Genomic DNA, 72,089 nt, shown 5'->3' with positions numbered 1-72,089 from the left:
CACAACTGGTAGCCAACTAATGGCACTAGATATGTACCTCCTGATGCATCTTACTTCTGGAAAGGGGTGGCAAACTCTTTGGAGTTGATTGATAAAGGTTCTATGTGGAGCATAGAAGATGGTAAGACAGTAAATGTCTTTTATGATCCATGGATAATCATGAATGGAATTCCTGCCCTTCTAAGTGATTATGCTTACACTTGGCCCAATTCTTTCAATCTCAAGGTGTCTGATTTGCGGAACTCAAATGGTTTTGAATGGGATCTGGATAAGCTCAATTCCCTCTTCCCTAGGCCACACATACAAGCACTGCTGAACATCAATGTCGCCAGGGACGGGGGGGGGGGGGGGATAAGCTAACTTGGTTTAGTGCAAATAAAGGCATCTTCTCTGCTAAAGAAGCCTATAGAACCCTAAGTCAAGGGAATGAACCAGGCCATTGTTCTAGTTACAGCTACAAAACCATTAAGAGGGTGTGGAGAGCCCTAATAGAGAAAGCCTTCTTATCAGCACAAAAAAGCTGTGGGAGAAAAGTTTGGAGGCGTTCAAGAAAGAGTCTACAGAGCAAAATCAGAGAGTTCTTTCTACTACTTCTTTTATTCAGTCAGCTAGAATCCATGTCAATTGCTTACCAAATAATATGAATCAGGGACATAGTGATAGAACTATACACACTAATAGTAATGACACTGCTAGTAGTAGTAATAATAATCATGGAGCTTATATATGTTTTGATGCTACCTATGACAGGGAGTCTGGAAATGCTGCTGTAGGAGCTGTGTTTTGGGATGTTGATGGTTGCATTGGGGGAATTGCTTATAGGAAGTTCAGAGCATTTGATGTTGCTGAAGCAGAACTCAAGGCAACAGAAGTAGCAGCTATCCTAACTACGAGGCTTGGAGGAGTGGCTAAAGATATTAGAGGGGATAACCAGACCATCATTGAAGCTCTGGAAAATCCTTAATCTAGTTGTAAATGGAACTTAGTAGCACTAAGGGATTTTGTAGTGTCCAGTCTGTCTAGATTTCATGTTAAGTTCACCTGGATTAGTAGAACTTTCAACAGGGATGCCCATAAAGTAGCTAAGTGGGCTGTAAGATCTGATGGTTACACCACTAGACTTGATATTATGAACAGATGTAATGGTCCTATTTATGATATTAAATGAAAAAGCAGGTACTTTATCGAAAAAAAAAAAAAACTCACCACTACATCATTACTAGTTAATAATCAATAATTATACCTATCTCAACAATTGATCAACATATAAAATTCACTGCTATTCCTCTAATCCTAAAAGAGGAGGACCTTCGATTTCTTGTAAGGTGCGCTTAGCACCATCAAGCGTTGTGTGAGTTTGGAGAATATAAATCATATGTGTACCTACCAGTGACCCTAAGTTAAAAAGAAAGAAAAAAGAACAGAGACCAGAAACGAAATAAAAAACATAACAAGAGAGCACTCTATTGCATGACCACGTGAAGTCCCATGTTCCGAAATCCCATTACTAGGAAGCAGTTCCTGTGTTATACTGAAGATGATTCCTTCGAAGGTAACCAACTCGTAAGTCATTTCAGCTACAGGAGAAGTTTCTACAAACTGCCTCTTTCTAAACCCGTTCAAACAATCAATTCCTCTGCTAGTCCCACTTCTCACCGAGTTGACAACATCCACAAAAGAGTTGTTCAGAGAAGCCTTCCATGCGTTGTAAAAATCATCGTATGCTGAAGCATAGTTTTTACGACAGTACTCTAGCCTTTCATTAATAACAGGATCAGTAGAATTGCGAAGGAAACCATCGATGTTATCAATTGTGTCTCTTACTAGATCAATAGATAATCCAGATGCTATTGTACATAGTCCTTGAATAGTAGCTGCTGGGGTACGTGGATCTTCAAAAAGGGTCTTGTTGCAGAAAGTGAAGTCTTTCGGTGGTACTCGGTTGCAAACCTTAGTTATTTGTTCTTGGTCTGCAGCAGAGGAGCCATGGAATAAGAAACAAAAAACTAAAACGTGAAGAACAAAAGCCATCGAACTTCTAAGAGAGGCCATCTTCTTAATCCTCTAAAACAATTCTCTACCAAAACTATTATCAGACACTTGTGATCAACGTGTTAGTTGCTCGTTTTATAATGAGAAAATCTCTAGAAAAAAAAATTACTAACTTCACCAACACCTTTCTGCTTCTATATTTTCCGTTGTTTCATAGACTGTGCTCCTTCATTCTACAATGAGAAAATCTCGACCTCAGAACAGGAGAATGCCAATTTTGTCCTACACTTTATCTTCTAGCTATTTTGATTATTTCCTAGGATAGACTGATCATAATATAACAACTTCTAATTAGATTGTTGTTTCTAAATTTTGACAGGAAACTTAAACTTACATCCAGCGGTGAACCAAAATCAAGCTTCCAAGTTCGTATCATAACAACTTGTGTCCTTGCCACTTGACCTACTGTTCGTCTGACTCACGCGCACGGTCTCTGTTCAATATGTGGTTTTTTTTTGCTTAAGGGTAATTATTATAAACAGTTTTGTAAAAGCTTACAAAAGAAACGAAAGTAAGAGCTTACAAAAGCAACAAAAGTAAGAGAAAAAGAAAATTACAAGGTTTTAGTCTAAGTTTCAATTCCATGACCAAAGACAGTTCTATAAGAGGCTAACGTACGTAGTCTGGTTGTCTTATAACACACTTAAGATCGAACACAGGTCTAGAGTTCGACCATTTTTTGTGTCCTTTAGCTAGTGCACAACCTTCTTTGGCGCATATTTCTGCACTGAAATTGGCAACCATCCATGAGCAAGTGACATTAATCCAGGTAGTTTTCCTCAGAATTTCTAGCCATTCATTTCTGAACTTCCAGTGTATGCTGTTGTTTTGGAATACACATACGGCTGCTTGTCTATCTGACTCAATCCATATATGTTTCCATCCCAGCTCCACTGCTTTTTCCGTTCCCTCTATTATTGCCTGACATCCTGCATTGGAGTTAGTTTCAATTCCCACTCCACCAATTTCAACGCCACAAACTGTTGGAATCTCCAAGAGTATTTCAAAATACTTGTGTGTTGTTTAGTCCCACATTGGTGAACCACCACTAGCAAGTGAGGTATATGAGAAATTCCTCCAACATAAGGGCGGGCGTGTGGGTAGTGGACGAGAGATCATATTACATCGTTAATACACACTATTGCCTGCACCATTGGAAGGGTCGAAATCTTTCTTTAAGGCGCCGCCTTGGTTATTACCTGTTATTCTGTCCTTGTCTTCTATTTGTTTTCTTTTATCTGCTACGTTGAGAAGCTTTTGGTTGCTTGTCTTCTATTTGTTTTCTTTTATCTGCAGACAACACAAACCACTCCCATGTACGTGGTCTCTTAGAACTGTTCCCCAGCCTGCAAAATGCCCAGATTTCCTCTTGAAGTTCCCGACTGGGTTAACTTTGATGCATCCTATAGGTGGCAAGGACCAGTACCACTCCACATGTTGAGAAGCTTTTGGTTGCTAAGGATCCAACTGTAGATGATGCAGGGTAACTTCATCTTGAGGTGCTGAGTATTTCCTTGACCACTGTACTTGTGTGCAAGTGCGATAGAACTCTTAATTCTTTTACACTTGGTAGGGAAGAAAAAAATGCCAAGTAGATTTTGACCAATGGCCGGGGTAGATTATTGAGTTTTGAGAGGGTTGTGCTCTGGTAGAAGCTCAACTCAAAGTCATGGCATGGAGGCCTAATTCGATGGGTTTGTATTTTGTAATGGAGGCATTGGTTTGGTTGAGTTTGTGTCATCTTTGTGTGTGATTTATGTTGTTTTGGGCCTTAAAAAGCCCAAGGGGGCGCACGCCCTCCCCTGTGAAAAGAAGATAGTTTTTTGCGACTATCTGTCAGCTTGCAAACTTACTGAGTTGGGCGTGGGTTCGCGCTCAGACATGTCTGGCCTGGCTCCACACACATGCGTTCGTCTTTTTTTCACAGCAAACCGAGACTAAGATTTCACACTGAAATCTTAGACTATTATAAAACATAAGTTAGGGTTTCGACCTAACTAACTTTTTCTCTGGGAGAGAGTTCACTAAATCTTTCTTTGTGAGAGAACTAAACCAAAAAGAAAAGAGAGTGAACATTCTTTGTGAGTGTGAGTGATATATTTTAAGTAAGTGTAGAGTGCTCCTCTTTGTAATCTTATATCTAGTACATCCAATATATCATTGAGCTCGCCGGTGGACGTAGGCACATTGCCTAACCACGTAAAACTTGGTCTTGTGTGAATATGCTTTTATCTTCTCTATTTAGTTTATATGCCTTGTGTTGATATTGTATTGATCTTGGGTTGTTGCTTGGAGAGTTGTTGAATACTTTGTTGGTAGTTGATGTTGATAGCTTCCACGTTAGTCACAACAATTTAGCTAGGTCGTGATGACACCACCTAAAAGTCATAACATAGGAAAGAGAAGGAAGGGGGAAAGGTGATCAATTCTCACAGCTACTCAATCTCACTTGGTTTAAGTTACTACTCTAGCTAGAGAGTGTTCAACTTTGTGAATAATGTTTATTTTTTATGCTGCTGGATATAGTGTTAACAGTTAATAATGTCTTTATTTGAGTTTTCTGATATATTCTTCAAAATGATTCTTTGTTATGGCAGGCTGCCGGATGGACATATTGAATCATCAAGCAAGCTATTGTATTCTTATTGCATCTTCATTTTTTCTTATGTACCTAACAGAACTGAATTCTAATACATGATTTTGAGCTTCATAAATTACCAGAGCTGTAGAAAGCTGCCGAAGTTGATGAATCTTGATAACCAAATTATTCTGCATCAAACCATTTGCAGTGGTCCCCTTCCGTGTTGGGATTCCTCTGTCGTAGGGACTCCCATAAATTAAATCAATCTCTGGGTATAGAGACCATTTTTTCGTCAATCTTATGAGTAGAAGTTTATTCTAGCCATAAGCCTGTTCATTGGTCAATGATATCCTGAGTTCTCGTGCTGCGAAAGAGGATATTTCCTTTAGCCTCCATAAATATTAGTTCTCTAGTGTGCCGCACACATATTCGTCTCAGTAGGATCCCTATCCCAGTCCGAAGCTTCCAAGTTAAGGGCCAAACTATTGAATGACTTGATGGACTAGAGAGCATACACTCTCCATCTCCATAGATGTAAAAACGGCCCTGTAAGGCCAATCAATAGACTGCATAATAGTACAACTATTCAGTAAATTTGGACAATATACCAAAAATATTATGGCTAAAGGGAATTTCTGATCCTCAACAGGGCATTTAAGCCAAACAGCATTTGCATCTGATTCTGAACATCATCAAGTTTGAGTTTCAACATCTACAATCATCAAGTTTGAGTTTCAACATCCCTAGAAAGTATGTTGTGCAAAATATGCAGAACCCATAAAAGGGCAACTAAATAAACTCTCAACAGAAGACAAGACAAAAATGACCAAATCCTCCAAAAAAAATTCAAACCACATTAACCTTGGACACGTTCCACCACAATCTCGTCATACTCGACCTTGGGAACAGTCACCTTCAGCACACCATTCTTCATCTCAGCCTTAACCTGATCACCCTTACAAAGCTCAGTGGTGAATGTAAACTTGCGGAAGTAAGTTTTTCCAGCCCCTTCATCGTCAACTTCAGCTTCTTTAGGCCCTTCTCCTTTGATGATCAGAAGGTTGTCCTCCACAGACACCTTAACATCTTCCTTGCCAAGTCCGGGCACTGCAATCTTGAAGTGTAGTGCATCTTCCTGTATGCTACAGTTCTTCCTTCTACAAGATGCGCACAAAGTTGACATCACGGAGCTCAGTCAACATTCTAGGAACCTTGGTAGGACTAAAGACATTTGGACAGTGTTCCATCAATGGATATTTGATCAGAACATGAACATATATATATATGTTGTATATTTAATAAAGCAGCTCCAAATACAAAAAAAATGTGACAAATCAATAATAGACCGGTACCACAAACATTGACTGAGCAAAAAAACAGAGAGAGAGAGAGAGAGTAGTACCATCAGAGAAGGTTGGTTCAGGACCAGGATAAAGATCGGGATCAGAAAGGAGAACCTCAAGAATACGACGTTCACCATTAACAGCAGTCGTGCTTTCCTCATAATCTCTCACAGAAGATCCCATGTTTTCAAGAAGAACTACGGATGCAGCCTTTTATTCGGACAAGATTTTAGGCTTAGGGCTTTAGGTTGAAAACAAAGAGATCTTTTTATATTAGAGAAATAGTTTTATAAGGTTGGTGAGTGTTTTTTTCTCTCTTGTTTTTTTTCCTACGAATTAGTCGGTGAATGTCCTAGAATATGGTATTAGCAGTCCGTTGATCCTACTTGATTAGAATCGTAATAATAGAAATGTGGCTCACACCCCTGCCTTCCTAACCCATTACTCAAAACCTCCCCCGTGTCGGCCCAACCCATTAAACCCCCCCTATTTTTAAGCTTTTATGAAATAAACTCCCTGTTTTTGCTAAAGTAATAAAATTTCGGTCTACTTTTAAATTCCAAACAAAATCTATTTCCTTTTTTACCTTTTTTCTTTTCCAGCACACAACTCTGTTTTGGGGTTTTTATTCTCGCCATTTTTAATCAACAATGACACAAATAACACACCGATTTCTAATTGAAGTGCTCCTCACAACTTCACAACTCTCTATAAAAACCCCACCTCAAATCCCATTAATTCATCATCAAGTAATCTCAATTCAAACACTCTTTATATCCAAAACAAAGTTCCTTGCAAGCCCAAAAAACCACAATGTCTCTAATTCCAAGCTTCTTTGGTGGTCGAAGAAACGATCCATTCTCACTTGATGTTTGGGACCCCTTCCAAAACTTCCCATTCAACTCATCATCACTATCATTTCCTCGCTCAAACAAGACAACCCAGTTTGCGAACACTCGTATTGACTGGAAAGAAACTCCAGAAGCACATATATTCAAAGTAGATATTCCTGGATTCAAGAAAGAAGAAGTGAAAGTGGAAGTAGAAGAAGGAAGGGTGTTACAGATAAGTGGAGAGAGAAATAAAGAGAAATAAGAAAAAAATGACACTTGGCATCACGTCGAAAGGAAAAGTGGAAGTTTCTTGAGGAGGTTTAGGTTGCCTGAAAATGCTAAGGTTGATGAAGTGAAAGCTAGTATGGAAAATGGAGTTTTAACTGTTACTGTTCCCAAGGAAGAAGTCAAGAAGTCTGAAGTGAAATCAGTTGAAATTTCTGGCTGAGAATGTTAATGTGTGAAGATATTTCTCGCAGTACTGGTTATGACTTGTAGTTGTGTTTGTATCAATGTGTCGTGTGTTATGTCTTTTGATGGGCGGTATGGACTATGAATGGAGTCTAGTGTGAGTTTTGGTGGGGTGCTTAATGTGTGATGCCTAAGGTTTTAATTGAACTTTAGTTTTACATACATAAAATATATGTAAAACTATATTTGCATAGTCACTAAAGCTATGAAAACTTAAATTTACATAGTAACTTTTGGAAATTAAATTAGCGTCGTGACACTGATTTAATATATATGTAAATGTATGTTTACATAGTCATTATATATGTAAATCTATATTTACATAGTAACTTGACCTATGAAAACTTAAATTTACATAGTAATTTTTTAATTTTCTGATTACTCCCATTCTTAAACTATGTAAATGTATTTTTACATAGTCAATATATATAAATCAAACACTAGTTAAATTTACATAGCATCAACTAGTAGATGTTTAAGCTAGCTTTGCTATCCAATTTAGCGATAGAGGATGAAATGATGATTGGTTGTTTAGAGATTATGTGTTTGCTAATTTACAATAAATAGCTTCTTAATAACTACCATAATGAAGTATGTTATTATGACAAAAAGTGATTTTTCAAGTAATCTTGGATTCACAAATATAGATAATTATATTGGTGCTTAACCCGATAGAGAAAGGGACTTTGTACACATAATATTTCCAGAAAAGCTATAAACATTTCATCCATCATAATAAAATGTTTTGGCAAAGTAATTATACAAAAAAGTATAATCCAGCAAAGACTGAATATGCATAACATGAATACTAAACAACTCCAACACATTAACAGTAATAGTACATCATAATCGAACACTCCCAAGTTAGAATGGTTTCAATATTTTACCACAAATAGACACAACGTAATCAACTAGAAATACGGAAAATCAGCTCTTCATTTCTTGCATTCTTCTTTTGGATCCCATTTTTCTTGTTGGCTTGATACAATCTCATATGTCAGGTCAACCCTCAATTGTCTCGCGTCTTCTACCGTTATATCTTGCATAGCTTTTCCACATATTATAGCATTCACGAACATAATGATGAATAATCCACAATCTGAACTGAAAATGCCAAAAAAGAAGTTTCAAATAAGAGATAAAAGATTAAAAAGACATTTAAGTTCGGGAAGTGAAGTTCTTACGATGCTCCTTGTTGTGGGCATGCTCCAACTTTGATATCTTTTATCAAATCCACATCTAGCAACCTTAGCTCCTGACGCCTACATCTAATAGATTCCACCACCCTCTCTTGCTGCATTCAATTTAACAAAAAATACCAAAACTATGTAAATGTATAAGAATGCAGAGTAACCACATACTACATCTTCAGAGATTTTGTAAATTTAGTCTCCAGCAAATATAAGAATGCACTAACCACAGACTACACATTCAACTTCAAGACTAAAACTACTATGCAAATATAAGAATGCAGAGTAACCACAGACTACACATCCAACTTCAAGACTAAAACTACTACGCAAATATAAGAATGCAGAGTAACCACAAACTACATCTTCAGAGATTTTGTTAATTTAGTTTGCAAATATAAGAATGCTGACTAACCACGGACTACCCATTCAACTTCAGTAATTAAATTACATGGAAGATGCTTACCCATGCAAATGATAGGAAATATAGACACTTTGGTGGAGAACATCCAATTAGCTTCACCACTTCCTTGGGGAGGTGGAAGAACACGTACCAATCAATAATCTACCAAAACAAGAAGAAAAATAAGTAAATTGCAAGTTTTTTCATTTCAAAAGATTTGAGTAATCTTTTGTTGGGAAATAAAAAAGAGAGTAAATAGAGTTTATGGTGGTGTGTCGGAAATAGAGAGAGAGAGTAAAGAGAGGCGGGGTTTATGGTGGTGTCGGAAATAGAGAGAGAGTAAAGGACTTCATAGTATTTCATTCCAAGACTTCTACAAACACCGAAAACTAAACTTGAAATTGTGGACTTCATAGTACCCCTCCCAAAAGAGAACTCGTTTTGGTGGATATCTCACTAGAAATTGGAGTAGACGAGGCTTGAAATTGTAGGGTTCTCGCTCGATCGATCGATTGAGAGAGAGAGAGATTTGACTGAACATAGTGGATCGGAGTTTCGTTTGTAGCCTTACTAGTCTAAGACCTAAGTCATTGCTAGCCTACTAGTGTCCACTAATATGAAAATGCAAAGTAAAGTTACTATGCAAATTTAAGAATGCATAGTAAAACTACTACACAAATTTAAAAATACAGAGTAAAACTACAACACAAACATGAAAATGCAGAATAAAGCTACTATGTAAATTTAAGAATGCATAGTAAAACTACTACATAAATTTAAAAATGCAGAGTAAAACTATCACCACACATTACACAAACATGAAAAAAACAAACACAAGAAAATTAAGAATGCAGAGTAAACACTATTACTTAAAATATAAAAATGCATAGTATAACTACTACACAAACATAAAATGCATAATGAAATTGCAAAACTATGAAAACTAGAAAATACATAGTAAAATCACTAAACAAACGTGAATTCAGTGTTTACAAGCATATGAAAATTTTTTTTTTCATACAAATTTATAGAAATATGATTAAAGGTTGAAGATTCTCACCGAGTTGGTTTGTTCGCCGAAGTTTTTGGAGCAGTCATCTTTTCAATTTCATCTCCATCTCTTCTAGAACTTGAAAGTTTGATTTTTTTTTTTTTTTTTTTTTTTTTTTTTTCGAGATTGTAGAGTTCTTCATTTTCTCTTTTGTTGCTTTCATAGTTTTTGTTGGTGATTCAACCATTTTTTTCTTTTGTTTTGCCATCTTAACTATGTGAATTTAGATTTGTAGGAGAAGAAATTTTAGATCTAAAAAGCTAAAGAGAAGGAAGAGAGAAAATAGAAAGATTCACAGGTTCACGGGTCTGTTAAGTAGGGGGGTATTTTTGTCAGCTTATTATTTAAAAAAAAACAGGGAGGTTTTGTGAGTGGTTAGGATTTGAGGGGGTTTTAATGTACCGGTTTTTTAAGCAAGGAGATTAAACGCAATCTCTGAATATTTTTTTGGGTTGGCTAAATGCAAGATATGAAAGCGTGGTGCTCGTTTATTAGAGAATTGGATAAATCATGAATGCCATTGAACATGGGTCTTTTCTGTTTAGAGAGAATACCGGAGGGAAGAAAATGATATGGATAGCAACGAATTGGGGGGGAAGGATTTACTCAGGGTTAAATTTTAGGAAAAGAATTGAGGGAGCTTCACTAAAATATAAAACCAATACCGGCCATCTAATAACGACTACCTCTACGGGTTGCGTGTCATATCAAAGTTATTCTTTAGGTGGGTGGTGCAGCTAAGACCGCAGCTAATTTTCTGAACAAAATAGCAAGCATAAAAACTTATCACATACAGAATGAAGGTAGTTAGACCTGTCAGGTGGGCTTTGTATATATATAAACGTGTGGACGAACATCAGACTTGTACACAAGCATGACATGATGCATCCCTCATTATGAGGGTGCACCTTACAAGTAGATAATTACAATCCCTGTGAATTTTCAACAAAATGACTAATATCTGAAGCAGCCTGAGAGATCCAGTTCAATGCAGTACCAAAAAACAGCTCCCAAAACAACAGATCCAAGGCAAGGACTGAAGAGAATATAACAAGCGCCAGAGTCTGGTACCTGTTCAGTGGCCACCCTGATATTCTTGCCAATGTCTTTAGAAATGGAAGAGACCTGCTCTCCAATTCACGGTTTCGTATAGACCAAGCTGTTACCCACTGCACTCGTGATGGTACCAGGTTGAATTCCTCCCTTAACCGCCTACCCAAGTCTGGCATGTGCCCACCCCCATACAGTACTGCAATCCTATTGTTCCCCTCACTAATTGATCTCCATAAAGCCTCTGTTGCAACTCTGTTTCTCTCACCAATAATAACAGACTTCTCCTCTACTTCTGCAGTGACCAGTGTGAACCTTCACAAGTAACTTTCTATCACTTTCGAGAAAAAGTTGGTGTAAGATTTACTCCCAAAAAATGCAAACACATGATAATGGCAAATAATCGTGCATACATATTAGTCAAAGAAAAACAATCGCCGCAATTAGTAGAGAATATCCCACACGGCAGTAGACTGGTATTAAAATAATGGGGAAAATGACTCATATACAGTTCTTAAGGGGTCCTCTGGTAAAACTTGAGAAGGGAGTATCTTAAAGATATTTAAGATCTATAGAATCAGAAATTATTAGTGTCGTATCGTGTAGATATGGGACACTGCACACATCACGTATCAGAGCTCGAAGCCCATACTGACGTGTTACGCTCTGACTCCGAATTACTTTCATGTTGAATGCTTGATTTAGCTTACTTTCAACAGAAAGGAGTTGAAATGATTTATGTCGACTAAGAAATAAGAGAACCAGCAGACCTACTTAATGTCTAGGAAAATTTAGTAACACAAACCAGAACCAAAAGACATGAAGCAGGGAATATTACCGTTGATTTTATAGATAAAAGGAGGGTGATAAAGGAGACTGGTAGAAGCCAGATGCATACTGCTAAAATGTCGAATAGAATAAGTAGAATAATGGCTACCATTATATTGTAGAAAAATTTGTGAAATGAGAAGTGCAGTGTGCTTGAACAAAAACTAAGGGCTTGTTTGATCCACTATTTTCCAGTAGAAAATTATGATTTCCCCGGGAAATTGCCATTTTCTTGTGTTTGATTCATTAAAAGTATGCAGTAAAATTTTCTCTAGGAAATGTATATTTTCCCACCATCTTTAGAAAACATTTTCCAAACCCTCCCCCCCCCAAGGAAACTTTTCTTGCGGGAAATGAGAAATATTCTCACTTATTAATAACTTGATTTTCTAGAAATGAAACTAAACAAAATTATGAATCAAATATTACGGGCAACCGAACCCAACAACAATACATTTTCTTGGGTAAATTTTCATAAGAAAATTTTCCATGAGGAAATGAATAATTTCTTGAGAAAATTTTCTGAGCAATCTAACAAAGCCTTTTCAAAAGGCAATTTCAGATTTAAACGATGTTCACTTGTCCGAGAATATGAAATTATATTTCCCTTGTAATCTGTATTCACTATTGCTTGGCTGGAAGAAAAGAAATCCCATAGATCATAGTTGGGACTTGGGAATCTCAGGGGTTAACCTTACCTACTCACTGGAACAGCCAAATGCGATTACAATCTAATAAAAAAATGCATGTGCACTTACTCAGAGGTTAGCCGTTTAGCCAAGAAGATTTTCATTGCAGCACCAAAATCAAGTCTGGCCAAAGCTTCCAGCTCGGGATAATCAGATGGTTCGCTCTCCGTATCAGCACAGACGCTTCCAATTACAAGGAGACCAACAAGTGGCATAGGAAGCACACGAGATGCCCATAGGAGTTTAGATCTCCAAGGACCAAGGTCTTGTGGAAGAGAAACTGCTTGAACCATGGCTTTTGTAGATTTAAGTGTCATATCTCTAGCAAATGAAAAGAAACTCTCACCTTTTTCAACCTGAATGAAAAAGTAGCAACAAAATCTTCAACATAAGAGTAATCTTCTTACTGGCAGATACCGCACCACTAATTCACTACTGACACATCACAGATTTATAGAAGACTGAAATAATTGTGCGGTCTAGTACAACGGCCTGACAGGGAAGGGGCTCATGAGATGAGACCATCCCATTATTATTAACACTTGATATTGCTTGTTCCATGAAGCGTCAATTTCATTACTACTACTGCTACTGCTACTCATGACCGCCGCTGCCGCCACCACCACCACCACTATTACCATTACTATTACTATTTTTTTTTTATTTATCGGTAAGTATGTTTTAAATGAGATCAGTAACTCTTTGATGCTAGCGGGGTTCATGCCCCAGACCTCTGGTATCATCACCCAAAGGTTTTACCGACTTTGCTAGTCGGCACCTACATTTTATTATTATTACTATTACTATTATTTTTTTTTGCTCGGTAAAGGTGTATATATTAAAAATAAAATAGAAAAGGATGAGATATCCTTATGCGTACAAACATGAACGGTGAAAAGAACCAAAGGGGAAAGAAACCAGAGAAAAAGCAACAAAACGAAAAACCTCTATGGGAGTCCTCATAGCATAATGGACTCCCATCTACAAACATAACTCTCAAAAGGTACCGTCCGGAACTCATCATAAATGTGCAGCCAGAAGCAAAGTAGCGCCTTGATGGTCAACACCACCTTCTCCCTAGGCCAAGACACCCCTTCAAAAATGCGGTTATTCCTCTCTAGGCATAGCCCCATAAGATAGCAAAAGGTAGCATATTCTATACACGTCTCCCTTTACGAGAATAGACATCCAAGTGCCATGATGCTAGTAAAGCCTTCACCGACTTAGGGCATACCCACGAAACACCTGATTCTGAGACAAAGAAACACCAAATACTCCAAGAAAAAGGACATTTAAGAAGGATATGACTGACCGACTCACCATCCCTCAAACACAGAGGGCAGAAATTAATAAGCATCTCTTTAATACGCCTTTTCCTAAGATTATCCACAGTCAGAATCTTGCCTAGAGATGCACACCATACAAAGAAAGCAACTTTCAAAGGGACTTTAGAACACCATATAATATGACTCGGGAAATCATGCAGCACTCTCATACCTGGACATTGAAGCATGAATGAAGGATGGAATAAAATGATCTACAAGAAAAGATTCCCTTCTTGTCGATGAGCCATAGTCTTTTATCTCTATCCAGTCTCACATTAGGAATGAGTTCCAACTTCCCTATAAGTGCAGCCACACTAGCAATGTCCCTGTCCGCAAAAGAGCCCATATATCCCAATGTTCCAAGCAATCGAACCATTATCATCCCAAGATGAACCAGCTTAACTAGTTTATTCTTTGAGTCAGATAGAGCATATAACCGAGGTAACGCCATCATCAGAGTTCTCTCCTCCAACCAAACATCCTCCCAAAAGCGGATACTATCCCCACTACCTAGGTTGTAACCAATGTTCTTGAGAAAAAACTTCCGTGCCTTCTCAATCCCTTTCCATATTCCGCATCCCATAAGCAAGCGGATGAACCCGCCCCCCCCCCCCCCCCCATTCTTTCCCCAAACCAAACACAATAACTTTCCTCCGAGACTCTCTATCCTCCCCAAACCTCCGTGAGCCACTTACCAAGAAGCGCTTTGATTAAACCGCCAGTAGACTTCGATACCCGATACTCCCATCTTCTTTTTGGCTTGCGGACCACTGTCCATCGCAGACGAGGTGAAATCGTGTCTATCATCGTTGTTGTCCCACGAAAATCTCTCATGTTCGATTCGGTCACGGTAACAACGATGGATAGCATATAGAAAAAAGACATATAGTACACCGGAAGACTTCGAAAAGATGCTCTTGATAAGGATGACCCGATCACCCGTGGACAAAAAGCGACCGCTTCCATCCCGACAATCTCCCCTTTAAAGCACTCTATAACCCGTCCCGGATAGATCTGAGGATCGTAAGAAGCCCCGAGGTAAACCCAAATATATGGATGGGAGATAACCCGTGTTACACCCCACGGAGGAAGTCATAAAGGCCAAGTCCTCCTTTCCCGTTGCTCCAAAAATGGTGTTTTTCCCCATATTAACTTTGAGACCCGACACCGCCTCAAAACAACACAGAATGCCCCGAAAATACCTCAACTGCTCTAAGCTATGCCCCGTAAACACCACGGTATCATCCACGAACTGGAGGTGCGATATCAAAACCTGATTTCTGCCCACCCTAAATCCTTCCAACACCCCTAGACCATTTGCTCTGTCTACCATCCTGCCAAACACCTCAACCACCATGATAAAGAGAAGAGGGGATAAAGGATCCCCTTGTCTTATACCTTTGGAGCTCTTAAAAAAACCCGCTGGCGTTCCGTTTATAAGAATGGAAAAAGATGCGGAAGAAACACATCTCCGAATCCATCCCCTCCATCTTGCCCCAAACCCCATCCTCCTCATGATGTAATCAAGAAAGTTCCAATGCACATGGTCATAAGCCTTAGCTAGATCAATCTTACATACCATCCCCGGCCTATCCATCTTCTTTCGATCGTCTATGGCCTCGTTAGCAATCAAAACACCGTCCAGAATCTGACGTCCAAAGACAAAAGCCCCTTGTTCCTGAGCTATGACCTTCGACAACACTTTCTTCAACCTGATGGATAAGACCTTAGAAATGATTTTATACGCACTACCAATGAGGCTAATGGGACGTAAATCAGATATGTCTTCCACTCCATGCTTCTTAGGAATCAACTTGATGAACGTGTTGTTAAGACTGTGAGCTAAGAAACTTGTCTCATAGAAGTCCTGCACCATTTCCATGAAGTCCACTCTAATCACTTCCCAAACCGTTCAAGAAGAACTTCATCGAAAACCGTCCCCGACACGGAGATCTATCATTTTTCAAATTCTTCATAGCCTCCCAAACCTCTTTTTCCTCCATAGGAGTCTCAAGCTCGTTCCGTTCTTCAGAAATGCCTGCCAAATCCAAATTATCCACCCGAGGTCTATAATTATGTGGCTCTCTATACATATTCGAATAATACTCGACCACCCTCTCTCTAAGACTATCATCCCCCCTCACCTCTTCCCCCTCTATAATCAACTTATCTAAAAAATTCTCTCTGTTCCTAGCTTTCGCACACTGATGGAAGAATTTAGTATTAGATTGTGCCTCTCCTTTAACCACCTCTCTCCTGACTTGCATCTCCATGACATTTCCTCCATTCTTGTCACGCTCTCAAAATCTGCCTTAAGGTTTATCCGTTTGTTCCACTCTTCCCCCGAAAGATTGTGGTCCTCCTCTTTCATGTCCAAGTCCCTGATGTTTCTCATTAATGATTCTTTTCTTTTTTCCACTCTCCCAAAGACTGTTTTGTTCCACATCTTGATCTTATCCTTGACAAACTTGAGTTTCTTGGCGAAGATAATACTCGGTCGGTCTCCTTCCTGATTCTCTGTCCACCACCCCTTAAAACTATCCATGAAGGAAGGGTCAAAAAACCACATGAGCTCAAAACGAAAAGGTGATGGTCTTCCTATCCCTGCCTGTTTTACCAAACAAATAGGATGATGATCCGACGTCGTGCTTGGGACCACGAGCTGAATCAAACGTGGCCACTTTAACTCCCACTCAACTGAAACCAGAAATCTGTCTAAAGTAGTCAAAATAGGGTCCTCCTGCTTATTTGACCACGTGAACTTGCCTCCAATAAGAGGGATGTCGACAAACTCACATCTCCTCACCCAATCATCAAAACAAGTCATACTCGGGGTAATGCGGCTACCCGCTTTCTTCTCATGCAAAAATCTAATCACATTAAAATCTCCGCCCACGCACCATGGTAATCCTCTACTGAAAGCAAAAACATCATCCAATTCACCCCAAAAAAAGGCCGAAGACTCCCTATTCGAAGGCCCATAGACTGCAGTAACTAAACAAGATTCAAATTCCCGGCAAACTTGCACACAATGCATATCGAAAAACTGCCCATCAAACCGCCGAAACCTCCACTTTGTCCTTATCCCGAGAACACAGATACCGCCCTTCGGTGGGACTCCCACCGCCGGTAACTCAACCCACTCTATGTTATTCTTGCCCCAGACCTCCCTGGCATTCCTAACAGAAAAGCTTTGTAGTTTAGTCTCTTAAAGGAGCACCATGTTCGGTCGCTCTTTCTTTATCACCTCCTTTATGCTTGGCCTTTTTCTATCATCTCCCAATCCCCTCACATTCCAATTCAAAATTTTGTGATTCATTTAAACAAACTTTTTTTCCCCCTTCTACTACTTCCCTCTATGATGTCCTCGCCATAATGAATGGCTGACGCAAGTCTAAGTAACTCCTTTGTCATCCTTTTTCCTTGTTTAACCCCTGAAGGAGAAGCCTCTATGTCCTTATTGCTCTTCCGAACTCCCGACCATTTAGATGTTGTCCCATGCCCTGACGATATATGGATAGAACTGTAAATAGATTGTAGCATCTCCAGAACCTCTGTCTGTTTTCCTTCACACGACAACCCCAAAATCCTGATTAGGTCTTCCGTATGCTTAGCAAACCATGATGACGACGACTCTTCTATCGCCTGCTGATTCGGATCTATCATGTTAAGCGGTAGCGGTTCCCCAAAAACCCCTATACCCTCCATCAAATGATCACCTCCCTGAGACTCGCCCTCATTCTCCTCTGCTCCCCTACTATCACCGCTGATATCAAAGAAACCCACATTATCTGCTCTACCCAACTCGCCGAAGGCCAACCCAAATTCATCCTTTTCCTGAGAAAGGATAATGATGCTATTACCGTGTTCCCTTTCAATATCCGGTCTCTCTGTTAGGGGCCATGAGCTAGGTGGTGCTACAATGCGTGAGAAGTTGGTCCCATTCCTATCAGTGAGACCCTGATCTTTATAAAAGCCTTCGGTCACATCAGCAGAAGGTACCTGACGAAAAACACATCCAAAATCAGAAGAGACAAGACTACCAAGACTAATACGATGAGAAAATGGACTCCCGACATAAGAATGAGAGACAACAGATAAAGGTAGCGCAGGGACAGAAACTCCTGTTTTAAGACTCATAAACGCGACCGCATCCCTTGGTGAAGGTTTACTAGCCTCGAGGCATTCTCTCTTCTTTTCTCCTTCAGGCTGTCCAACTGTAAGCATAAAACAATCCTCTATATTTTCCTGTACTTTCACCCATATTTGATCAGCTAAATCATTCAGCTTCTCCTCCAGAAGCTTTCCAAACACGTCCGACTTACATTCTGTACACCCATTATCCTTTTGATTCGAACCATTCCTGTAAGCCTCTGCAGTACTGCATACATCTCGCAAACTAGCCGGTTTCGCCTTTGTGTGCATTGAGATTATTGCCTGAGCCTCATCCCTGTATAGAGCACTTTGTGGGGAGTCAGGAAGTTCTAAATCTGACTGATTCTGCACACCCTTCCCCTCATATTCCGGATAGAGATCTCTCCTCAAACCCATAAAACTCCTAATCTCCTCTGATTCAAACTCCTATCCCCCCACACACTGATGTCTCTCGGCATTGGCAAAAACCTCCTCCACATCTTCGTCAAAATCTTCCTCAGAGTCATACAAAGATTCCCTCCTCTCTTCATGCTGAGACTGATCCTTTGAAAAGGGGTAACGAGAAACTAGATTGTTTGCTGGAGGTGACCAGCCACTATCACCAACCTCGTCTTCTCCTATCTGAGACCCTAGATATTTTGCTGGTGGTCTCTCTGTTATCTCAGGTAGATCTTGATGATCAGGAGACCTGGAGGATTTGTTTTCGTTCACCTCCCCCTGCTCACAGTCCCGCTGCTCTTCCTCTCTCCCTGAAACGACGTCAAAACTGTTGTAGGAGAGACCCTCCTCTTGGGCTTTGTAAGTCTTAGCACCCAAACCCCTGCCTTGGGCCGCATGGGCCTTATGAAAGAGAGATTCTGCAGGATATTGTTGCCTGATATTTGTCACTGGACTTTGTCCAGCATATGGATCCAAATCTAATGCAGTGGGCCAAGCCCGAAAGTCTTTTACCAAGTCAGGTCCACTGTCCCTTAAGGGAGAACCGATAACCACGTGTTCCCCATGTACTAGCACATGTGCACCTGTTATTTCCCCCTGCTCGACACGCGCATCCTCCAGATCACCTCTTCTAGGGTTTGTTGTTCCTCCCTCTTCTTCAACCTCTAAAACAGCCGCCACCGCCGCCATCAAACTTGTACTCCCTGCCCAGTTTAAAAGGTACTCCGGTGGATCCAGATCAATGAAAGCCTTCATGATGGTACCGTCACTCTCCACCATCACCGATCTGGGCATATCTTTCCCCCTTGTCTCCACCTCCACAATAATACCCTCTTGATCAGAGACAATGCAAATAACTCTCTTTGCACCCGGAATGTCTTTCCTCAAACTCTCAAAGGTTTTATGATTCCACAATTTCGAATGCAGACCACAAACCGCCACGTATTTAGTGATTGACTCAGTCCCAGAACAAGCACTTGTTGGAGCATTCTGTCTACCTCGAACCATATCAGCGAAAGTCACTTCCTTTGTAACTTTGGTTAAAGCCAGATTTCGATCCATCCCTCTATCCTGTTCTGCTCCTCTGCAAGAAGGCCCTGCGGTTGTTTTGGCCAGTCCCACAGCAAAAGATGCCCAGCCAGACCTCTCTCTCCCTTCCGGCACGACCAGATGCTTTGCTTTACCTACCTGGAAATAAGCCGAAATCAGCACATACTTTCCAGCCTTGTTTTCCTTGCCAAAACATGTGATGGTCCTTCCGTTGAACGTGTTCTTGAACCATGATCCTCTGTCATAACCCGACTCGCCTAAAGCCCTGAAAACCTGGACAATCCACACTGCTTCATCCAGCTTAAAAACGGCACTTGTCTTCCATTTTCTCCCTATCTCTGAGATTTTGAATGAGTTGGACCTCACCACAGTCTCAAAGCCAAAACTCTTTGAATCAATGTTGATGGTGGTCATAATGATCTTCAGACTTATAATACTAACACACGCCTCGTTGCACTCTCATCACCTTATCATACTAACACACGCCTCGTTGCACTATTACTATTATTATTATTATTAGTATTATTATTATTTATTTGCTCATTTATCTATTATTCTTTGCTTTCGCTTCTTCCTATTCAGAATTCTATTTTTTATTTAATTCCACACCTTTCCCCACCCAATCGCTAAAAATAAATTTAGTGTAAGGGACCGCTAGATAAAACGACACTCCCCTCTCCTGTTCACTTTCAAGATTTCTCTAATTCATTACTATTCTTCCTTTGAGTTTGTTGGTTTGGGGGAGGGAGGGCAGGGCATTCTCTGCCTAATAGAGATTGTTAAGTTTGTTTTTCTAATTGATTTCCCTAAAATTACCTTTCCTTGATGAAAGTGGGAGTCAAAGCCCAAGACCTTGAGCCCAACTTCCCAAGTCTTGACCAGTAAGCCACTGGACACCTTCCCAAGAGGTCGTTACGTGTAAAAGCATATACCTGAGCTTTTTAAAAGTGTTGTTTCTAGTTTTCTTCCCCCTTTTTAAAAGATCTTCTTGCCTGTTTTACAATATCCATCTTGACAATGAGCACTGTTTACATTACAATGGTCATTACAACACAATAGGAACATGCCCTGTCTGGAGTTAGTTAGACATTGTACAGATGGAAGGAAAATTTCAACGCTTTCTCACATCATTCGGAACGGAACAGAAGGTCGGATCCAGCCACTTCAACTTTCAACGGAGAAGAAACAACCTTCAAGGAGTGATGGTTACTGACTGCAAACGACAAACCATTTGATGCTTCACCATGGTAGCTACTAGATACAAACTTGAAGGAGATTTTTATAAAGTGCACCACTAAAAGTTTAAGGTAGTATGCAAAGGCCAAAGGGCTTCACACAGAAATCCTTTGCATTTTTCCCAGACCATTAGCTGAAACTTATGCAAGCATTTTCGGGATCTTTATAAATCACCACATTTCACAATTCACTCACCAAATTCATTTTTCCAGAATATCTAGATACTAAGAAAAACAACAATTAAATGGAGTGATACCTGAAGTAACTTGAAGGTCTCAAAGTCAAGGTCTGCATGATACCAATTTTCACTCTGGTAATCGAGACAGTCTAACTGAAAATCAAGCGTAAGAAGTCGTGCCATCTGCCTCTGAATACATCCAAGTATATTAAATCCCCTTGAGCGTGAAACTTTCAACCTCTTGGTCGTAGATGTAATTCTTCTATTTTCTAAACTCTCTTTACTAGCCACCATCTCATAAAGTACACAGTCATAGGATTCAAGTTCCTTCTGAAGGACCGCAAAGTACCTGCACAAGATTCAACAACATCCACACACCATTGGAACCCAACAAGCAAGTACGATAACACAAAATCATTAAACCTAAACTATTATGCAGTAAATGAGCTGTCTAAGAGTTTTTTTTTCCGGAAGAGTTGGAGATACAAGTGATTCATATCAACTACATTTGTCAAAGGTCTCATTTAGTGGCACTATAAGTACATTATAAATATATAGTGTTCCTCCACTGTATCACTAAGGCATTTGTCCTTGGTTGCAGTCTCAATCGATCAGTCCTCAAGAAAGCTCAAGTTGTGTGCTACTTCCAATTTGACGTGACCAGACTTTATCAGTCTTTCATCTTAAATTTTAATTTTTGCTCTATCACTATTCTTACTTTTATTTCTCAACTGACTTCAGTACGTTTTGCCTCTTTTCATCCAAGATATGAACCTCGGAACACACATATTTGCTTTCTGAACTGTACAATGTGCTCCTAAGCTTCCCAACGTTTAGCACAGATACATTAATGTCATAGCACTTCAAAAGAAGAATACTATATTGGCCATCCAGCAGTCTATTCCATTTGCAAGATCCTTCTCCAACTCTCCATCCTTATGAAATATCAAACAAAGGAAGACGGTTTCTCTGGTTCAAATTGGTGCAGAACAAAGATTTGCCTTGACCTTGACTCATTTCTATTCAGAAGTTCAAACTCCTGTCCAAGCATAAATCCGCTCGAAAGATATGCCAAATCAAATCGAACATTTGAAATGGCAATGAGGTCTTGATTGTATCTTGTTTCCTCTTTGAATGAGATTTTAGTAATGGGACCAAAAACTAAGACAATCAAAGCCCTCAGATCAATCTCCGACAATTAAACTTTCCACAAATCCATTTTTTAGCTATCTTCCTGCTAAAGCTGTAGTGAATACATTATGCCCTACTTTACAGTTCATATTCCACAAACGACTGGCAACACACAATGTGATATAAAATGTAAAGAAAAAGCAATATATACACGTACTCTTTATCAGCAATATGAATTGTCGAAACCAAATCAACCTGCAGAAATATAAAAATATTAATAACTCAAAAGGCATACATTAAAATTCCAAAAAATGTTTACCTGAAGAAAGGGTTGAAGAATAGACCAAGGAAATTTCTTCCTATAACTAACAACAGCAGTCTGTAACTCACTATCTTTATCCCCGCTTCTTCTATATCTCATAAAATCAGCAATTGAATTGTTTTCAACAAACTGTTGTGCCCCATCATCATCTGCTGGTTGAAAATTAGATAAAGCGGCTCGGAATTTTCCAAATTTCGGGGTTTTAGTTGATGGAAATAATGATGAAAAGTCGGGAAATGTTGTTGATGATGATAAGATTGGAACTACTAATAAACCACCACAACTTACCATACTTGTTGATAGAGAGAAAGAGATTTTTTTTTTTTTTTTCTTTTTTCTCTCTCTTTTTGCTTCCTCCTCGAAACCCCAAAAGAGAAGGAAGTGAGAAACAGGTGAAGTGCGTGCTATTTATATGTACACACTGGTTAGATTTTTTTTAAGAGTGCATACGTAATTGGAAACTAATGGATTAAATTGAGATAGCCTCTTCAATTTGTGGTTTAGGATATTAATCCGTAATTTTCAAATAAAATTATCTTAAACTCAGTCTAGTTTGTATAATAGTTTTTTTAGATTTATGGTGATTTAGCGGCAAATCATCACCGCCGCTTTACATACTTAATGTGTACAAATCACTAAAAGCAGTTAATTGTTTCCATATCCCTCAAAGAAATACACTACTCCCACTTGAAAAGATTTATCACATGAGCGTGTTTCACGATGAATTGATGAATACAAAAAAATTCTCTTTTCAAGAAAATCGTTCACCTACTTAGAATACTCCCCAAGTTTTTTCTTTTTAGGTGATTGTTTGTATACATGCAAAATATTCTTATTCAATTCCAACATGAATAACGGAGAAGAGCATGTCGTTCTATGTCTTTCGTCAATGTAAACATGTCGAAGTGTTAATGTAAGATTGGGTGGATAAAATGAATAATGACCATTAATTTTCATATTTGAACAATCTAATAATCAAATGGATGGAAGAAGAGTGTGTCTTTCAAATAACATTCCATTTCCAAACTTGAAGCTTCTGACAGACACTTTAAACTTATAATAAAATGCTCAAATATTTCATCTTATTCCACATTTTTTCTTATTTCTTATAGTAGATTTATCTATTCTCAATGTTTCTGCAAACACATTGCAAAACAAAATTCGAATGAAGAAATAGTACAACAAAGTTCTTCCAATATTGCACTAATGTTGAAAGGATTAAGTTTGATGGTATTAATAAAGTGCCACAAAAATAAGTATAACAATAATTCACACAAACACTCTTCACTATTTTAGACCAAAGAATTATTATCTATCAATTATCAGTATAACACTCGTAAAAAAATTTAAGCTTCGATTCGATATATTTTACTCCAAAGTTATTCAAATTCCTACAACCAAAAAATATTTAGGTAGCTCTCTTTGCAACAAAAGTTTGTTGTGTATCGAATAAAGGTTGTTAAGCTATTGCAAATTCAATTGTAGTTCCATCGCTTTGAAATGCTCATCACAATGCAAATCCAATAATAGCTTTCTTATACAATACCAAGAGTAGCTCATATAGGACATCATATTATTATACAACTTAGCAAGATCCTACTCCATGATGATATGGACATTCTATAAGCATCCACACCCATTTATGAAATTAGAGAGGTGAAACATACTTGGCAGGATCCTACTTCATGATATGGACATTTTATAAGCATCCTGACCCATATCTTTTAGCACTATCACATCTTTACTCTTTTCGGAATGAGCACAAATTTTGAAAATTTATTTTTAGTATTATCCCATCTTCTTGTACTTTCGAAAAAAAAGAACAAAACTTAGGAAACCAAAGACGATTAAGCCTCAATCCCTGTTAATTTAATCATCTATCCTGAATGAAGTGATTTCACTCACTGTATCTTGTATTTGTTATAAGAGTCGATCAGTTCCAATTTATGTTTCAAGAGCTTAAATGAAATGTAAGAAGGTTGTATATATTCAGTTCAAAGAAAGTCAATGTATTGTTTATAAATGAAATTAGTTAAGTACATATACTTAAGGTTTTGCTTACCATTTGGGCACTAAAGGAAACTGTCCCAAGTACCAAACATAATTTTGCTTTTGAGTTCATTTGTGTTTTCCGATGATATCCAAATACAAAATCTAAATTATTATAATCAGCTCTTATTGTGATAGAAAAAGCTCTATAGATTCACATATAAACGTACTCTATTGCTCTATATACATTGAATAGAAAAACAACATCACATGCATAACCATGCATTATATCTACCTGTCTTCCAAATATGACTATCGGTGATCGTCCAATCCTTTCATAGTGTTCTTAAACCGATAGAAGCACAGTTCTCTACATTAATGAGAAAGAACTTGGGAGAGTTTGCACCTTGGCATTTGATCTCGTGTTAACTTTGACATTTTCTGAATCGAGTGTTCTAGTGTATGTATATGAGAGGTTGTGGTTGGATGATTATTAGATATATCATTAGATTATCTAAATAAATAATGTCATACAAAGAAGCATAAATCAAATGTGCAAATAAAAACACCCCTTCATAATAAGAGTGTTATTTTTATAGTTCTAGACTTTCAATATGTATTATCATATTGTAGCATGTATGTGTTTGAAAATTAGAATAAGATCCAAAAAAGAAAAATGAAAAGGAAGAAAAGTGTATATGTTAAAATTGTGAAAGTGGCATGATGGGTATTCGGGCACTTACTCGGGAAGTATATTGACCTACTTCTTAAGAAGTTAATAACCAACAATAAATGCAAATTCCAGGTATATGAATGGGTTATGCGAATAACATTTTGAGTGTTCTAATTTGGTATATCTCACATAATCCTTAGAGAATGTGGGGAACCATTGGAAGCTGATGTTACACCCTATAATAAGTTATTAACTGAAGAATATGTAGTATTTTTTAGGCCGCATTAAGGATATATTCAAAATAAGTCGGTGTTTTATCATAGACACTAAAAATGTATGATTTGTAATAGGGAATTGCTAGTCCTCTAGATTTTTCTGTACAAACCATTGTAAACGAGGATGCAAATGGAAAAATTTATGTAAGGAAGCATTGATTAATACAGATAGGGGTCTGCCTAACCCTAACTTATTTTATTAAAAAAAAGTTCCTTTTAGGGTGTTAATGTCTTTGCGTAGAGCTCGCCACACTGATCGTTTTGACAGTCCAGAATCAAAAAATATGATCGTCAGAAGCTCCACGATTTTTTGCATCGTTGTCTTCATTTGACCGGGAAATGGTCAGTGTTAAGTATACGTGCTTTATTCTGGAATTTTTTAGCTTCAAATGGGCAGAGAGATAAGACTTCAAGTTCAAGCACTATCCGTACAACATTTTCATGCTAAAAAGTGGGGTTTGCTACAATTTTGTCATTAACTGCCGAAATCTATGAAAGCACGAAAAATACAATTAATTTACATTTATTAAACACATAATCAACTAATATGTAGTGTGTCTACGGGGTTTATAACATAGTTTTGGGTGCTTATCACAGAGCCATTGGACTCAGCCTAAGTATGATGACTATGCTCCCGATATCCCAATTTCTACAGCATTGCCTATAAAGGCTAATTGAATCTAGTTACATTTATCTCTTCTCTATTCTGTGCATGTATTTGATGGTTTCAGCTACAACAAGAGATGCAGTGACCTAGAACCTATATTACACTATAAAACCAGTTAATACAAGGACATTTTTTTCATACAGTACGAGGTTTGGTTTTACGACTTTGCAAAATACACATGGTATATAGTACGTATATAATTCAACAACTGAGTATGTGCTTAAACTTTGTGTTTTCACGATGCACTACATTCATGAGGCGACGGACTATATGGATCTCAAGATGAGTATCAACAGTTCAGCAATCCTATTTACGATCAAGGAACTAAATTTAGGAAATTTTGTTAAATTTTGTTTTCATGATATCCAAGGGCACTTGATCTGGATTCTCTAGAGCCACTATATGCACTGGCCACTCATGAAGACACCCGAGGTCATGAACAATTGAACATTAAATATGTAGATGATGAGGAGCTTACTGTTCCACCAACCTTCATAGACTCAAACACAATAATGCAAAGATTTGGATGATGGTAGTTCAAGTGAATTTTTACCGAAGGTGTGGTTGTCAATATGGAAACCTTAGGCCAGGTTGGTCTTAGACTATTAGTCCTTTCACTCATGATGATGCACATCAAGTGTCATGGTTGTAGTCTCGCACAACATACAAATTGTTCCTAATGATTGGCCTTTTTGAGGATGTATATATTATTAAGTTCCTTTTGGGGTATTCATCATTTCATCCATCCTCATCGCTGCATTATTATTATTATTATTAAAAAAAATCTGGGTGGGAGGGGGGCATATTTAACTAAGGATATGCATATTTTCAGAGTATAGATTGATAATTTTGAGAAATGGCATTTCTCATTTGGTTATAATATTTTTGTTGTATTAGACGAGTAAACTCGCAAGTATAGGTGTTATCCATGCATATTTTTTAACCATTCTGATGTGTTTGTATTTCTTTTGTCTGTGAAAATTTAGTTCAATTTCTTGGTTTTATCAATACAATAATGACACGAAAGTTGAAGAAAAAATTGATAGAAATTGAAATAAAATATAAAGCTTGAATTTATTTAAAATAAATTTCTATTTGAATACATGCATTATATATTACTATCATGACCACCACTTCTATGTACAACAAACTCTCAATGGAACAACTTTTTTCTTCTTGATTTGGACCAAAGGTGTTCTTTATCGTAAGACAACTATGGTAGTAAACAACTATTGTGTTCTTAGAGAAGTTGCCCAGGGGAAAAAAAGGGACAACTTAACACTCTTGATATTGTTTGCAATTTCATAAATTGATCGAGGTCCTGTGCTAGGTTTAATTATGAACAAGGTTATGGATTTTCTATGCCAGTAATAGAGATTCCTTTTACGTTGGTACAAGTTGAAGTTGCAAGACCATCCGACAAAATATACTTAAGATCGATATTGGCAAGTACTACGTTCTCACAAGGCATACTTGAACTACACACCAAAGTTACTTCAGACTTTGTAGTTGCGGTACCTTTGATATTCTTGAAAAGAACATCACTTATCTCGACTTGTGAGGGCTGTAAATGAGAAAAAGTTAGTATATGGGGCAATTATAACTCTATCTTTTTTTCATAAATTAAACATCCAAATACATTTATATATTTATTATCAAATTAAAGAAATAATTTACCTTTGTTTCACAGTCCTTACTTGGGCAATACTCTTGATCAATGATGATAGGGTTTTTGACGTTGGTCATGATGTTGTCTTCAAACTTAAGATTAGTGGCCTTGCTAGAGGGTGATCCCGCCAACTCTTGACTCTAACTCCATTATCGGGGCCTATTAATGTACAATTTTGTACGCGTGTACCCGTTGACGTCCCGCGCTCATTTGGGTATTTGCCCAAACTTCCTACAATCAAATTGTACCAAATATAAGTATTTTTTATTTAAAAGCTTCACAATATTTTAGCAACTACTGATTATATATGTGATTATTTCTGAATAAAATGTATACAAACATTACGATACCATGTCCCGTCCACAAGTTACTTTGGATATATAAATATTGTTGTTGCCTGGTCCAATGGAGATGCAATCATCACCAACACCAATTGTTGAAGAAGTTATATTGATTTTTGTAGACTGGCTTATGTGAATGCCATCAGTATTTGGGCTTTTATTTGGGGCAGTGATTTTCATATCTCGGACAAAGATGTCGCTGCTCAATAATAAGCTCATATGGAACCCCTTACTGTTTACTAATGCAATATTGTTGATTGTACCTCTAGAAACTTTGGTGATTTTCAGAGACTGCAAATGACATATATGTATGTGGTTGATAAGTAAAGTTTCTTAGATTACGTTCAAAATTACGTACTATATATAAATGATATTAGCATAACAATATAACTAAAAGGGGGTATGTAGTGCCACACCATTCCGGGGAGTACTAGTTCTTTGTTATACGATCTTTCAATTTTTTTATATTTACTTTTTTTTTTATGCTATATTTTACGAATAATAACACTAGTTTGTCATTTTTCCACATTTGCCTATTGATGGTGAAAATCTATGGCTAGTGAGTGTGGTGAGATATTATGGAATGAGTGTTCCAATAATATTCTTGATGTTTAGGTCTAATGTTTAGATATACATACGAATAATAATGGTACTTACAATAGGGCACTATCCTCCTGAATTATGACAGCCATGGCCAGTATATGAAGCTTCTCCTTGACCATCCAACATTCCAGAACCAGCTCTAGTGATATTAATAGAAGACAAGTCTCTAAATTCAAGCTAGGTTGGCTCCTTCAAGACACTCGGATCTGAAGGGGCCTTCAACGTTCCTTTGATTTCAACATTTGGAGACTTGTCGCAAGGCCCAAAAAAACGATATTGGGCCTACTAAGAATTCCCCTCTGGGAACAATAAAGGTGGAATCCCCAAAATGCGTTTGCATCTTTGCTGAAAAGTGTGGTTGAAACGCCTACAAATTAAGGAAATGAAAATAGCTTGTGTTTTAGTGATTGAAGTATTGCATTAATATGTCTTGCCGTTAACCACGCTTACTATCGAGATAGATTAATATGGAAAGTTTTCAGATAGGAATATACGATGGAATTTAGGACACATTGTTAATTAGTTTGGTAATTATAACACCCCGTGTTTTTATACGTATTTTTCTATTTAATTAATTAAATAAATTGTTTATTTTAAAAAATTCAACCGGATTGGACTTCGGGATACGTGGGCTTGGTTTTGGGCCCGAGTCTGTGTTGGGCTTGGGTTTCAGACCCAAGTATATAAACACATTGTTCTAGAAAATAGGGTTCAGAGAATAATAAAATAATGAAAATGGAGGCAGAGATGAAAGCTGGATTTCTGGAGGGTGGAGCCTTGACGGCTTCGGACTCGAGGAGAAATTAGTAGGAGTTGTTTTTCATACGGTGAGTAGATTTTATCTCTCACCACTACTAGAACTATGATTTTGGTGTGTTTAGAACTTATGAAATTACTGTCCATATAAACTGTTATTGTGAGTAGATTAGTTTCTATTTCACGTATAAAATTTACTGTTAAAGATTTCTGCTCATGTTTTCGATTCATTATTCGGTTATTATTAATCGTCTTGTCTTTTGGTTGTTTGAACCCTTGTTGTTTTGGCTTTGTATCGAGTTGTTGACGTCGGGTCATGAAGCTTGGAGGCGTCCAATGGCGCCTCAAAACTAAGATAAAGAAAACGTTTTTCTTTTGTTTTGTATCGAACCTGTTGGGCCGTTTGGAGTTTTGGTAATGGAGACGCTTGCGTAGCGTGCCCATGGATCATCTTGCCTTATATTTTGATCTTTGTATGGGTGGGTGTTGGTGTGTTAGAGAATTGGACGAGCCGCATAAGCTCACGAAGACATCGTTAATGGCTTCTTGCCATTCTTGTATTCTTGAAGGTTTGGAGATTTGTTGTTATTTTCGTGTTTGAACCGTGTTTGGTATTGTTGTGGGTTGCTTGGTTGTGATTGGGGTTGTGTAGTGAGATAGGGCGATGAAGCTTCGGAGGAGAAGCTTTAATGGCGTGACGAAAATCGCCCAATTTAGATTAAACTTTGTTGTTTGGGTTTTGTTGCTATGTTTTTGTATGGTGGGTTGATGGGATGATGTGTGGTGGTAGTGGGGACGGTTGGTCATCGATTGGAGCTCGGAGGAGAAGCCGTTAATGGCGAAAAATTTTAGATCTAGGTCGAGGGTAATCGGGAGTGAATGATTGAGAGTTATTGGCTTTGTGAAAGTTGTAGGGTTTGTGTAGAGAGTCGAACCGACTTGATAAATGGGAGTGGTGGCGGAAAAATTCGGTGGTCTGGCGGTGGTGGTGGCGGTGGAGAAGATGAAACGATGAATTTCGGTTGGGCGCTTGTAAATCGGTTTTAGTTTGGGCGGTTTTCAGTTTTGGGCTTTAGGCAAGTTTTAGTTTTGAGTTGGGCGGTTTTAAGTTATTTTGTGGGCGGTTTTATAAATCCAAGTGGGTCGGGTTATGATTTTGAACGATAAGTTTAGATTGGGCTTGGACCGAATCAGGCAAGTGGGCTTGAGTGATTTTTGGATATTCACTCATGGGTTTTTGTATTTGACTTTGGGCCTTTGACTTTGGGCTTTTGGGTTAGAGGAGTTTGGGGTTGGTTGATTTTGTTGACCCCTTGGCGAGTCGACTTTGACTTTGACCAGGGTTGACCATGGTTGACTTTGACTAGGGTTGACTTTGACTAGAGTTGACTTTGACCAGTTGACCCAATTTGACCTTTTAACTCGGATTATGATTTGGGTTATTAAGATAGGTCTAGGACTATTAGCATACTTGACTTTAGGCTAAGACCTCTATATATACGTGTGTATGTGTATTAACTACTATGTGATTTTGCAGTATTTTATGATATACAACGTTATGACACTAAGACATCCCTGAAATTAATAACGCGTAAATCAAAAATACAGGAATCAAGATATTCCTACGTTCTCTGAAATAATATATACAATAAAGCACAATAATGTGTAAACAAATTTACCACCCCTTTGAGAACTCTTCACGACTCAAGTTTTGGATTTGAGTTTTATGACTGATGATGTCATATGTTAGGTGGGCATTTATTGAATGTGCCATAAATGACCCGTTAGCGTTATATAGGGGTATTCATTGAATGTGCCATGAATGACCCGGGTATTCATTGAATGTGCCATGAATGACCAGATTGTTTGGACTACCCTAGAGAGGAACTAAGGTATTAAGCCTTGGGTTAGTTGTATTCCTTGCGTGTACGGGAATGTAAGGTTGGGTATTCCTTGAATGTGGCGGGAATGACCTAAGGTACATAGGTTGTGAAATATGTGTATAAGAAAAGTAATTGATTAATTAATAAGATAAAATAGTTTGATTATGCGAGTGTATTTGGGCTTGCATTGGAATACCTATAGAATATCTACACATATTATATAAAATTGCTAACTTTCTTTTGCAGGAGGGTAGGACTTAATAATATTTTTTGTCTTGGACGGCCAGTCCTACCCTTATCTGGCCGATGGATATCGGTAAGTTTTAATTAAATGATTTAGATATTAAAAGCGAGTGATTTGAATGAGTGAAAAGAAATGGAAGTCTTGCTTGGGAAGAAGCTATGCGGTTGAAATGACTAACTACACAATCTTCCAAGTTTGTGAATGATTGAGTTATGGGAAATATAAAGTGATTGTTTGGTTTATTAAAGTATGATAATGTTTATTTGTTTTTAGTCTACTCATACCAGCAAATTCAATTTGCTGACCCATGTTTGCTTTGTTTTGGCAACGTGGGTGTGTTCTTGGGAACATAGGTGGAAGGAAGTGGAACCGCGGCGTGTGATTTGGATTCTCGCCTGGAGCAGTCTGGGAGTTTAGTTATTAGGTCTGATCTTTTGGAAGGATGTAATAACGTAGGTTACATTTTTTTTTGACATGAGAGTACGATGTTGAAATTGTTTTTATTTAAAGTTTGTTTATGTTTGTATTGGGATGGAACAAAGTTTTTAATAAAGTGATAGTTGAGGAATTTGGAGTTTATTTGTGGTTAAGTTGATCCTGTTGTGATGTGGGTTTTAGGTTTTGACAGGTGTTGTATCCCCCGTCATAGCCTGGGTTTTTAGACAATTGAATATAGTGATGTTTGAGATATTTAAAATTTCAAATATTCATTATTTTAATTGTTTAGAAATCAGGCACAATGACATTTAATATCGGAGCTTAGGTTAGCCTAGATAGTGAAGGTCTAGGTGATCCTCGGATTGTGGTGAATGGGTAGTAGGAGTGTTTCTTTGTGGTATTTGGTTTGGCTTGTTGTTTTGTGTGTACTTTTATAGTGGAATGTTGGGATATGATTAGGAAAAATAAAATCTTTGGTTGTTTTAACGGTTAATTTCTTATGAAATTTATAATCAATTTTTGCATGTTATAGTGTTGTTTTCCTAACGAGTTTTCTATTTTTTTAAGTAAGTATTGACTAAAGAAGAAATGGTTATTTTAAAATTTCATAGTTGAGTAAATTGGAATTATCCAAGGAATAAAGAAACCCTTTTGATAAAGGTTGGATTTGAAATATTTGATATTGTCCAAGTTATGTATATCGTTGGTGTGTGATCCAATATACATAACATCTCTCTGTATGCATCGTTGGAGTTTGATCCAGTGTGTACATGTACATCGTTGGAGTGTGATCCAGTGTGCATACCACACATCGTTGGTGTTTGATCCAATGTGATGGTAGAGAGTAAGTATGCATCGTTGGTGTGTGAACCAAGTGTATACTTGCATATCGTTAGTGTGTGAGCCAAGTATGCATGCCTCACATTGTAGGTGTTTGATCCTATGTGATGGTGGACATAGTATAGGCCGTTGATAATTTGAATCGGTCTATCACGTTTTATATTTTTATTTTTTTTGAACATGTGGTGTTTGTGAGACAAATTGAGAGAAATGTTGATATATGTGTAAACACCAAGATGGTGGAGGAATTTGTGAGTTTTTTTTTTTTTTTGAAAAGATTTGACCCGGAAGATTGTTGGGAAATGAAATTATTAAATGTATATTAAATGTGGAACAGCTTGGACTAGTTGGGAAATACTAAGAGAGGAACCGGATTGCCTCGGTGTGAGAGGAACTACATTGCCTTCTTAGTATGACTTAACTTGAAGAATATGGGTTTTGCTAAATTGAGAAATAATGGTTTTAATTAAGTGTTGGCAATTGAAGAAACTAATTACATTTATTCTTTTGAGTTGTGTATGCTAGAGGATATACGTATTTCTTGGGTTCAATACGTATATAGATACATTTTCGAAGTATGTGATTTGCATATTAGTATGTCTATCTATATGATATTATATATGTGTATTCCTTTTAAGGTGTGTATACTTGCGTATACACGTATGTCTCATTTTTATTGTTTGACGTACTGTTTGTTTGGTTAATCTACACTCTACCTTGAATCTCGGGACGAGATCCTTTTAAGGTGTGTATATTATAACACCCGTGTTTTATCGTATTTTTTCTATTTAATTAATTAAATAAATTGTTTATTTTAAAAATTAAATGGGGATTGGACTCGGGATCGTGGGCTTGGTTTTGGGCCCGAAGTTACGTGTTGGGCTTGGGTTTTGGACCCAAGTATATAAACACATTGTTCTAGAAAATAGGGTTGAGAATAATAAAATAATGAAAATGGAAGCAGAGATGAAAGCTTGGATTTACGGAGGGTGGAGCCGCGGCGGCTCGGACTCGGAGAAATTAAGTAGGAGAGTCGTTCATCTACCGGTGAGTAGATTTTATCTCTCACCACTACTAGAACTATGATTTTGGTGTGTTTAGAACTTATGAAATTACTGTCCATATAAAAGCTGTTATTGTGAGTAGATTAGTTTCTATTTCGCGTTATAAAATTCTTGTTAAAGATTTCTGCTCATGTTTTCGATTCATTATTAGGTTATTATTAATCGTCTTGTCTTTTGGTTGTTTGAACCCTTGTTGTTTTGGCTTTGTATCGAGTTGTTGGCGTCGGTCATCGAAGCTTGGAAGCGTCAATGGCCTCTCAAGATAAAGAAAACGCGTTTTCTTTTACGTTTTGTATCGAACTGTTGGGCGGTTTGGAGTTTTGGTAATGGAGGCGGCGTGCCCCATGGATCATCTTGCCTTATATTTTGATCTTTGTATGGGTGGGTGTTGGTGTGTTAGAGAATTGGGCGAAATATGTACAAGCTCACGAAGACATCGTTAATGGCTTCTTGCCATTCTTGTATTCTTGAAGGTTTGGAGATTTGTTATTTTTTCGTGTTTGAACTGTGTTTGGTATTGTTGTGGGTTGCTTGGTTGTGATTGGGGTTGTGTAGTGAGATGGGGCGATGAAGCTTCGGAGGAGAAGCTTTAATGGCGGACGACCATCGCCAATTTAGATTAAACTTTGTTGTTTGGGTTTTGTTGCTATGTTTTTGTATGGTGGGTTGATGGGATGATGTGTGGTGGTAGTGGGGGCGGTTGGTATCGATTGGAGCTCGGAGAGAAGCCGTTAATGGCGGCGAAAATTTTAGATCTAGGTCGAGGGGTGTCGGAGTGAATGATTGAGAGTTATTGGCTTTGTGAAAGTTGTAGGGTTTGTGTAGAGAGTCGAACCGACTTGATAAATGGGAGTGGTGGCGGAGAAAATTCGGTGGTCGGCTGGTGGTGGTGCTTGGTGGAAGATGAAACGATGAATTTGGTTGGGCCTTGGGCGAAATCGGTTTAGTTTGGGCGGTTTTGGTTTTGGGCTTTAGGCCAAGTTTTAGTTTTGAGTTGGGCGGTTTTAAGTTATTTTGTGGGCGGTTTTATAAATCCAAGTGGGTCGGGTTATGATTTTGAGCAGTAAGTTTAGATTGGGCTTGGACCGAATCAGGCAAGTGGGCTTGAGTGATTTTTGGATATTCACTCATGGGTTTTTGTATTTGACTTTGGGCCTTTGACTTTGGGCTTTTGGGTTAGAGGAGTTTGGGGTTGGTTGGCTAGCTTTGTTGACCCTTGGCGAGTCGACTTTGACTTTGACCCGGGGTTGACCATGGTTGACTTTGACTAGGGTTGACTTTGACTAGAGTTGACTTTGACCCGATTGACCCAATTTGACCTTTTAACTTCGGATTATGATTTGGGTTATTAAGATAGGTCTAGGACTATTAGCATACTTGACTTTAGGCTAAGACCTCTATATATCGTGTGTATGTGTATTAACTACTATGTGATTTTTCGCGATATTTTATGATATACAACGTTATGACACTAAGACATCCCCGAAATTAATAGCGCGTAAATCAAAAATCGAGGAATCAAGATATTCCCTACGTTCTCTGAAATAATATATACAATAAAAAGCCTGATAATGTGTAAACAAATTTACCACCCTTTTGAGAACTCTTCCGCGACTCAAGTTTTGGATTTGAGTTTTATGGTGATGATGTCATATGTTAGGTGGGCATTTATTGAATGTGCCATAAATGACCCGTTAAGCGTTATATAGGGGTATTCATTGAATGTGCCATGAATGACCGGGTATTCATTGAATGTGCCATGAATGACCAGTTGTTTGGACTACCCTAGAGAGGAACTAAGGTATTAAGCCTTGCTTGAGTTAGTTGTATTCCTTGCGTGTGCGGGAATGTAAGGTTGGGTATTCCTTGAATGTGGTGGGAATGACCTAAGGTACATAGGTTGTGAAATATGTGTATAAGAAAAGTAATTGATTAATTAATAAGATAAAATAGTTTGATTATCTTGAGTGTATTTGGGCTTGCATTGGAATACCTATAGAATATCTACACATATTATATAAAATTGCTAACTTTCTTTTCTAGAGGAGGGTAGGACTTAATAATATTTTTTTGTCTTGGGGGGCTTGGTCCTACCCTTATCTGGCCGATGGATATCGGTAAGTTTTAATTAAATGATTTAGATATTAAAGCGAGTGATTGATTTGAATGAAAAAAGAAATGGAAGTCTTGCTTGGGAAGAAGCTATGCGGGTTGAAATGACGGAACTACACATCTTCCAAAGGCGTGAATGATTGAGTTATGGGAAATATAAAGTGATTGTTTGGTTTATTAAAGTATGATAATGTTTATTTGTTTTTAGTCTACTCATACCAGCAAATTCAATTTGCTGACCCATGTTTGCTTTGTTTTGGCAACGTGGGTGTGTTCTTGGGAACATAGGTGGAAGGAAGTGGAACCGCTGTGTGATTGGATTCTCACTTTGGAAGCGGTCACGGGAGTTTAGTTATTAGGTCTGATCTTTTGGAAGGATGTAATAACGTAGGTTACATTTTTTTTTGACATGAGAGTACGATGTTGAAATTGTTTTTATTTAAAGTTTGTTTATGTTTGTATTGGGATGGAACAAAGTTTTTAATAAAGTGATAGTTGAGGAATTTGGAGTTTATTTGTGGTTAAGTTGATCCCATTGTGATGTGGGTTTTAGGTTTTGGCCAGTGTTGTATCCCCGTCATAGCACAGGTTTTAGACAATTGAATATAGTGATGTTTGAGATATTTAAAATTTCAAATATTCATTATTTTAATTGTTTAGAAATTCGGGCTGTGACAGTAATACTATGTATGTAAATACACTTTGACGATCAACCTTGTAAGAGACGCACTATTATCACAAGAAGATAGCGTATATAGTGAAACTTAAAATGACCTTGATGAATTTCTATTTATTTGAATTATTCTTACTCACCGATATACTATTAGTCTTCGCATCTGCAACATCTCCATATTTTGTAACATCGAAAACTCCTAGCAAACCTCCTCATAGGAGTTAGAGTTCTGGTTGGTGAATCGAACTTCGGGGTAGAAGATGGTTTAGACCTTGCATTTGCCAAAGCAAATTTTAACGAGAAAATAAGCAAACTTGATAAGCATATTACATATACGTAATTCTTGCTCAAGGCCACCTTTATTTCTTTGAGTTGAGTTTAGAGGAAAAATATGAAGTGGTACAATCATATAGTCATGAAAATTTATATTGATCTTCCTTACTTAATTTAGAGCACTTCGTTTCAAGTACTTTGCTAAAACTTTGGAGGGAGCTATTTAAGTTTTAACTATTTTTACCATGACCAACTGTTTGTGTGTGCTTTTGTTGGTAGGCGGCTAATATTTAGTTGATCTGAGATAATTAAATATATGTTTTCTTACCTATCTTAACTAATTTTCCTGGTTGTTTTAGTACTTTATACCCATATTGAGTATATACCAAAACCAAAATCATTATCGGGGAAAAAGAAATATTGACAACGTCAATATTTTTAGGTTTGCTTGAAATATTAAGTAATATATAATAAAATAAGAATATTATTAAGTTCATCATCAATTAGAAGAAACTATTTCAAAAAGTTCTAGGCTTTGGAAGTTGTAGCTAAAATTTAAAATAACTAGTTGAATTAGTTCTTTCCAATGATCGACCCTATAGCCCGAAAATACACTTGTTGAGGATAGGGCTCATTGTTGTTTGAGCTATCATTTGTTAATGAAATTGAACATTAGGGAAACTAGTCTTGGAGCTGTTGTGGTCGATCTCTAATTCTCTTGCATGTTTTGTTAGGCAAAAGGAGAGCAATGTCTTTGATCCTATGCTAGGAGGTTCAAAAGCAATTGTTTACGGAGGTATGAAACCGGCCTACTTACTTACATTATCGCAACTCACAAGACAACTAACCAAGAATTGCTTTCGATCGTTTGTGCTTTGGTTTTATCTGTCTAGCAGCTTATGATGGGATGCAAGGGAAGGAAGGCTTTGTTAGGCTCTGGTCGAAAAAAGCTATATTGGAAGCCTACCGGGTAGTACAATGAACAACACCGGGCGAGGAGTTAGCAACTTTGCAAGCACTTGGTCTTGAAAACAAAGGCGTCGATCGGGGAGGGACACGGATGTAAATGTAACATTTTTTCATTTTTGCTTAATTCGATCAATTACCGCTTTAAAAAAAAAAAAAAAGAAGATGGAGATTAGTAATTTAGTATCAATCTCTCGGAAGTTGAAAGTTTCAAAATTTTGTGGACAAATTAAGACAAGGATGCCTATCATCCTTGTAAAGCTTGTTTTCAAGCCGAAGAACATCATTGATGTGTTTCAAGCCGAGGCAGCTTTAGTATTATCTTGCGTACATGGGAAAAAGAAAGGCTATGGCGCATGAAGGAACCTGAAATACGCAAGAATTGAAAGAAAAAGTACCTTGTATGTTTTTTTATAGGAAAGAAAAGTGCCTTGTATTGATTATTGAAGCGGATCAAAATCAAACCCAAATGGAAGGGTGTAACACTTTTCTTAGCGGATTCGATAGAAAAACATGATTCCTATAATGGGAATGCATACAACAAATGGCGAGAATGAATCGACCATTTTTAAAGTTCAAATGAAACGCTAGTCTTGCCTAGCTAGCTAGCTACGAAGCTTTAAAGTTCAAATGTTCTAGTATAATGGTTTTAAAACTAGAATGGGCCAATATCTGGATGTGAAGGACTAATATACACCCAATATATATTATACACGTATCGACACAAATCATCACGAAATTATACCAACACCTCGGCCCGGGTTGCTCATATCAAGACCTCGGCCCGGTCGATTATACCAAGACCTCAACTAGGTAAACATACCGAGTCTTATAACTTAAAAATGGAAAGGCAGTAGTTACAACAATTCTGTAACAACAGCCATGCACTTTATTGCATCCGCATTAAAACTCATTCAAAAGCCACATTGACCAAAGGTCATAGGCTATAAATGACGAAGGAACTAACAAAGGGAGGAGGAGATGATCTCGATTCTCCATCTTCTCCACTCTCCAAGTGCATTATTTCTTCTCCACGATCAATCTTTGTTTCCTATTCAAAGTACCAATCAAGAGGAACTACGTCAGACTTGATTCCAGTTTACCAGATAACTGGATACGTAGGCAGCTCGTACATAACACGAGCTCAGTCAAATAAACAATAAACCTCCATCTTCTCCAATTCCCTAGAATTGTAAGGTCGTGACTAAAACAACACTACTAAAAAAATGACATATTATGACGCTTGTTTTTTTATCTATCTTGACGGCTTTGTTACAAACCGTCAAGATAGGTGTTTTAATAATATTTTTATGACGGCTATTGTAACATTATGTAGGTGTATGACACAAAGCGTTAAGAAAATATAATAAATTTATGGCGGCTGTTTTGCAACATTATGTCATGTATGACACAAGCATCAATAAAATATAATAAATTTATGGCGGTTGTTGCAACATTATGTAGGTGTATGACACAAAATCGTCAAGAAAATATAATAAATTTATGGCGGCTGTTGCAACATTATGTGCGTGTATGAGACAAAGCGTCAAGAAAATATAATAATTTTATGGCCCGGTTGCAACAACATTATTGTCGTGTATGAGACAAGCGTCAAGAAAATATAATAATTTTATGGCGGCTGTTTGCAACCTTATGTAAGTGTATGACACGGTGTCAAGAAAATATTATGATTTTATGGCGGCTGTTGTAACATTATGTAGTGTGTGACACATGTGTCAAGAAAATATTATGATTTTATGGTCAAATTAGCGATATATTAAACCGTTCCAATTTTTTTTTTTTTGTGCAAGTTTTGAACATATTCAACCGTCAAGAACGAAAAGAAAAACTATCGTGAGTACAAAAAGTGAACCGTCAACATTAATCGGACCTAGCACCGGGATAAAGGGTAAAAGAGTAGATCGTTTTATCTTATTCAAAATATCGAATAAATCTTGAGGTGAAATTTCAAAAACACCTCTCGGCTTATCGGCTTAATTCCCTTTCCGGGCTTCCTTCTTCTGAAAAAGCTTTATTGTTTCAATCATCTCCTTTTAGGTCCATCTTCATCTTCTTACACTTTCGACCATATTCCTCTCTCAAACTCCCATTGATTTCTCACGAAGACCTAGCAAAGTTTGTCAAGGAAGGATTCCTTAATTAATTTTCTATGAGCGACTAAACCATAACCATTTTCTTCAATCGTGAATCCCGAAGCTTTTAATTCGAGAATGGGCGGACGAAGTGCGTTTGGTGGAGAAATGTCGAGAATTCTGAAATTGATCGAAAAGTTTGAAAAGTGGATGCTTTGGTACAGTTCGTTTCCATTAACGAAGTTGAGAAAAACAACAAAATTTGTTCTAATCTCTCGGCGAAATAACAAGGTATTTTGTATTCACTTTCGCTTAATTGGGGGTTGAATTGAGTTTGTTGGGCAGCCTATATAAGACAAAGGTTAAGATTTTTTTAATACTCTTATTATCTACCTTGAGGTTGTTATATTGATTTACATTTTTTCTTAAATTCTTGCTTTTGACTTCAACAGTTCTATATATTTTTATGTCTTCTTCATTAAACAATTTAGATTTTCTAATTTCCCCATTTATATTAGCATTCTTGGCCTTAAATTTGATGATATTGTTATTATGTTTGGCTGCAAAGCTTGAGAAGAAAAGGGTATAAATAGAATCGATGAACATCCGGTGTTTTTCGCGAATTTGAAAAAGTGGAAGTTTGTAAAACCCCAACTTCGATATAATATGGAAGATAGATGGGAAAGGTGGGATCTTGTGCCTTAGTCTTTAGTGTGATTTTTATAGGGGTTTTAGTTTGATCTTGGCCTGAGTCGGTTTCACAATTTAATTCACATTGTCGTGGGTAATATATGTGGCAGCAAGCCAGCAGCCAACAATAAGCATTACATAAAGGCTATTGTCTCATATATTGCTATTAAAATGCTATTGGAGTTTCTCTAACCCAGTTGGTGCTGTAGAATATCAGTAGCCACTATGGCTTTCTCTAACCCATTTGCATCATAGCTTAAGAATGTTCTCCATCTGCACTAGGCATCCATGCTAATATCTAATGGTTTGTTAGGTTGTTTAGTAACGGTTATTTGACTTGGTATTGGTTCTCTTTGTGCATGTTAGTTGACATGTTGAATGTTAATAGCTTGTTTCCGTTTTCTGAATTGGGTTTGTTGTAGATTTTAATGGGTTAGAATCCAATCCCTATACATTATCTAATGTTGGCTCATTTATTGCTTTCGGTGCCTCTGGTAAAGTTCAAGCAGGTCTTTGCATGCATAGCCATCAAAATATTTTTTCAGTTACTTTGTTTTTTAGGTTGGTTTGTGATAGTTTTAAAGTATATATGCCAATTTTTTGCTTTGCCAATGTTGTGCAGAACTGGCCTGCTTTTATTTATCTTTGAAATTAAGTCCAACAATTGTTATATGAACTCAATAAAATGTTGAGTTTTTATCTGTCTTTTGAAGATGCATTTGTTTATCCTATGGTTCAGTATGCACTAGGAGAACCAAAACTTGGAAATAGTCCTGACGAAGAAGGTACTATTAAATGAACCAATACTTTCCGTTTTCCTTTGTATTTGGGAATACTTTATTACGCATTTTTTAACATCTCTTTAATTATTCTATGAGCTTGTAGCTTATTGGATGTGTAGGTAGTGGTATTTTCCAATATTGCATAAATATAAGTAGTGGTTCCCTTCCCGATTCATAATTTAGCTCATTGGTTTTTCCTCATTATCTATACCCAGTTTTGTTCCTCATTTGCTTAGGTGTTGGGTCCAACAAGGGTTTTGCCAAGCCATCGTCTTACCTTGCTTCTTCCCTTAATTTGTTTGAAAATATCTCTTCAACCTCACTTACATCCACGGATTTGGTTGCTCATCGAATTAAAATGGATGCTCTAGATTTAGGTAGTGCGTGCTTAATTGTATCCATTTGATGTTCTTGTACTCAAGAAGGCTTCTAATTGCTTTCAAGGTATGTTACGTGTCTAATTTAAGCTAACCTTATTGCAGATTAAACTTAATCTAATTCATTATAATAGATTATACTGTGGGACTATAAAATAGTTTCTCTCTTCTAGGTTTTGTAAGCTAGTCAAAGGAATTCCAAGGTGGGAATTCCGAGGTGATAATGGCAGTTGGCAGGCTCAAATTGGATCTAACAAGAAAGCGAAAGAAATTATAAAAGAGGTGCACTACTACTCTAATACTGGTATCTAATTATATTGAACTTAACTTTGATGATCGATGAATTGTAACTTTGTTTTGAAATGCTTGATGCATGATAGTTTGAACTATAACCTAGCAATTACTTGTTAAAATATGGTTTTGCCAGTGACAACTCTTAAGAACTTTGGGTTATATATATGCTACCATAAATAATCTAAGTTGTACATTCAAAGTTTGTATAGACTAAAGCACAAAGAAAAGATCAAGAACATCTTATCCCTTCATTTTTTTCATGTTAATATTCCATGATACTATTCTTATTATTGTTTTTCTTTTTTTTAGACTTTGATTTTTTCAGGTTAATAAGCAGCCAGATGAATGAAAATCGAACCATGCAAACTGATCTTGTTAATACATATTATGTGGATATTTTTTTTATTAAATGTATGTAAATTTTGGAGATGATTGAATGTAATGGATTATGTTTTGTGAATGGATCATGAATTGGCTAGTTTGTTACATTAATAATGTTAAGTTGCTTTCGTAGTGGAGTTGGATTGTATAAATGGTAAATTATTTATGCAATTTTCGAGGGGTATAAAATAAATATTATAAAATATTTTTTTTTTCCAGAAAATGTATCTTTTTATGACGGCTTAGCCAAAACCAACACAAACTAAACATGTTTCTTGACAGTTTTTACACAAAAATTATGACGGTTGTACCAAACTTAATGACCGGTTTCCATGTAGCGATCAAGATTTTTTCTCCTATTATGGCGGTTTTAGCTCTATTTTTTGACATAAAATATATTAAGTACATAACGGTTTTGGCAAAACCGTCATTGGTTTAATGACGGTTTTTGTAAACTTTTATGACGGGCTCTATAATGATAGTTGTGTTTTTAACAAACAAACGTCATGAAACTTGTTTCATGACAGTTTTTAGCCGTCATTACAAGTCTTTTTTTTCAGTAGTGGAGGCTAGGTTTATTCCCCAGGCTTTGAGGGAACAGAAGGCAGAAGAGTTTCAGCAGCTCAAGCAGACGGGGTCGACGACAGTTGAACAGTATGTTACCCAGTTCAATGAGTTGTCAAGGTTTGCTGCTTATTTGGTGGCCGGATACTCCTGAGAAGAAGAATAGAAAGTTTATCAAGGGACTGAACCCTTACTTGTCGAGGTCATTACTTCCTTTCGGCAAGGACACTTTTGACAGAGTTTTGGATCTTGCTTTGATGTATGAGGAGCAGAACAAGGAGTTTCGTGAAATCCGGGACAAGGGTAAGGGAGGAGCTAGTGATTCCAGACATTCTAGACCACATCGTGGTCATGGTGGGGACCGGTACAGACCTAGGCCGTATGGTCGTCGGAAAACGAGGGACCCGGCCAGATCCAGCCGAGACCCCAGCAGGGAAATGGTTTCCAGAGGCAGGGAAATCGGTATCAGAATCGTCCAGGCGGGAATCAATATCAGAATCGACTGGGAAATAGCAATCAGAGACAAGGTTACCAAGGTCAACCACAGCAGAATGGACAATTTAGGCCTCAGATGGCAGCTCTTCCAGGTCCGAGAATTATCCCCCCAATTTCAGGCAACTGCTATAAATGTGGACGACAGGGACATGCATCACCAGCTCGTGCTTTCACAGCTGTTGCAGGACAGGGAAATGTAGCAGGTACTTTTGCTACATCTCATAACAGTCTTAGAGTTCTATTTGACACTGGTGCATCTCATTCTTTCATTTCTCGTCAGCTTGTTGAAAAAGAAAATGTTAAAACCACCCCCTCTCCCTAAACCTTTACGTGTTGAAACACCATTAGGAAGTTCAGTGACTTTGTATGATTACTGTAAGGGCTTTGAGATCTCTTTTATGGGTCGTGAGTTCATAGTAGACCTTATAGTTTTGGGTTTTGAAGGTTTTCACTTCATATTAGGAATGGATTGGTTAAGTAAGAACTATGCTACCTTAGATTGTGCTGCGAGGTCCATTTCTTTTAGTAGCCCTGGATTTCCTTTTGCCACTTATGAGTGTGGTACTCGGGGAGATTCGGTGATGACTAGCTTCCTGTATTCGGTGGAAATACCGGAAAAGGACATTAGTGCGGTGGAAGTGGTACGCGATTATACCGACGTTTTTGGAGATCCACGACTGCCGCCCTAAAAGCGAGAGGTAGAGTTCGGATAGACTTGCTACCGGGGGCGACTCAATTTCCAAGTTAAGCGTCTGGTGCCAAAGCGGCTAGATGAGATGAAAGTTCAACTTGAGGAATTGTTGCAGAAAGGGTAAGCCTTGTTGTTTGTGTTTGACTTTTGTTGTGGTGTGTTGTGTGCTTATTATTTATTATTATGTGTTGATATAAGTATAAACCTTTTAAGGTGTGTATAAACTAGGTTTATCGTCCGAGTAACTTCGCCGTAAGGCACCCCCTATCTTAGGTGTCCAAGAAGGATGGTACTTTGAGGATGTGCATTGACTATAGGGAGCTGAACAAGGCGACGATCAAGAACAAGTACCCATTGCCCAGGATAGATGACCTCCTAGATCAACTAAAAGGGGCAGTGATATTCTTCTTGATTTGACATGAGGACTGGGTACTATCAGATGAGTGTGGAAGAGCAGAGTATTTCTCTCACAGCTTTTCGTACTCGCTATGGGTTGTACAAGTTTCCTGTTATGCCATTTGGACTGACTAATGCACCTGCATTCTTTATGGACTTGATGAATCGGGTGTTCCATCCGTATTTGGACAGGTTCGTTATTATTTTCATTGACGACATTCTCGTGTACTCCAAGAGTGTTGAGGAGCACAAGGAGCATTTGCGGTTAGTGTTACAAATTCTTAGGGAGCAGCAGTTATATGCAAAGTTCAGCAAGTGCCATTTTTGGGTGGCTGAAGTCAGATTTCTGGGGCATGTGATATCGAGTAAGGGGATAGCAGTAGACCCCGAGAAGGTTGTAGCGGTTAAAGAGTGGAAGCAACCTACTAATGCCACTGAAGTGAGGAGTTTCTTAGGATTGGCCGGGTATTATAGGAGGTTCATAGAGAAGTTTTCTCTTATTCTTTGCACCGATGACCACGGTTGACTTCGGAAGAATATTAAGTTCTTGTGGAATGATGATTGTGAGCGAGCATTCCAAGAGTTGAAACAAAGATTGACTACTGGCCTACCCGATCTTAGTTATTCCCATTAGAGGCGGGAAGTTGGTGGTTTTTACTGATGCTAGTGGTACGGGTTTGGGATGTGTTTTGATGCAGGACCAGAAGGTGGTTTCTTACGCATCTAGACAATTGAAGCTCCATGAGAGGCGATATCCTACGCATGATTTGGAGCTGGCGGCAGTGGTATTTGCTTTGAAGGTATGGCGACACTACCTATATGGGGAGAGGTTTGAGTTGTACACGGATCACAAAAGCTTGAAGTATTTGTACTCACGAAGAGTTGAACATGAGACAAATGAGGGTGGATGGAGTACATTAGCAGTTATGACTTTGAGATTCTTTATCATCCTGGTAAGGGAAATGTGGTAGCTGATGCTTTGAGTAGGCAACACAGTGTGATGACTTCACTTATGGTGCAAGAGTGGAAGTCACTTGAGATTTTAGCTTCAGTAGATTTGCATGTTGAGTCGGGGTCGGCGAGAGCTTTTGTTGGCAGTTTGACAGTCCAGCCTTCCTTGGTGAGTAAGGTGTTGAACTTACAGATGGGTGATCTTTCTTTGGTACAACGTTTGGGTGACTTAGCGGTGGATCTTCTCGATGATTGCCCTACAGATTGGTCAGTAGATTCTGATGGTGCTTTGAGGATCCGGAATAGACTTTGTGTTCCGGATAATGTTGAGTTGAAGAGAGAGATATTGGATGAGGCTCATAGGTCTCGGTTCACTATCCATCCCGGGAGTACGAAGATGTATCATGACTTGAAGAGGACTTTTGGGTGGGAAGGTATGAAGAGAGATGTGGGAGAGTATCGTCTCGTTGTTTCACATGTCGGCCGGTGAAGGCAGAGCATCAAAGGCCTTGGGGTTGTTGCAACCTTTGGAGATTCCCGTGGGAAATGGGAACAAATCTCAATGGACTTCGTGGATGGATTACCTAAGTCCCGGCAGGGAAATGAGTCTATTTGGGTTATTGTAGATCGATTGACGAAATCTGCTCACTTTATTCCGATTGGGGTACGGCGAAACACTGATAGTTTGGCAGTGAAGTACATTCGAGAGGTTGTGAGACTCCATGGCGTACCTGTTTCCATTGTCTCTGATAGAGATCCACTTTTTGCATCAGAGTTTTGGGAGAGCTTTCAGCGTGCTATGGGCACGAAGCTAAACTTGAGCACAGCATATCACCCTCAGACGGACGGACAAACAGAGCGGGTGAATCAGATATTGGAGGACATGTTGCGGGCATGTGTCCTTGATTTCGAGGCAGTTGGGAGGAACATATTCCTTTTGTTGAGTTTTAATATTATAATAATAGTTTTCACTCTAGTATTGGCATGGCACCATTCGAGGCCCTTTATGGGAGGCCTTGTAGATCACCGGCGTGTTGGGCCGAGGTGGGTGATGGTGTCTTACTTGGTCCGGACATTGTTAGGGAGACTGCAGAGAATGTTAGGGTGATACGAGAACAGATTAAGACAGCTCAGAGTCGACAGAAGAGCTACGTTGATCGGAAGAGGAAGGGAGTTGAGTTTGAAGTTGGGGATTTTGCATTTTTGAAGGTGTCCCCTATGCGTGGTGTGATGAGGTTTGGGAAAAAGGGCAAGTTGAGCCTTAGATTTATTGGACCGTTTGAGATTGTTGCTCGTGTGGGCAGTGTGGCATATCAGCTTGCGTTGCCTGCTACTTTATCCTCGGTGCATGATGTTTTCCATATTTCCATGCTTGAAAGTGTGTGAAAAGACCCGACCGCAGTTGTTGAGCGGTGAGATCGAGATTAATGACGATTTGGCCTTTTCGGTGAAACCTATCACCATCGTGGACCGTGGCGTGAAACAACCGGGCGACAAGTGAACTTGGTGAAGGTGCAATGGAGTGAAGATGAGAAGGATGTTACGTGGGAGTTAGAGGACAAGGTTAGAGTTGCGCATCCAGAGTTATTCGCTTAGTGTCCTCTACTGCTGAATCTCGGGACGAGATCCCTTTAAGGTGTGTATAGCTGTAAGACCCCTATTTTATATTTACATTATTTGCGTAACAATATTTAATATTTTATGTATTTGACTGTATTTTTTCTGGTCAACGTGCTAGCATGTGGAATACCAAATAGTAATTTCGAATAATGTTAATATAGGAAACTAGTATTTGAATTTTGAATGTGGGTACATTATCTTTAATTTTTGGAAAGCTTTAAATAAAAAGGAAATAAGATATTAACCTAAGGAACATAATATATATAATCCTTTTAATAGAAATAATATTTCCATAGTTAGGATATAAGAATATTTAGTAATTTGGAAGTTAAGGAGAATATAGGGTGTCTCCGGAGAAACTAGTTTTTCTGAAAAACCACAAACAACACACACAAGCCGAAAACGGAGAAGAACGCGGATTTCGCGAGCTAGCTGGGATTGGTTCTCTCATTTTTTCTTCGATATTTTCTGTTGCCGATAACACAGGAGGTGAGTAGTTTATTTTTCTGTTTTTCCATTATCTGAACCACGGTTAAGCTGTACTTCCCAAAACTATGTTCTGTTCATCGTCCATTTTCTGTTTGTTTTCTCTTCAAAGACTATCATTACTTGTGAATGTTTAAAACTTAGTAGATTGATAGTACTGTTAACACCATTAGGTGGTGGTAAAGGGAGGCGCGAGTCCCTAACCTCCTCCTCTGTAAAAACGCCATTACTGGCATTACTGTGATACTGAGGAATTTGATTTTTGTGTATTTATTTTCGTGTTTGAACTGTTTTGTTGTATTGTGGGTTGGTGGTTTGATGTATGGTGGTAGTGGGGAGTTTGTGGGGGGGTTTGAAAGCTTCAAAAATATTAATGGCAGTCGGATCTGGGATTTGAGGGGGATTGCGAAAACTGAAAATTGGTGGTCGATTGGTGAAGTAAAGTTGTGGGGTTTTTCACCCACATAATTTTTGCTGAGTTATTGGTGGGTGGTGTGAAGGATTTTTGGGGGTGGCTGGAAGCTAGCGGCTGTTGCTGCGAAGGGGATGGCCGTGAGAGCGATCGGGTGCTCCAGGTCGCGATTTACTGTTTTGACTTAGGACTAATTAGTTGGGCCGGTTTACAAGGTTTATGTGGGCTGGTCCTAAAATTTGAATTGGGTCGCATGGGATCTAGTTAGTTTTGAGATTTCCAGTTGGGCCAGATCAGTTTATGGGCCGGGTTAAACCGGGTCAGTTTAGCTAGTCGCTTAGGACCAGGGTTTGAACTCTTTTTAAATATGGGTTTGGGTGAGGACCGGGAGGAATGACCACCGGTTAGGACCGTCGACTGTTCGGTTGACTGTTGACCCGTTGACTGTTGACTTTTTCTAAAAATGTTATAGATTGATTTTATGGACCAATCCGATGATAGGATGTGGGTGACTCTTGTATAACTTGTTTGTCAGTATCTAATATAGATTTGACGTCGATCTTGTGTAAATTTTGACACGTGAAGATAGAGAAATTTTAAGATGCATGGATATATACGTTTGAATAAATTACATAACGAAAATCCTAGAACCTAGCTACCACAACTCATGTGACTTGACTTGCCCCGTGGGCGTGTGAAATTTGATTGGCCCTTCGGGCATTTGATAAATCTGAATGGCCCCTTACGGGCGCCGAATAATGGCTTGATTATTCCGTTAAGCAAAAAATAGAACGAGGCGCGATATTTTATGCGAATAGTGGCATTACTTACATAATGGCTTTTCGTGTGAGGGTTACCTGGTGTCGCGACATCCCGCTCGGGTAGTTACATACGGAGTGGTACATTATGTAAGGGGAGGCATGTGGATGTACATGTTAAGTTGGGTAGCGATTGTAGTAGCCGGAAAAACTAGGTAAAACATAGAGACGACGGGTTACTAGGGACACTTGATAAATGTTACTGCCATGATATTTTCCTCAGGTGTGGTTATTGATTTAAGACTTTCAAGTTAAGTTTCATTTTTGTTATGATTATTACAAATTGTTTGCAGGAGAGTGGGTTAAACTAATTATTCTTGCAGAGAGGACCCACTCTGCGATAGAGCATGCATAAAGGTAAGTACTAGGCTGCCATAAGTTATTTACTCTTAGTTAGAAGCTAAGGTGCCTTTATGAAGGAACTAACTACCTTAAGCTAAGGCGCCTCGGTGGAGGAACTACCTGCCATGTAAAGAATGAAATATTATGTATATCTAAATGGTTTTACTAAGGCTACTCATACCAGCATTATTTATAATGCTGACCCGATTTGCATGTTTGCTAATCGGGTGTGTTCTTATATGAACATAGTCGATCAGCCTGGACAGGGTTAGCTGATGTTCGAGAAGGTGGCGTGCTGCTCGTGATTGATGTTAGCATTTATTTTTAATAAGATGTCGTTTCATTTTTCCTCAGAGATGTAGTGGAATTTGTTGGGGACATATGTTTAATTTATTTTTTTCCGAATTCTTAAGTGAAGAAGTTTGTAATTTAATTTTTGATCACAAGTTTTCTTAATGATGAGTGGATTGTTTGGAGTATTTTATTGTTTAGTTTTCCGCATGTGTTATTATTCATTATGGTTATGATATAGATTAGGTTGTGAGGTTGTTGTCACATCTCGGATATCGAGGAGTCGAATATCATTATTATTATCTGATTTATCGAAATTCGGGGTGTGACAGTAGTGCTACACGGACCTACTTTTTATACCTACTATTACGATGCACTATTTGGATAACGTTGGTTTGCATTGCAATACACACAGACATGTATCTCTATGTAAATCAATGATTAAGACTTTTGACACATCAGTAGGTCAAATAAGTGGATTGGGATCCAAACTGCATAGCAACCGAGTTCCACCAAATTAATCTGCCTCCTCTGCATGCGAGCCTATATAAGCGACAAAGAGAAACACGTTAAACTCAAGACTTTTACTAGTGCATGCAAGAATTAATACATTGGAGAAATGATTCACATACACGTACTCAATCAACTACTATACTATTGAATAATTTATGTTCTCACGTAGCACATGATGGCATGAAGCTCCTTCAAAGAAACCGAAGATTCTCCGCCCTCTTTTTAGGATAAGGGGAACAGTGTAGCTCAGGGGAAATCTGTTGAGATATTGCATATATAGGGCTGATACTCACATATCCTTGTAATTGATCTTGTGTTATTCCTTCCTATTCTAGAGATAGTGTAGCTGTACACTAGGTGTGGACAGATTCATTAGACTTGTAATTATATAAATTGTTTGGTCGTACACTAGGTGTGGACAGATTCATTAGACTTGTAATTATATAAATTGTTTAGTCGTAGGATCTACCTAAGGATTCATCATTATGTATGTATTTGTATAGATTTATTAAATAAGACAATCAATTATTACTCTAATTTTGAACTTGGTATCGGAGCGAGGTTCTAAAGAACACTGTACCGTCTCTATTCTTGAACATCCTAGCTACACTCTCGAATAAGTGATGCAAGGGTTTGATTGCAAATATCCCACCACCACCACCGCACATCCTAACTTGTAGAATTCCTATATAGTTCATAATGGCAAAGAGTGACACCGAATCATCAAGCACCAAGTCCATTATTGTTCAATCCGAAGGGTCAGTATTCAATGCAGGAATCACCCTCACTGAATCAAACTATGATGTATGGTCTCAAATCATTGAGATGCACATCGCAGAATATGAAAAACTCTCGTATATTAGTAGCAACACCAAGCAGCCCGCAGAATCAGATGAAGGGTACGACAAATGGTATGCAGAAAACCAAAAAGTCAAGCGATGGCTTTTGATGTCAATAAGTCTTGAAATCATGAAATGATACATATACTTACCCACTGCTAGAGAGATATAAGATGCTCTCTCAAAGGCATTCTACGATGGAAGTGATGAATTGCAGGTGTATACCTTGAATCAAAAGGCCTTTATGGTCAAACAAAATGGAAAAACCCTCTTTGTTTATTATGGAGAATCAACTGAAATTTTTCTTGAGTTACGTTGGATCTGATCACCGTGATAAGGTGGTTATGAAGAATCCCGATGATGTTGCAACATATCGAAAGTCGATTGAATGGCTAGCTAAGAGTGCATATATTCCTTGCCGGATTGGATGGTGAGTTCGAACAGTTAAATTGGCAAAATTTTTTTGCGCAAGGAACCTATGCCTGAATTAGAAGAATGTTATGCATTGGTCCGTCGTGAGTCTGTTCGACAAGCAATGATGAATGGAGAAACTGAAAATTCTAAAGCTTCAGCCATGGTGGCCTTCAACTGCCCTCCTCAAAAACAACAAGACCGAACCAAGCTGAGCAATCCTAAGACTACTAGCTAATGGTGCCAACAAGTCCACCTACAAATTAATGCACTCATTGTGAACAAACTGGTCATACCAAGAGTCGATATTTTGAACTTGTGGGGTTATCATAATAAGTCTACATGGATATCTCACCAGGATGCATGATAGCATAAATGCATAGTCGAAAGGTGTGCAGATTAAAGAAATCATTGCATGGGTTGAAACAATCTCCGAGAGCATGGTTTGGAAGGCTCACTAAGTCTATGAGACCCTTTGGTTACTGTCAGAGCAATTCAGACTACACTATTTTTGAAGAAGCAACGAGGTAAGATCACTGCACTTATTGTATATGTGGATGACATGGTGTGGTTACAGGGAATGATCTTGAGGAAAGGAGGCCTTACAGAGTTACTTGTCCAGAGAATTCGAAATGAAAAACCTCGGTTCCTTGAAATAGTTTCTTGGGATTGAAGTGTCTAGATCAGATAAAGGGATTTTTCTGTCTCAAAGAAAGTATGTATTATATTTGTTACAAGAAACTGGTATGTTGGCATGTCAACCAACTAATACACCAATAATGGAAGAAGGATTGAAGTTAAGTGTTGAGTCTAATCAGGTACCGGTTGATAAAAAGCAATACCAGAGACTCGTAGGGAGATTGATGTACTTAACACACACACACACACAACCGGACCTTGTCTATGCATTGAGTATTGTTAGCCAGTTTATGCATAATCTTGGTGAGCGACATATGAACGCAGCTATGCGACTTTTGAGGTATTTGAAGTTTGCTTATGGAAAGGGACTTTTGTTCACTAAAAATATAAATCATCGAAGTGTGAATGCATATACTGATGTTGATTGGGCTGGAGCAGTAGATGACATGCAAACTTCTTCAAGTTACTTCACCTTCGTAGGTGGTAATCTCGTTACATGGAAAAGTAAAAAAACATAATGTTGTTGCACGTTCAAGTGTAGAAACTTAATATAGAGGTATCACTACTAAAAAAAAGATATATTATAATGCTTGTTTTTTATCTATCTTGACTATATTTTTATGACGGCTGTTCCAACATTATGACACAAGCGTCAAGAAAATATTATGATTTTATGGCGACTGTTGCAATATTATGTTGAGTAAGAAAATATGATGATTTATTGACGGATTTTTCTTAAACAGTCAACTTTAGCAATATAATAAGCCGTCAACACCTCTCTTGACCATTTTTTTTTATATGTTGCGAACGTTGACATAGTCCTGAGTTATCACTTCTTTTAATGAGCCGTCAACCGGCAACCAAATAACCGTCAAGAGCACGCAGATGTAATGCACTTGGGCTTGGCCAACCTAAAAGTGTCACAACCTGTTTACGTTTCATGTGTTACTTGAACCGTCAATAAGTAAAATCGTGGAAACTTTTATAATTCAGGAGAGAAACTTTCGCAAAAAAAAAAACTCATAACATCTCAAATACACTTCATTTTATCTGCTTCAAAACCTAGGTGTCGACTCTTCCAACGCAAATATGTCTTGGTGTTATTTGATCTCCTCGGTTGGTCGTCTTCTTCATCGTCTTTCTCATTCTTAACATGGTGAACTACCGCCTTAAAAATGGTTTTAGAAGGTAAGTTTTCTAGTTGCTGAACAAAGTTTGCTCCTTTAGTGACAAGCCCTATAAAAAGAGTTACAATGAACATACTTTTCTAATCCTTTTCATTTAGAAGCACTTCTAAGCTCATTTGTCAAGTTCAAAATCGAAATTTATGAGTTCTAGATCTGAATTAAGTATATTCAAAGCCGGGGGGGAGGAGGATTTTGTGAACCAATATACTATGATTTTTATCTATTCTCATTATGTGATTTCTATGTTTTTCTAATTATTCAATAAATTTGCTATTTATAATGGGTCTTCTGGTATAGATTGCGCTATATTGGTGATATCTTTTGGGAGGTGGACACCGATCAATTAGTTCAGCAAGCCAGACTCCTTTCTATCGAAGAACCAAAAAAAAGCAGCCGGGACTCGGTTTATTAATCAGAATAGTTAAGTAAATAATTGTATTAACTAAAATGAGCCACCAATAGTAATATAATGTGTGTTATTTGTTTCAGGTATTCTCAGGCATACATTACTCTTGATATTGGTTATAACCGAGTAAAGCCGACATCGTATGCCAAAGTTGATGATTATTATAAATGTTCAATTCGATTAGGCGAGAAATAAAACTGTAAAAAGAAGAATTCCTTAATGATTAGGATTTAATTTACAGAAGCTAAGCTACAAAGACCGGTCGTTATGCGTTAAGGGGTCACTACTACGCAAAGTGTATCCAAAGACAAGGAATGATGCCAGTGTATCCTGTTTATCATTTTAATCGACCACCGGCCATGGGAGTTGCTGCAGCTATAGTTTTGGGGTTGAGATAAGTACTTTGTTTGTTAGTGGTGGGTTTGATCAGGCTAATCATATTTTCTGGTTACCCCTTTTCTTTTAAGTTTACTTGAAAGCACTCAACTGTTGAGGAAATGGGCAGATTCTTCTAATTTGGAATGGGCGACTTTTCACTAAGTTGGACATTTGATGCAGAAAGAATGGTGCACATTTGATGTTTGAAATAAGACTTTTTGATTGCTAGGATTGACAGTAACTCTTAAAAATGTGTTTAAGCTGGATGGTGTCGGTCAACTTGTTCAGGACTTTGTCTTTTTAACATTTATGTCGAATGAATGAATATCTTTGCGCACAAGATATTTGATAAAACACCAGATGGGGTTTTCTGTAAGCGTTTTGCTTCATTCAGTCCTAGTTTGATGTCTAGAAAATTGTTGTATTGCCCTCACTACTAGAAATGGAAAAGGATTATTGACCAGTTCAATTCAGCTGATAAAATATGCGTGGATTATTTCTTTTGGTTCATATGCATTTGATTTTAATAACTCCCTTCCTCCTATCTAGGTGTATCCCACGTAAACAGAACAACCCTTTTTGTTGGAAATTATTTATTGTTTTATTCAGTTTAGAAACATGTATTTGATGTAAAATTTGCATTCTTGTTTAAGAATTAAATCCCATCATATGGTAGGTATACTGTTCAAATAGTTCTCTATTAATGATTGTTTGTAGTATTTTATTTGTCCTTTTGATTACTCTGACAGTTGTGAATGTAATATACATATATGTGTATCCTGTGAAGCTTAGCCTTAGCCATGTTTTAGCCTGAGAACAACTCAAGACATGGTAAGTATGTGCTGGTATATGTTTCTTATCTTGCATGCTGTTAGAACTTTGTGGATTTTCTCATTACTTAGAATGATTGGAGATAGATGTCAGATACAAGAAAATGAAAGATGGTTTGGGTGGTATATTAGTCTTAATTATATTACAATAAGTTTCCGATTATTGTCATTCATATATATATTATTGTTTACCTTGATTAGCTACCCTGGACTAGGAGTTGGTTTTCCTTGCATGGTGCTACTAGCTTCAGAATTAAAAAAAAAAAAAATTGTTCTTTTTCTTCAGGTGTTCCATTTAAAGGGCATACATGTGGATTTGCAAACTTAAGTTGGAGTTATTGTAAGTAGCACCATTCTTGCATAGTTGCATGTGACAGGAACCCAGCTCTCTTCATTAAGATCCTTGCTAAAGAATATTTTGATGGATGCCATGTACGAGGTACACTATTTCTTCCTATCTGATGACAGTGTTCTGTATTTTCATTCAATGGCATTTTGAGGTGCCAAGGCACCCTTGAAAATAATAATTATGCAATTTAGTTTTGTACCTCACATTCAAACTTCAAAAGTTGATGTGTATATATATATATAATAGTAATGCAGCTGTAGTACTAACTATGGCTTGAGTTTTTTTTTTCCTGTAAAGTATTGAAGATTGAAGACAACTCAGATCGATAAAATTACTTATTAAGCCTAAAAATATCTTTGGAGAGTTTTGTCTACTACCCTCTTGTATTGTATCATGTTTAATATCTAATGAGTTAGTGAAGGTATTGCAGTACTCTCTCAAATAATTTGTCATGAAATACACAATTCACACAACGCATAAATTTTTGTTTGCAACTTTCCATATTTTCAGCCGTATATTTTGAATATGAGCGGGTATGATGTTTCTGCTCAATGGGAACACTTGCTTTTCTCATGAATCATGATAAATGTGGTAGTGGATATTCTTAAGGCCCATCCTTTCCATACATCTCCATGTCAACTTAACATAAACAACAAACAGATTCACGGCTCTGTTGATTTTGCCTTTAATTAATTACAGAATTGCATTTTCTAATGGAACTTTAATTGGACATTTGTAGATTCCAGATTTGGAAACTGGGAAGGACAAAATAGATGTTGTTGTGGTCGATGAAGAAGCTGTTGGAAGTATAAAAAGATCTAGACGTGGAGCCAAAATTCTATATGGTGATGGTGCATTTGAACTCTATCTGTCACAACAAAAGTCGAAAGAATTTGAGGTACTTGTTGTCAGTTGCATCTTCACTTCCTAGTTCCTATAAAACCTTTTGGTACATCAGTAGGGCATTGACTTGTACTTCTAGATCGTAGATAACAAATTTTCAGTTAAATACTCTGTTTCAATGATCCGAATCTTGAAGACGAACCGGTTAATTTCTTAGTATTGCTTGTAATATTAATTGGACATGATGAATTGCTATTGTGTTCCAAACAAGGGAGGAAGGATCTGAACGAATGCCGGATCACGAGAACCCGAGCTTCCTTCTATTGTTGTCGAAGATGTAATTTTCTAGCAATGCCCAACATGATTTCGACCTTACCGATCACACACAAAAAGGTGATTTCTACATTGTACATTAGTAAGTTATAGTATATACATGTGGTGCGGTTACGAGGTCCTTTGTCACCCAGTATAAGTACATTGAGCTCTTGCTAATGTGAGAACTGAGAACAAAGATTCCAAGTGGAGCAATTGAAAAAAAGATGGTAAAAGTTTTGCATGAAGGGCAGCAGAAATGCCTTGGTGAAAAATGCATATTGTTCAGAGGTTGCTTATCTTACCAGGAAGAGGTGGCACGTCAAAGTGGCATGTGGAGAGGGTCCATCACTCTTAATCCGATCGCTGGCTTCACCTCGGCTTTGTCCAATTTTCATCTGTGGTGCTAATACATCTGAGGAAAATCTCTTGGGTCATTACCATTATCTGGTTTGGCAACGTTCTGTGATGTCCCGGCTCTTTAGATTGATCGATGTAATACATTGCATTGGGTATGATTCACAAACTGTATAAATCTGATTGGTTCTTTTCTAGATTTAACTTATTTCATAGGCTGGAAATGAATCCAAGTAAATTGAATGAGTTATGTAAATTGCATTGTTGTTGGATTAATTATGAGACTTGATTTTGAATCAAGTGTTTGAGTTATTTAATTTTTTTCTCCGTGAATATGAACAAGTTTAGAGTGATTTTTTTTCCGCAATGGAATTGAGGTGTATGAATGCATTGGTTTACACAGGAATTTCAAATTTACAAGAATTTTCAGATTTACAGGGAAAAAAAAGAAAAAAGGAAAAAGAAGAAGTTATGACGGCTTTTAAAAAACTGTCGTGTTACATACCAATTCTTAACAGTTTTTAGTGTTAATTTCTTGACGCTTTAAATAAAAACAGCCATAAACGAAGGTTTAATTCTTGATAGTTTTTCTAGTAAACTATGACGGTTAAGTAAAACATGTAATGTAGAAGGATCTAGTTATGATGTTTATAAATAGAAGTTTGTTATATTAAATTCGAGCTTTTATGTCAGTTTCTCCATAACCGTCATCAAATTTATGAAGTTTTTTTTTAAATTTTATGAACGGGCTCTATAATGACGGTTGTTTTTTAAATGTAAAAATGTCATTAAATCTATTTCATGACGGCTTAAAAGCCGTCATCACAAGTCTTTTTTTTAGTAGTGTATGGTACTGGGAGTTTGTGAAGTATTATGGCTAAGACTTATCTTGAGGGATTTGGGCTATTCGCCTAGGCAACTGTAGCGATTCGATTATATTAATTGTGACAATAAAGCAGCACGTGATCGATATTATTCATAACCCGGTTCAACATGATCGTACAAAGCACGTGGAAATAGATAGATTCTTCATCAAGGAGAAGTTGGATGAGAATATTGTGGAGTTGCCTAAGATTTGATTAGAGGATCAGTTGGTCGAGATCCTCACCAAAGCAATTTCAGGTCAAGTGTTCTCCAAGTTTTTGGGTAAGTTGGGCATGTGTGACATCTATGCACCAACTTGAGGGGGAGTGTTTTTGCAAATATTGGGCTGATACTCACAGATGCTTTTAATTGATCTTGTGTTATTCCTTCCTATTCCGGATAGTACACTAGGTGTGGACAGATTCATTAGACTTGTAATTTATGGAAATTGTTTGATTGTAGGATACACCTGAGGATTCATCACTATACATAGAGTAGTGCTATATGGACCTACTTTTTAGACCTACTATTGCGACTCATTATTTGGAGAACGTTGGTTTGCATTGCAATACACACGGACATGTATCTCTATGTAAATCAATGGTTACTATTAGTAGGTCGCTTAAGTAGGTCAAATTAGTAGGTCTATGTATCATTACTTTATATATGTATCGGTATAGATTCATTAAATAAGACAATCAATTACTCTGATTTTGAACTAAATCTTGTATTTCTTCGCGGGGAGGATTCTAATCAAGGTGGGCTGCTACTACTAACTTACACTACTAATTATTATTATTTTTTTTAGGGTGAATTATATACTATTTTTTTTTATTGGGAAATTTTGTGTTGCCAAGATCCGCGCCTCTAAAGTTGTGGACGAAGATCGCGCGTTTATACTAAATCATACCAAGGCCGAAAGTTTTGGGATTTGAAGATATTTCGAACCCTCCCAAAATCGATACATATCGGAAAAATTGAAAAATCGGATCGATATATCGTTTTTGCCCATTTTGGTGATAATTAGGAGTGTCCACGGTTCGGTTCGGTCCGGTTTTAGGTGAAATCTTAAGCCGAACCGATAGTACTCGGTTCCTAAAAAATAGAACCGGTAGCAAACCGATGGATCACAAAAACCGGGTATAGACCAAACCGTAAATTCGGTTCGGTTCGGTCTAAAACCGGTGCTTAATCCCCTTTACATGGTCCAATATTTTTTAGTTAAGTCCAACCTCTTTAAAGACTTCTCCCAACAGTTTTCTTGTAATTTTAGGTGATGTGGGACTAAAAGAAAATGAAATTACGGTGGACCAGGTAGAGGAGTACTTGCTTAGACAAATTTAGTCCCACATGGGCAAGAGAACACCATATATAAACAAAACTCTTAATAAATAGAGTTATCCTTCTGCCACATTTCATGAGCTGTTGGGATGGACTTTTCAGAAGTGCGGTCAAACTTCAATACTAACTCTTGGGGTGTGCTGTATATAGCCGGTTCGGTTCGGTTTAAATGGTTGACCGAGAGCATAAACCGAAGATCGGACCGAAATGATTCGGTTTACAAAATAAGAACCGTTAACCGAACCAAATTGTGAATAAACCATTTGAACCGGCTGGTTTGAAGCGGTTCGGTTTGGTTTTTCGGTTTTCCAGTTTTAGTGAACAGCCCTAGTGATAATATTCAAAAAAAATAAAAAAATTGGGATATATAAGAAATATCACCGATATATAACGATATATATCGGTCAACAGTCAACAAAATCGGTCAAAAGTCAAACTATCCAATCAAGTCAAACGATATATGTCGAACATGTTGCCGATATATAAAATATATATCGATTTAAAATTAATTTAATTTTCGGAACCGATATTTCAAATGTTTCGAAGTTAGTAGGCTGAAAAAACGATAAATATCGTCGAAAAATTGATTTTTCGACCGATATTTTCGGCCCTGAACCATACTAGTTAATGGTTATAGAGTGTAGACCTCCACGTCATAGACCCTTTCATTGCTTTATCTGCTGCTCGTCAATATGCACTAGGTCTTAATTCTCTTGCATCGATCTGTTCCTGTTGTCTTCATCCTATTTCTATGTGGAACAACAGCCATTGATGCTGGTTACTAATCTTGTTCATGATCATAACGAGAATTGGAGTAAAAGTCTCCGCGCCATCTTAGGTATGACTATCGTAAGTATTATGTAGTAGCCCAGCTTGTCTTGCTAACTCGGAAATCGGAATACCGAGTAATTGGTAAACCATTTCCATACTCCCCAGTTCTCAAATCCTGGAATACAATATGGTGTCTCTTTATATAATCGTGCATACAGACCAAGTGATGCTAATTAGAGTCTTAAGTGTGAGATAATTGATTCTTAAACAAAACCAGTTTCACAAAAAAAGAAAAAAATATATATTCAAATAGATATATGCAAACACTAGCCACTTCATAATCAGTATATCTTTGAGGATGCCTTTCAAACCCCCGGTCACAGCCTTCATCTTCGTAAGCTCTCCCTGCGGCAGCACTAGCTATTAGCACCATGAGCCACCTCATCATAGTAACTCAACCTACAGGGAGGATGCTCCAAAGGGCTACCAACGCCTCTTAAAGCAAGAGGATCTAGCAAAGCTAAATGGTGTCGGCCTGACCGAGGACTCGCTACCACCTCGAGGAACCATCCCTCGTCCAGAACGAATATCTCTATGAGCAGCGTGATTTCGATTACCCTTCTGTTGTGGAGTAACAATCTGGCCTTAACCTTAACCTGAATATGATTCGTCAATTTAAGATCCCATTTGAAACTAAAACAGACATACTCCATACATACAGGGTTCAAACAAAAAACTATCTTTTCAATTCCTAACTATGCATTTTTAGTAGCTCCAGCACATTCGACATCATTATCGCCCACCACGGCGGCACACCACATTAGTAGTAGTATAAATATATTTTTTCTCCAAATTAAAGCGCCCCCTTCTTTTATACTCACTTCACCTTGCTCACCTTCACAAGTAACACCAAAAGAAATAATTTGACTCATATATTTCAACATTTTCCCCCTGTCAACCTTTCTCCCACTCCTCTTCTCTACTCTCATTCTCATCACCGTCAACAACGTAATCAGTGCTATCGTCGTCGGTTGGCTAGTGTGGAAATGAGATTCATGTGGAAAATTTGCGAAGTCTGTACAAACCGTACTAAAAGTGAAGTAACCATTATCGATTTTTCATATTCTTTTATATGGACTTCAATTTCGGTGACTTTTATATGGACTTCAAATTTTAAACTTGGACCTCGGGCTTGAAATTCAGGTATGAAACGAACTTAGAAGCTTAAATTTGGTTTCCTGTTTCGTCTTCTGATATAGAAACAAACTACTTACAACTTCTTACATTTGAATATGATCAGTCTATCTTAGGAAATTATGAAAGTAGAATTTACAAACATGTGTGATAAAATTGGCCATCTCGTGTTGGAATAGAGATTTTCTTATTTTAGAAAGTAACCTTATCAAAAGTTGTTTTGAAATTTGAAAAATCTAAACCGTTGGATAATTTTATAACACTGTAAACAAATTTTGATACGTCTAGACATCTTCAAAAGTGCCGATTTTTTCTAAAGATGATCTATATTGTGGGAAGAACATCTCCACAAAAAAATAGCTTTTAATTCATTGTTTTTCATGGTGGAGTTTCTTTGGAGTTCGTATAAGTGGAGTTTATATAACGGGCAGGATATATGAAACTATGAAAATTGAAGAAGTAAATTATGTAGGGTTAATAATTTTTTGAGTTTAGTCTAATACGTTTGCATCCAATTTATGATTTCATGTTAATTATTATTTGATATTAGTTTAATGTAGTTGCATCTAGTTTCCGATTTCTCCTTAATTATTCTTAGGTTAGTTCAACGTAGTTGCATCCAATTTCCGATTTTTCATTAATTATTCTTTGAGGTTAGTTTAATGTAGCTGTATCCAATTTTTTATTTTCCATTAATTATTCTTTAAGATTAGTTCTAGTTGCATCCAGTTTATGATTTACCATTAAATATTCTTTGAGGTTAGTTCAATATATTTGTATCCAATTCGATTTTCCGTTAATTAGTCTTTGATATTAGTTCAATACAGTTGCATCTAGTTTCCATTAATAAGTTTTTAAGTTTAATTCATTACAGTTGCATCTAGATTCTGCTGAGTTCCCGTTAATTATTTTTTAAGGCTAGTTCAATGTATTTGCATCCCGTCTGATTTCTCGTTAATTATTCTTTGAGGATAACTCAATAATCAATTTGCATCCAATTTCCGATTTTCTGTTAATTACTCTTTGAGCTTAGTTCAACGCATTTACATCCAATTTTTGAGTTCATTTTAATTATTCTTTGAGGTTTGTTCTATGCATTTGCATCTAATTTCCGATTTTTCATTAATTGTTCTTTGATGTTAGTTCAATGCAGTTGCTTCAAGTTTATGATTTGTCGTTAATTATTCTTTGAGATTAGTTGTTGTATCAAGTTTTTGATTGCTCGTTAATTATTCTTTAAGATTAGTTTAATGCATTTGCATCCAATGTCCGATTTTCCGTTAATTATTATTTGAGTTAAGTTTAAAACAGTAGCATCCAATTTTTGATATCTCATTAATTATTCTTTGAGATTAGTCAATGCATTTGCATCCAGTTTTCAATTTCTAATTAATTATTTTTTAAAGTTAGTTCAACGACTCGCAAATCTTAGTATCATTAAAACCTTGTTAGTAAGCCACTCCAAATCAAACCCCTTTAGGCCTTTATATAAGACATGCACTTCTTAGAAGTTGGAAAAAATTTCTAGTTATAGAGTGCCTGTGAAATTGCAATAAGTGTCATAGCCCATAGCTCTAGCTAGTCATACTCTCCGCATGTGTCTTGCTAATAAAAATTATACTAATGGCCAGCGATAAAAACGATGAACATCAGTGTATAACCAAATTATGTGTACTTGTGATGCCTTCTTTAGGAGGAGAATGCCAATTTCTAGTGCTAAAATTGGTCTTAGGCCACGAGGAGAAAATAAAATAATTTGGTTCATAAAAGCAATGAGCCAATGCAAAATCCGAAAAAAGTCAGTGGTCATGTGAAAGCATTCAACCAATCAACTATCTACCAAGTGGTTGAAGTCTCTCAAAGCTTGCATAGTTTACATAGGCTTTATCACTTAGTTGTTTTGGGCTGACGGGGTTTGATAATGATTTGTCTCGATCTATATCAAAGTTACCAACCTGTGTTTAAGTGTTATATTCATGTGCTTCATACTATGTTAGATGAAATCGAGCTTTATTTTGGGTTTTAGGCTTTTAGCTCAAATTGCATCCGGAGTTGAGATGAGACTCAGGTGGATGGTTAAAACTTTCGTGTGATGGATTGGGTTCAAAGTCAACTCAATAGCGACCCATCTATGCATCTAACTGGAGCCCAAGATGAGCCTATAAGACTGTAAGGTAAATCCAACGCAAAATACAAATTCTTATACAGCCCAGATTGTAGTGTTCATGGACACGTTACTCTATCAATGTCTTGATCATTTCCTTCCACACCAAGACCAAACAATGAGTCACAAACCCATAAACTAAATTGATCCAAGAAAAAGATAATAAACGTCCAACAAAGACGATGGAAATTCTTTATTTGTCTGATTTTCCTTAGTGTCAATTCCTTATTTATCTGATTTTTCTTTAAGTCTCATATGTTTTTTTGGAATTAGCCCAAGTGTTTTGCAAAAATAGGAGACTCTGTGAAGGCTCAAAAAATAGAGTAGACAAGGTGTAGCTATAATATATATCTAAGGATTCCAAGTATGTTACATTATTTGTACGTTGTAATTTTAGGTAATTAAGCCATTACCATTTTCACATTATAAAACAAGCAACACGTACGTTGATCCCAATTTTCTTATAATATTTGGTATAGAGTTACTGTCTCAACGAATCAAGATGACCTCTCTTAGATGTTTGATAGGTTTTCTTCTTCACGTCCTAGTTTTTTGTCTCTTAATCCATGGCTCCTCTGCTGCAAACCAAGAACTAATCACTAGGGTATGCACCGAGTACCGGGAGACTTCAGGTTCTGCAACAAAACCCTTTTTGAAGACCCACGTACCCCAGCAGCTAGTATTGAAGGACTATGCGCAATAGCACTTGGATTATCTATTGATTTTGTAAGACATACAATTAGGGGTGTCTCTTTTTGCCGAATTTCCGATTTTTCCGAAATCCGATTCGAAATTGGTCTGGCTCTGGGTGTAGTTTTCATGGGCCGATTTTCCGATTTCCGAAAATTCCGAAAAAAAATTGGATCGGATTTGGATATAATTCTAAAATCCGATCCGATCCAAAAATTCCAAAATTTCCGATATTATTGCCAATTTATTCCGAAAATATATACTTATCTCACTATCCACTTGATTAGATCTCGACCGTTTATTCATTTTCTAGTTTTTTACTTCCAAAAACAAAACAAAAACATAACCTAGCCGCTACTTCCCCACTTGAATTGGACCACTTTACTGTTATTACACCGTCTTCCATAACAACAATGATATGAAAAAACATGTCATTGAGTCATACAATGACTTCCAGACCAATCCAAAAGCCAAATTCCAATAGATAGAATATTATGTAAAGCTACTTAGAGTCCAAGACCATAATCCATTATTTATGCAGACACTTCACGCTTTAATTTCTACACACGAAAAAAGATTGAAACATTACAAATACCCATACCTCAACAGAATGCAATGCTTGCTATTGGTGGCTGCAGGTTCTTTTTCTCGTTTTTTCTTGGATAACTTGTTTGAATGAAAATGAGTTTTCTCAGTAAACAAGTGTGTATTGTTGTTAGTGCATTGGTGTTGTGGACATGGTTTTCTCTCCCTACAATGAACATTGGCGTATGATATTCCAAAAATAATTGAAAGTAAAGAGATCTTTGAAAATTTACCAAGTATTCTGAAATTTCTGAGTTATTCCGAAAGTTCTGAAATTGGAAATATATTTTGAATCCGAAAAAAAATTAGATCGGATTTGGCTAGCATATTAGGTTCCGAAAAAAATTTGGAAAAATTCCGAAGGAGGTTGATCCGATCCGATCCGATCCGAAGTCACCCCTACATACAATTGATAACATCGATGGTTTTCTTCGCAATACTTTTGATTCTGTTAGTGGTTCTGTTACTAAGAAAAGGCTAGTCCAATACTGTCGTAAAAACTATACTTCAGCATATGACGATTTCTACAATGCATGGAAATTTTCTGGCACCAAGTGTTTCGTGGATGTTGTCAAGCTGGTGACAAATGGGACTAACAAAGCAATTGATTGTTTGGACGAGTTTAGAAGGCCGCCGCTTATACAGACTTGTCCTGTAGCTCCAATGATTTACCAGTTGTTTACTTTCGAAGGAATTATCTTCAGTATAACACAGGATTTGATCGGAGCTGGCTCAAGGCAAAGACAAAATCTAGGGCCTTTAACGGAGGAAAATAAAATCCACAGTAAGCTTTAAAAAGTAAACTAAAGGTGTGTAAGAAACCCAAATTATCTATGAACTAACCCTCTACTACTTTAAATAATCGCCAACCCTCGTCTACAGCTGCAATAGTTAAAAACTATTTTTTTTATGTATTTCTAATCTCTTGGTCACTTTTTTCTCAAGACTATTTTGTCCCATTAAAACTGTCAGTAGTGAGATTATTTTTGGATCTTGAATCAAGAGGGCATCTGTGTGCGCAGGGTAAGAGGGCATAGATCCATACCTTGCAATGTAACTTGAGTCTGGCGCCTTAGACCACTCGGCCATCCTGACTTCATTGACTAATTTGCACGCATGTTTATAACACCAAAACCTAACCACTTAGCTGGTCATATACATTTTAGTCACACAAAAATTTGTGAAACCATCAAAATGAAAATACAATACGAACCATCTATCTAATAAGCTAGGGTTTTTTTTTTCTACTACAAAACAAAATAACACACAAAGTACGGTCCATATCATTTTAAGCACCATTCAATGGCTATTCAGTAGCTGATTAACCTCGAGATAAGAGTTCCAATTAGAATTTTGAAACGGGACACTTACGGGAACGGATCCCACTTGGTTTTTACAAGCTTAGTTTCCATCATCGGGTCGCGGGTTTGAGCCAGTTGTTAGTTTCAATTTCATATTTTTTGGTTAAATCTTTTTCAAATTCACTCACCAAACTTGGGAGAAGAAGAAGCTGATTGTGATTTCGGCATTCACTTCGATTCTCTATTCATTTTTTTTTTTTTTTTTTTCAATTTTCCACTTTATCAATTTCTCTCTCTTCTTAAACCAGATATGATTTGATTATGAATTTGAAATATAATTATTTCGGCATTTTACAGGAACGTTTACAATCTCTATTTGAGTATCTATCTATTGAATATAATTTTTAATGGTTTTGGATCTGTTTGATATTGGAAATTTTGATTGGATTGTAATTTAGCTTGGTTTTTGTTGTTTAATGTTTGATTGGTTGGATTAAAATGAGTTGGTTGTTGTTTCGTTGTTAGATTTTGTTTGGATCTTTGCATTGGTATTAAGAAGAATGTTCTACCGTATCTGAGATTTGTTTTTCTTAGTGTTAGTTGATACATTGTACTGCTTGCATATTGCGATTTGTTAAGTGATTGTTCTGATTTGAAAATGTTCAAAAGTTTTATTGTTAAGGGGCTACTTGACGCACCCTTAAACATAGATTTGGCATATTTTGATTCGTGAGCAGTTTTGTGTTTTGATCACTAATCTTTCACTTATTGGTTTCAACCAACAAGCTTTGATTTGTGCCTCCCTATTGACGCCCTTCCACTTCTTGATTGTACGTGTTATAAACGTGATGTATCACAGTAGTTGCTCCAAACTGTGATGTGCTTAGTGGAAATTCTGATGAAATTGATGCGTGGGAAGTTGTTATGCTACCTATATGTTATGATATCCTTTGTTTTCCAATCATAGAATGTTCGATCACTTTGTTAATGTATAGCATTGAGCTTGGGCTGCAGTTCAGTTCCGTTCTCGAGCATGCTGTGTTATAAAATGCTGACTTTGTTTCTCCAAACATATAGCACTTTGTTAATATTTTATTCTAACTTTACCATGTTGAAAATGTTGCAGGAAAAGGAGAGGGGAGAGTCCCCCTTGGCAGGATCCTTTGGATTGGAGAACAATGCTAAAGTATGCATCCGCTGCATGTTTCTTCACAGTGGTAACATGCCATGCATATCGCTGAAGTTGTTGTAAATTAGCTTTTTCATATAACATCACAGCTGAAGACAGATAAAGACTCTTGAGTGGACATCTGACGTATATATATTTCGTGTGCTAAAAGGCAATTGAAAAAGAGATAGTGGTTTTCCTACAACTCCATTGAAGTGGAACTAAGCTTTATTGTAAGTTTATTTCAAGTGCCCCGTTTCTTTATTTGGGTATAAGTTGCTCACATATGATTTTCAGTCAATGCGTAAAGAAATTTATGTCTTTTATTTATTAAGACATTGAAGTGGAACCAAACTTTTTTTGTTTTCGCGTGGTACTGCAAATTATCTTGAGCCACTCGCCCACCCCTGATCACAAACATGGGGAAAAAAAAATTATGCACAAAATGTTTGTTTGAATATAACTTTTGAAATGTGTCTCAAGTTCTAAACCTAAAAATGCATGGAAGAAAACATAATGAAGTCGTGAACCTGAAAATGTGTCCAGGTAAATGGGAGGACATCCATTGTAAAGCTTACTCATGCAGGTTGGAAAAGTAAGAGTTTTCTTTCTCTAAGGTGCAATGGTTTCTGCGTGTCTTACTCGGTAAATAATTTACTTTGTGATTTTTCTTACTTCTTTTTCTTCATTTGATGTTCACAATAAAATGTTTGTCTAATAAAACCGCATATGCCTATATTGGGTTGATTGGCAGGCCAAACTTGAGACTGTGCGGAAAGTTTGTGAGATTGTTAGAATCAACTTCATCCATTTCATCTGTACAATTGGACATTGCTCGCTTATAAGCAAACTAGGGAAGAAATTCTAGCTTCCTTGCTTGAAAAGTACATGCAAGTAGCATGTTTTAGGTAGTTTTGTGTATTTAGTGTGTCGTTGAATATGAGGGTACCTACATTATGCTTAAGGTTTTTATTTGTGGTGATAAATTCTATGCAGGTTGGCCGCATCAAACTGGAGTGGAGAAGACTCTTTTTATTATTTGAACTTTTTCATAAGTCTCGGGTTATTAAAGTGAACGTTGAAAGATTATATGTATTATTCATTGAAGCTTTCTTATAGAACACCCCGGGAGCCAATTTTTTTTAATGAATTGGGGTTTGAGCTTAATTAGTTGCTCTATCAGTTGATTATATTTCTTTTTCTTCACAACATTTCATATTCTGATGCCTGGAAAGATATGTCAGGTCTGCCCATGCTGGAGAAGTAGCTGGACAATTAAACCTTTTCACCCTAATATTTTAACTATTGGTCTACTTCATCTTCATGTCTGCAGCTTAAGGCTCAGTTCAACCTAAAAAGTGAGCATTCTTAACATAAAGGCACAAGTCTAGTGGCTTGATCTTCTATACTTACCTATACACAATCAAAACCGTTCACTATGCAAATGAGTTATTTCATGAAAAAGAAATACAAGCAAAAGCATTGTGTCTTGAGTGCCGACCAACTAAGTAGATAAATCATCTCTCTCTCTCATCTCCTCTCCTCTGAAATGGAGAAAACCAATGAGGAACTACAAAATTTAGAAAAAGATTTCAACAAAAAACTCTCCATTCCTACCCAAAAAGAAAAACGAGTAGTCTTACCTACTGATGTGTGGGAGAACATGGAGGAAAACAACAAGCTTTTCTTAGCTGCAAAAGTGGTTAGCGATAACCATCATCAACAACACCCAGGCCTCTTTTTGGAAGCCATTAGAAATGCTTGGAGCTCTATCCAAATTTCATCAATCAAGCATATTGAAACCTGCTATTCATCATCAAATTCTCATCTCAAGAAGACCTTGAAAGGGTCTTCAAAAGAGCCCCATGGATAATAAGGAAACACCTCTTGGTTCTTAAAAAGTTGGATCATCACACTGTTACAAACAAAATTTAGTTCGATAATGCACTTGTGTGGGTGCAAATTCATGACCTTCCTCAGGCTTTAATCACAAAAAAAAAGCTTGCGTCTTAATTGCAAATAGTGTTGGTTTCTCAATTGCAGACACCTACGCTGAAGTTACTCAACAGGGGCGCTGCTATGCAAGGATTAAAGTATGGGTTGACATGCATAAGCCTCTTACTTTACACTCTGCCACAACGAATCCAAAAAATGGTGAAGATCGAGCTGAAAATCTCCTTTTAATATGAGAAAACTGGTATTGTTTGCTTTAAGTGTGTAAGGCTTGGACATTTTCAATCAGAATCCGAATTCAAAGAAGCAGAAGCAGGTCCAACAAGAGCACTTTTATATATTATCACCGAGGTGTTCAAGACATGGAAGTTAAACAACTCAAGTAATACATCATTGACTCCAAAAGCACTTAGTGTTGAAACAACAGTGGAGCAACCACTACCAACAACAAGCTCTCCATTAACAATTACTAGAAATCTCTTACCACAGTTGGAGGCAGTAGCTAACTCCAAAGGGAAGAAGGTGTACAGAATCTCTACTGGGGCGCACAAGATTAATTAGTCAGGTGCAACCTAAGCATGTAAGCTCTCCAATGGTCAATGCATCGAAATCGGTCCCTAGTACCTCGGGCAAAGTATTGTTGGGGTCTGTTCCTAGTACCAACAAAGCTGCAAACCTAGGAACAAGCAGCTAGCCCTATGATAGACGACTCTGATTATGACCCTTCAGAAATCTCTCCAACGAATATTTCAAACTCAACAGCTGGAGCTGACTCTGTTAGTTTCATTGGGCCAAACAATGCTGCTAAGTTGGTTAACCCAAGGTCAGCCACATGGAAACAAGTGGACCCAAACCCCAACCCACTTCAAAGTATTCTCAACTCTGAAAGCCCAACACCCTTTGCAAATCCTGTTGCAACATTGTCGAGCCTACTTCCAGAACCCAAAAAGCTCTCCACCACTTTTGTCTTTTCCTCTCCATCACTTGAACGCCCAAAGCTCCCCACCTTGAGGCACAAGCAGTAGCCAAGAGAAAGCTTGACAACCTTCGTGTTTTCACCAGAAAGTACATGGAATGTGAGCTTGACCTTTCCAATTTCAAGTCCTTTGAAGAATTTGGAGGCAGTTGGTGCAATTGGTGAGGAGATTGTGTTGTCTGAAAACGGTAATGGAGGCGTGGGCAACACCGAATCCGAGCACAACAATGCACATATTCACTTTAGTGATGCTGATATTGGAGGGAAGTGCTCCCTCCTCGAGGTAACTATGGTTAAGCTTATATAGATATAATATGAAATTGAATATTAAAGACTGCATGTTCTATTTCATATTCGATTTCTTTATTGACCATGATCAACTTTTAATTTCATTAGTTACTTCGACTCTTTTTAACTCCCCTCGCCATCATAATAAGCAACATGACATGTCTTTTCTCTGTACACATGTTGAGATTATTTTTTGTGCTGAGCTTGCTTATTATAGAAAGCATACTACTGTTGACTTTTGTATTATACTTGATCTTACTTGCACTTTGAGTTGTAATAATACATACAAGCCTTTTGACAATGATCAAATGCATCATGACATGTTAGTATCCTTATTTGGCAATATAAATGTTAACTTTTGCAGTATGCACTCTCATGTAAATAACAAGTTCTTGCTTGATGATAGCCCTAACATGCTAGAACTACTTATTTGTATGTCTTTGCATATTTTGCATTATGTTAGGTTTAGTACCAATCCTTCTTTTTGTGGAGCCTTGAGGATTAATTACTGCCACATGTTGAATCTCATCACACAAGCACACACCATCTGTACCTATGGTATCTCTGTTGGGCATGAACATTTATTCTCTCTTTATGCTTTTATATGGAATATGTTTAGGTCCATTAATCTAAGTGCCAGTTTTGCCTTGCTACAAGTTTCCATGATGAGTGTCATTTTTACGCTCTATTCGTTTATGTTTGTTGAACATGTGGTGAAACCTCTCTCTTGCATCATGTTTTCTTTGGCTAGTCAGGTTTGGTGTGAACACCATTCCTCTCAGTCATTTACTCTTTTTTTGGCGGTGAGCCCAGTGAAGACTCTCCGCCAATACCAATGAGTATCTTTGCGTGGAATCGTCGTGGGAGTGGGAATCCTATGACAATTCATCATCTTAAAACCCACATTAAAGATCTTGACCCTGATATCTGTTTCCTCTCTAAAACAAGGGTGGATGCGTCCACTTGTTTCATGAGATTCTCCCCCCTCGCCTTCTATCACTCTACGTGCGTTCCAGCCGATGGCCTCAGTGGTGGTCTCTAGCTGGGATGGAAATCTTCTCTTGATATGGAAATTATTTTCACCTCGAAATGGTATATTGCAGCATTAGTAAAGAACTACCCGACCAATCAATAGTGGCTTTGCACTTTCATGTACGGGCACCCTGATGTCTCGAAGAGACCGGAGCTTTGGAACAACTTCACTGACCTCGCAGGAAATCACTCCATCCCCTGGCTTATTGTAGGTGACTTAAATGAGATTACTAGTCCAGATGAGAAATATGGAAGAATTCCTTTCAACCCTGAACAAGCGACCCCGTTCCTGGATTTTATGTTCTCAGCCGACTTCTTGGACTTGGGTTTTGAAGGTGTTCCTTTTATATGGAGTAGCAAAAGATACAAGAATGCTGGTAAAGATCTTACTAAAGCGCGTTTAGATAGGGCTATTGTCGACACGGCATGGCGCACTTTGTTTCCTAATGCTAAAACTATCAATATGCCCATTGAACGTACTCCAAAACCTTTCCATTTCCAATCCATTTGGACTACATCCCCGGATTGCAAAGACATCATCCAAAAGTCTTGGAGGGATAATAACAAAGGCTCGCAAGCCTATCGTTTTTGTCAAAAGCTTAAGAAAGTGAAGAAGAATCTCAAAGTATGGAATAGTAATATCTTTGGAAATGTCCATGCTCGGATTAGAAATCTTCGAGAGGAGATTAGAATTATCCAATAAAATCGGAATTCCGATCATGAACAAGAGAGGCAGTTGCAAGAAGACCTCCGCCAAGCTACCTTATTTGAAGAAAAGCTTTGGCATGATAAGTTAAGAGACCTCAAGCTTTATTGTGATTGATAAATGTAAAAATAGTAGAATCCTAATATCATGTTAACAACACTAATACGTAATCCTACCGTTCTTACGTTTAAATCAATTCTTCTTACTCTCAAGTCATAATCATGCAATATAATGAGTAAGGATTCGTTCCACTCTTAAACCCTCAAGACTTAAATTGAATTCAACTAATCAAACCCAAAAGGAACAATGGTGAGAGTAATGATTTGATGTGAATTTTCTATTCTACCATTCCCAACAATTGAATCTAAACAAGACATAATATAAAGATTTGAACTTTATTTGTTTAAACTCAATTTGAAACTACTCATGCAATAATTGAATTAAACTAATAATGACAAATAAGTAAATCTAAGGATTTAAGCTAGTAAATAAATGAAAATGAAACTAGATTATGGAG

The 72,089-nt window shown here is 37.5% G+C and overlaps 2 protein-coding genes, 2 long non-coding RNA genes and 1 pseudogene across 4 annotated transcripts; 3 read left to right on the top strand and 2 right to left on the bottom strand.

Annotated features, from left to right (window-relative positions):
* The first annotated feature begins 6,695 nt into the window (after window positions 1-6,695).
* Window positions 6,696-7,347, top strand: LOC147511221 (18.2 kDa class I heat shock protein-like; annotated as a pseudogene).
* A 633-nt stretch (window positions 7,348-7,980) lies between these two features.
* Window positions 7,981-10,363, bottom strand: LOC147511220 (uncharacterized). The gene is made up of 3 exons (XR_015219280.1): window positions 9,934-10,363; window positions 8,465-8,574; window positions 7,981-8,384 (listed from the first exon to the last, which is right to left on the bottom strand). It is a non-coding gene; the product is annotated as an uncharacterized LOC147511220 (long non-coding RNA).
* A 359-nt stretch (window positions 10,364-10,722) lies between these two features.
* Window positions 10,723-23,092, bottom strand: LOC147511219 (uncharacterized). Its single transcript, XM_086602962.1, has 5 exons — window positions 22,324-23,092; window positions 22,222-22,259; window positions 20,952-21,222; window positions 12,561-12,847; window positions 10,723-11,289 (listed from the first exon to the last, which is right to left on the bottom strand). The coding sequence occupies exons 1-5, from the start codon at window positions 22,615-22,617 to the stop codon at window positions 10,848-10,850; spliced, it is 1,332 nt and encodes a 443-aa protein (XP_086459088.1). The 5' UTR covers window positions 22,618-23,092; the 3' UTR covers window positions 10,723-10,847.
* A 30,691-nt stretch (window positions 23,093-53,783) lies between these two features.
* LOC147511218 (uncharacterized) lies at window positions 53,784-56,201 on the top strand. The gene is made up of 3 exons (XR_015219279.1): window positions 53,784-55,117; window positions 55,767-55,925; window positions 56,142-56,201. It is a non-coding gene; the product is annotated as an uncharacterized LOC147511218 (long non-coding RNA).
* Window positions 56,202-70,984: 14,783 nt separating this feature from the next.
* On the top strand, window positions 70,985-71,569 carry LOC147511217 (uncharacterized). Its single transcript, XM_086598399.1, has one exon. It carries the CDS (start codon window positions 70,985-70,987, stop codon window positions 71,567-71,569), a length of 585 nt encoding a protein of 194 aa, XP_086454525.1.
* The last annotated feature ends 520 nt before the right edge of the window (window positions 71,570-72,089 follow it).

The sequence above is a fragment of the Coptis chinensis genome, chromosome 3 (assembly GCF_015680905.1).
Source record: "Coptis chinensis isolate HL-2020 chromosome 3, ASM1568090v1, whole genome shotgun sequence".
NCBI lineage: Eukaryota > Viridiplantae > Streptophyta > Magnoliopsida > Ranunculales > Ranunculaceae > Coptis > Coptis chinensis.
The sequence above is the reverse complement of the archived record's forward strand: the minus strand, read 5'-3'. Positions and strand labels throughout refer to the sequence as shown.

Excerpts from the sequence above, each read along its gene's own strand:
- LOC147511219 (XM_086602962.1), bottom strand. The coding sequence starts at position 22,617 with ATGGTAAGTTGTGGTGGTTTATTAGTAGTTCCAATCTTATCATCATCA. Across the intron at positions 21,223-22,221 it reads ATTCATATTGCTGATAAAGA|GTACTTTGCGGTCCTTCAGA; the intron begins GTACGTGTATAT and ends AATCTTGTGCAG. Across the intron at positions 12,848-20,951 it reads AGACCTTCAAGTTACTTCAG|GTTGAAAAAGGTGAGAGTTT; the intron begins GTATCACTCCAT and ends TTTTTCATTCAG.
- LOC147511217 (XM_086598399.1), top strand. The coding sequence starts at position 70,985 with ATGTACGGGCACCCTGATGTCTCGAAGAGACCGGAGCTTTGGAACAAC.